Raw genomic sequence first — 72,089 nt, forward strand, 5'->3', positions numbered from 1 at the left:
TGATGTTATTTCGGTGTCATTTAGATTTTTTTACTACTTTGATTTTTTTACTCTTTTTTACCACATGTTATTGTGTTGTTATTCTACTGTTATTGTTATTCCGGTGTTATTGTGATGTTATTCCGTTGTCATTTTGAGTTTTTTTACTACTTTGATTTTTTTTACTCTTTTTACCACGTATTATTGTGTTGTTATTCTGGTGGTATTGTTATTCTGGTGGTATTGTAACTTTAACAAAGAAAAGTGGGCTGAAGAAGACCTTCAGCAACTAATTTATTCAAAACCGACATCGCCTCCTTCAATGTTGGAGGAGTAAGAAAATTTGTGTGCAGGATTTCTCTTCTCAGTGACGCGCGATTAGCCTTTAATAATTTCGCAATATAACACAATAATGGAAAAGAAATAATCCTACTCACATGATAAGAGCCATCACATTTTTATATAAATAGGCCATGCCCTCTAACACACAACTCATTACTCACTAGTAGTCACTACTATTTGGATCTTTTCTACTCCTATTCTTTCAACTTCTCTGAATTAAGTCATCTCCTTGTAAGTTCTTCATTACATTCCCATTTTATCATTGTTAATTAGCTACCAAATTTAAGTATTAGTAATGCTAGTTATTGTGCATTTGTGCACGAAATTTGAATAAGACCAACTTACAATAAAAAGTCCGCTGAGGATGAGTTTTTAATATAAGTGAGTTTTCAACCTTAGCGGTTTCAAGACTCGCTCGAAAACCTTACAAAACTAACCTATTTGATGGTCGAGTCTTCTTACCGGCCTAGATCTACTAATACATAGATGTTGGACCTCAACCGGAAAACAGTGAACGAACTAACTCAGAAGGTGGGATAGGTGAAAGGGATATGACGTCGAGAAATGGATTGATGAACCAACCAATCAACTTAAGCTCTCAGCTGAACTATACTCCAAGATCCCAGCAAAAAGACGGAATCTTTTCACATAACTATCCAAGGACTGTCAGTGATTATGAACAGATCGAAGCACCAACATGTTGACGGTAACTGATGGGCTACTAAGTACTTGACCCGCATCAACCAGCAGCGGCGACACCAACATTCCTCACTCGCCTCCACAACCACCACTTTCGTCCTCCTCATCCACTCGTTCTTCGCCATCAACAAATTGATCACCAATCCACAACCACCTTGATCCTCCTCTATCAAATTCTGTATAACAACCATCCTCCACTTAATTAACCCAATTGGACCACCATTGCAGCTTCTGCTCATATGGTGCGCAACCAGCAGCCACCTTGACTTGTTACTTAACCAGACATCGACCATAACTATGGCTCAACCCAGAAACGAGACTCAACTCCTGTTTCTCCTCTGAACCCAGCCTCGACACCACTGATAACCACAATTGTCACCTGCAACTCCGAGGCTGACCTCCGACTTGACTCAACCACGCTACTACCATGGCTCCGCTCTCCCTGTCTCCATCACCACGTCAGAAAGGTTAAGACAATAAACCTAATCTCTTCCCCATTTGCCTTTCTTAAATAATTAACCCAATCTTTCAATTATTCATCAACCGAACCCAGATTTTAAGACAATAAACCCAATCTCTTCCTTAATCTTAAATCGGGACTTGGGCAGTATAAATAAATTTAGTTATGAATCGCCCAACAACGATGACGGATGTTTGAATTTTTACTGCATCAATGTTGAGACTCGAGTGCTTAAAAATCACTTAAAACGCAAGATGCAACACAATCCATATTTGGGCACCAAAAATGTCGAAAATTGATGATATTGTTGAATTTAATGGTAGAATTCGTCAAATTGCAGGAGATATCATTGCTAGTATACTAATTTTGCCCAAAATTCTAGTTATTTTTTATTTTTTAATCCTTTTTTTACCCAAATATAGGTATTTTTGGTTTTGGAGGTGGAGGGAGAATGAAGATAGAATTATGGGGAAGAAAGACGATATACACGATGTCAGTTTTTTTTTCTTTTTAGTATCAATCTCAGGCGTTGGTTTCCCTTAAATCAATGGCTGAGATTTTTCAAACTCACAACTCACCGTAAGAACCAAACTCACGAGATCCCGCCTATATATATATATATATATATATATATATATATATATATATATATATATATATATATATATATATATATATATATATATATATTATATAATTGGGATCTGGTGAGAACCACCAACATAATGAGAATTATGAGAACTCCACCTTATGAATATTTTTTTTAAAAAATCATATTCGGACTCGGCATAGAGTTTTATGTCTAGATAACATATTTCTTAGTCCAAAAGTATAAATTATTGATGGAAATCGAGTCGAAATACATTTTATTAATTTTCATGCACCTACTACTCATTTTCGTGTATCTAACAATTTTCATGCACCTAAAACTCGTTTTCGTGCAGTTAGAGCCTGTTATTTTCATGCACCTAGTACTCATTTTCATGCATATAACAATTTTCATGCACCTAGTATTCGTTTTCGCGCATCTATAACCATTTTAGTATACCTAATTATACTTTTTTACATTAAGTTTATATTTTGTTAATACAATCAATAAAGTTTGTTTTGCTATACTAAAAATGTGTTTGAATAAACTAAACTAAGGGTAAATGATCCATCAAAACTTTCGGAACAAGATTTGATGATGATTTAGTAAAAGTTCTCACGGTTCTCATTATGTTAGTGGTTCTCACCGGATCTCGACCCTATATATATATATATATATATATATATATATATATATATATATATATATATATATATATATATATATAGAGAGAGAGAGAGAGAGAGAGAGAGAGAGAGAGAGAGGGATCTCGTAAGTTTGGTTCTTACGGTGAGTTGTGAGTTTGGAAATCTCAGTCATTGGATCAAGGAAACCAACGACTAAGATCAAATAGAAAAATAAAAAAAGCTGGCATTATTAATAAACAAAAATCGTCCTCGTTCTCGTTTCTCTTCCATTCCAGCCAAAAAATGCATCAGACAAACCCTAAAATTTGGGGGAAAATAGAGTAGCAATAAATTCTTCTCAATTTCTACAATTAACCTTCAATTCCTCTATTCCTATTCACGTTTATCAATTATTGATCCAATTGGGGTTCTAGTTTCAAGTTAGAACCGATTTCTGGTCGATTTTAGATGTGAATTTGGGAATTTCGTCGGGTTTTCAGCAATTATAAGGAGTATTTCCGCCATTAAATCAAGGTTTGATCTATACTTGTTTAATTTTAACATTTTATTTAAAGTATGCAAAGATAATTGAAGATTATTGTCTTATTTAAACAGTAGTGTCGATTCCAAGAGTTTACTGCTTTATATATGCTATGGAGTAATTGTCTGGATGTGCTTGTGCTTGTGCTTGTGCTTGTGCTTTTGCTTTTGTTATGGGGATTACATATTAGATTAGTAGAGAAATGGACGACTTTCAAGTAGCGGAGTCGTATGAATACCCTCGTGTATTAGATAAGTAGAATTTAAATGATGATCAATTCTACAAAGAAGATTGATATTCTCGCCACTTCTGAACGTTGGTCGCTTCTTAAACATAGTAATAGTACTGGCTTTAGCACCCACAATAAAAACCATCTGCTGAAGTGAAACACAACTCCTAAGCAAATACTCCAGTAGTTCGAACACAGGAAACACCACGCATAGTGTTTCAATTTTAACCTCCTTCAGATGAAAATGCGAGGGGTTAACATATTGCAATTGAGGACTTTGTACTGAGTATTCCTTGGGTGACAACTGCTCCCACCAATAGTAATTCAAACATAAGAACTTAAACAAATGAAAGAAAAGAAAAGGCTTGCGTCAAATTTTAAGATATTTAACTGAAACTCGCAGATTTCTTATCACTGACAAGTGACAAATAGACGCTAAAAGCACAAAAAAACTAGTTACTGAATTTTAGAATAGTACGAAAACTACTCAGAATCCAATAAATACGGGCAACTCTTTCAAGGAGAAGTGTAAGTCGTTGAGAGTAATTAAAATTTGGGTCTACTTTGTACAATTTGCGCCGTCTCATTTCAAAACAAACCCCCAACTATTCAACTTCAACTCTCTCCTCATCTCTTAATTCTAGTTGGTCTTTTAATGGTATAAATCTTACGGAATATGTTTATTCTGATTTGCAATTTTATCTCTTTGGTAACCCCTATTTCTTTCTATTTCCAATATGCAGGTTTCATTGTGTATCTGTATTCCATAAAGCCCCTAATTCACTTGATTTCCTGGGTAAAAGAAGCTATTCCGTCATGGTTGGTTTGAAAACGGGATAAACTAGTTGCCCCTCTGTGTTTGAAAAAATAAAATGCAAATAGTTGGATTAAGACATATCTACGGGATGATAACTGAAGCTATACGTGATTATATGGGACTCTCGCCAACCGCATTTATAGTAATTGTGGGCGTAATGATATTAACTTACAAGATTGTCTGCGGAATGTTTGTGGCGGCTGATAATTATAAGGCAGTGAGAGACATGAATGCGGTATACGTGGCTGATATGACGCGGGAGCCGGTCCAATTGGGTGACGTCACAGAGCACGAGCAATGGGAGTTTAGAGGATGATTGCAGCTCGAAAGGAGCTGCTGCCGTGGCACTTAATTCTAATGGTAAAACAAGAGCCAGTAGAGGTTCTGCCACTGATGATCCTCAGAGTCTATATGCAAGGGTTTATTAGCCTCTTATCTCGATTTTGATCATTAAATGTCTGTATTGTTTTCGAAACATAATCGTTTTCTTGTAGTAGATGATTTATTAGCCTTTGTTGTTTGTATTGTACCATAATTCAGAAAAGAAGAGAAAGGATTAATGAAAGACTGAAGATCTTACAGACCCTTGTGCCTAATGGAACTAAGGTAAATCAGTGAAAAACACACGGGTGAAAATATTCAGGGCACGCGTTAGAAAATCCGTATTAACAAAGTCAACTTCTTTGATTGGTTGAATTTAGGTTGATATCAGTACTATGCTGGAGGAAGCTGTGCACTATGTCAAGTTTTTACAGCTTCAAATGAAGATAACATATTAAACAAATTTTTTCTCATCTAACTTTACTGTCTTTGTTTGGTGACTGTTTGCAGCGGAGTCGGGTTCGGCACCGAATTTGTGAAGATTTAGCACGGTGGATTTGGGCTGCCCTTCTGATCAGCTATTATATGGTCCTCTTTCGCTTTCGCAACGCCAATGTTGTTAAGTCCGTCTCGCTAGTACACATGTTCTTCATTATCAACTCCCTGCTGCCTCATGTTGCTGCGGTTCTGATGGCTCACTATTTTGGCACAGATCACACTGAAGTTAATAGGTGTCATTATGGGCACTCCGTGGTAAGCAAATTGTGAACTTATTCCTTGAAACAAGTTTTAATCGAACTTAGTGCTACTATTAGCAGAGACTAGAGAGCTGATAAAAGTTGGCTAGCAACTAAGCAAGTGTAAGACAAACTTCTCTCCATACGAGTTTTAATCGAACATGTGCAAAGAATCTCCGTTGTCATTATTAAGAGCAAGTTTTATCCATACAAACTTACAAAGTGCAATACTCTTTAAATTTCAAATTGGCCGAATAGCAATATTAGAGATTTTTTCAATTTCCTAGGAATGTGCATTTCTCTAGGATTGTGAGCTTATTACACAACCAGTATTCTACAATTCATATCAGAATATTAAGTATCTCTTTCTTTGTCTAAACAAACAAACAATTGAAGAGAAATTATCATAATTTCTTAAAAACAATGTTCAGTTTAGCATAAGCTCACCTCCACTTTCTTGTAATAGGCATAGATATCATCGATATACTGGTCCTTTGCGCAAAGTGGATTCTCCTTATCACAACTATCAATGTCCAAGACCAGCTCATCTATGTCTTCCATTTCAACTTCTTCAGCCTACCAAATTGAATGACCAATGTCCAATGATCTTAAATTAGATGAAGAAACTGTTCATAAGAATCACAAGTACCACATTGCTTCCTATTCCCCTCAATAATCTAAACTTAGCATACAATCAATTTCTTCAAGCATTGCTTCTGTATGTTGTACAAACATTGGAACTTCGGTCTAATTTGCGGCCTTAAAATCATCCGCATCTATAATTGTGCAATCGTCTAGTTCTAAGACTTTGCGCTAGGGTTACTTGGTTTCTTAATCTCCAGTTTTAGTTAAAGTTTCATCACCAAATCAGAAAATTCCTCTCAAAGGAAGTAGGCCCTAAAGTTTACTTATTGCGCTAAGTGACACCGGAATAACATCACAATAACATGTGGTAAAAAAAGAGTAAAAAATTCAAAGTGACCTCGGAATAACATCACAATAACACCAGAATAACAATAACAGAAAAATAACAGCACAATAACATGTGGTAAAAAAATGGGTAAAAAAATCAAAGTAGTAAAAAAATATAAGTGACACCGGAATAACATTACAATAACACGTGGTAAAAAAAATGAAAAAAAATCAAAGTCGTACAAAAATTCAAAGTGGCACCGTAATAACATCACAATAACACGAGGAATAACAAAGACAATAACATGCGGTAAAAATAAGAGTAAAAAATCAAAGTGACACTGAAATAACATCACAATAACAGCAGAATAACAGTAGAATAACAGCACAATAATACGTGGTAAAAATAAGAGTAAAAAAAATCTAAGTGACACCCACAATAACACTAGAATAACAACTACATTACAATAACATATGGTAAAAAAAGAGTAAAACAATCAAAGTAGTAAAACACCAAAGTGACACCGGAATAACATCACAATAACACCAGAATAACAGTAGAATAACAACACAATAACACGTGGTAAAAAAAAAGAAAAAAAATCAAAGTCGTAAAAAAAATCAAAGTGGCACCGGAATAACATCACAATAACACCAAAATAATAGAACAATAACATGCGGTAAAAAAAGAGTAAAAAAATCAAAGTAGTAAAAAAAATCAAAGTAAATAAAAAATCAAAGTGACACCGTAATAACATTACAATAACAGAGTTAGAATAAATGAAGAGAATAACAAAGACAATAACACGTGGTAAAAAAAAAAAAGAAAAAAATATCAAAGTCGTAAAAATATCAAAGTAACAAAGAAAATAACATCACAATAACACCGGAATAACAACACAATAACATGCGGTAAAAAAGAGTAAAAAAATCAAAGTAGTAAAAAATCAAAGTGACACCGGAATAACATCACAATAATAACAGAATAACAGTAGTATAACAACACAATAACATGTGGTAAAAAAAAAGAAAAAAAAATCAAAGTCGTAAAAAATATCAAAGTAACAGCAAAATAACATCACAATAACACCGGAATAACAACACAATAACATGCGGTAAAAAAGAGTAAAAAAATCAAAGTAGTAAAAAATCAAAGTGACACCGGAATAACATCACAATAATAACAGAATAACAGTAGTATAACAACACAATAACACGTGGTAAAAAAAAAGAAAAAAAATCAAAGTCGTAAAAAAAATCAAAGTAACAGCAGAATAACATCACAATAACAGCGGAATAACAATAACATGTGGTAAAAAAAGAGAAAAAAATCAAAGTCGTAAAAAAAATCAAAGTAAAAAATGTACAATAACAGCATAATAACACGAGGTAAAAAAATAAGAGCAAAAAAAATTCAAGTAAAAAAAATTTGGTACAAAAAGAAAAAAGAAAAAAAGGTAACATAATGATAAAATTAGAGAAAAACATAAGAGAAAAAAAAAATCAAAGCTGTAAAAAAAAAAGCATAATAACGCAAGGTAAAAAAAAGGAGATAAAAAAATTAAAGTAAAAAAAAGAGAAAATAAGTAAATGACAGTGATTTTATATAACAGGTAAGATTAGATCTTGATCCTTTATCCCTAATATAATCCAATGGCTGAGATTTGTGAGCACACAAACTCACAACTCACCATAAGAAACCAAACTCACAAGATCTTATCTCTCTCTCTCAGAGAGAGAGAGAGAGAGAGAGAGAGAGAGAGAGAGAGAGAGAGAGAGAGAGAGAGAGAAGAGAGTTCTAGTAAGGCTCTCATATCATATGAGTCCCTAAGTCCTTATAAGGGCCTTTGGATGGAAGGGATGGAGGGATGAGATTACATCTCATTGAAGGGTCATAAAACTCCCTCCCTAATCCTTGTATAACTCCTTCTAATCTTGTATAACTCCTTCTCCATTCTAATCTCCCTACTCACTCACTCACTCATCATCCATTTCATTCATTCACCTTCTTCAATCATTCACCCCCTCTCTCCTGATTCATTCTCTCCCAACAAAAAAAACCCAAAAAATAAAAACAAAAACCAAACAAATACTCTTTTGTTCATCAACAAACAATAAAAACCCAATCAAAAAACTATTCTTCTTCTTGAATCTGGGAAAAAAAACAACAATAAAGTAACATACACCTCCGTCTCCCTCCATTCGAACTGACACCACCGCAACCACCACCACCACCGCAGCCTCCTTCTCTCATCCCGACACCATCCCGTCACTGCCTCCCATTTCCTCCTTCCTTCTCGGCCGCCATACACCACCCTGCCGCCACCTCCACCTCACCAGACCACCAGCCCACCACCTCCTCACCCGCCCAGATCCGGAGCCCACCACCAGACCACCTCCCTCCGACCAATGACCCCGCAACACCCAGATCCCGACCTCCCTCCGACGACGCCCTCCTTGCTGCCGCCACACACCGACGACCTTCCACCAGCCGTCCTCCCTCCTCTCCTCAATCACCGCAACCACCAGACCGCGCCTTCTCCTTCTACTTAGATCTCTTTTTTTTTTTTTCAAATCTTATTTGTTATTGTTATTGTAGGATGATTTGTGTCATGTTTTGATTTTGTTATTGTTATTGTTTGCTTTTGTTTGTTTGTTGTTGTTCTTGACAGATCTCGTTTTTTTTTTAATTGAATTGTTTTATGTTTTTTGTGTTTATTACTTTGTTGTATTTTTTAGCTGTTTCAGATTTCGTCTTCGTTTTGTTGTATTTTTTTTTTAAAAAAATTCTGATTTAAAAAAAAAAACTCTTTTTTACTCTTTTTCAGATTTCTCATTTAAAATACATACTATATTCTTTTTTTGTGTCTTGTTATATCCTTAAAACATTAAAGTTATATTATTTACGACTAAAGTTATACCCTTAAAATATTAATGTCATACTATTTATGACTAGAGTTATACCATTTTTACATTAAAGTTACACTATTAACATCTAAAGTTATACGTTGTATAAATTGAAGTTACACTATTAACATCTAAAGTTATACCCTTTTTACACTAAAGTTATACCCTTAAAACATTAAAGTTATATGATTTTTTTTTTCGTTTGGTTTTTTTTTTTTGTTTTCCCTGTGATTGTTGTTTTTTTGTCTTTCTCCTTTTTCCTTTCTCCCTCCCTGCTCTTCCTTTCTCCTTATTTTCGTTCTTTTTTTTCGTCCCTTTTTTTTTTTTAATTTTCGTTTGGTTTTATGTTGTTTTTCTGTGATTGTTGTTTTTTTGTGGGTGTTGTTTTTTTTATTGTTATTTGGTTTTTTGTTTTGTTATTGTTATTATTGTTATTTGGTTTTTATTATTGGTATTAGGAATTTGGTATTCGGTTATTGTTATTATTGTTATTATTTTTTTTTCAGATCTTCTTTTTTCAGTCCACTATATTTTTTGTTAGATTATTTATTATTGTATTTTATTTTCTAATTTATTATTTTTCAAGTTTCATATTTTGGGCTGAAGTTATACAATAATCAAAATAAAGTTATACTATTAACTACTAAAGTTATACATTGTATAAATTGAAGTTACACAAATTTTGGATTAAAGTTCTACATCTTGTCTATTTAAGTTATACACTGCGTGCATTAAAGTTATACATCTTGTCTATTAAAGTTATACACTGCATGCATTAAAGTTATACTTCTTTTCTTTTTTTAAAGTTATATACACGATATACATCTTGTTTATTTTTTCAGATTTGTTGATTTTTCTTTTTTAGAACTAGATGGTTTTTATTTTTTATATCTATTTGGTTTTTATTTTTTCAGTTTTGTTGGTTTTTTATTTTTAGACTAAAGTTATACAATTTTGGACTACAATTATACAATTTTGGACTAAAGTTATACAATTTTGAACTAACGTTATACGTTTGGACAAAAGTTATAAGTTTGTTGGATTAAAGTTATAGGATTTTGGACTAAAGTTACACGCTTTTGGACTAAAGTTATACATATGAAGGACTAAAGTTATACAAATAAGGCCTAGAGTTATACAAAAATTGACTAAAGTTATACAAATATGGACAAAAGTTATACAAAAAAGGACTAAAGTTATACAAATATGGACTAAAGTTATACAAAAATGGACTAAAGTTATACAAATATGGACTAAAGTCATACAAAAAGAACTTATATAAATTCCAATTAATTCATCGAAAATGGAATAAAGTTATACAAAAATGGACTAAAGTTATACAAAAATGGGCTAAAGTTATTTAAATAAGGAGAAAAGTTATACAAAAATGGGCTAAGGTTATACAAAAATTGACTAAAGATATACAAAAATTGACTAAAGTCATTGAAATTATACACACTTCTACTGGAGTTATACATTCGTTGAGTAGAAGTTATTCATATCGTTACTAGAGTTATACATTCATTGAGTAGAAGTTCAACACATTCCTAATGTATTTGTATATCTTTGGTCCATTTTTGTATAACTTTAGTCCATTTTTGTGTAACTTTAGTCCTTATTTGTATAACTTTAATCCATATTCGTATAACTTTAGTCAGTTTTTTTGTAACTTTAGTCCTTATTTGTATAACTTCAGTCCATATTTGTATAACTTTAGGCAAATTTTGTATAACTTTAGACTATTTTTGTATAACTTTAGTCCATAACAGTATAACCTTAGGCAATTTTTGTATAACTTTAGTCCATTTTTGTATAACTTTAGTCCATAAAAGTATAACTTTTGCCCATAACTGAAAAATTTATAATAACTTTAAAAAAACGACATTTGTGAAAATAAAAAAAAACAAGACGAATTTTAAAGAAACGACATTTGTAAAAGTAAAAAACAAGACGATATTTGAAATGTCAAAATATGCATTATAATAACTTTAATATGTCTAAGATTAATACTAACAAATAGAAAAAAAACAACTACAACCAAAAGTTATACAAAAGTTGTACCGTTAAAACATTAAAGTTATACAATTTACGACTAAAGTTATACTCGTAAAACATTAAAGTTATACAATTTACAATTAAGATTACACTTTTTATATTTTTTTTTGGGAGTGTTATTGTTTGTGTTATTTCAAATCTGAGTTTTTTTTATAAAAAGGCGAGAATTGAGAAAATAAGTAAAAAATAACGAATGAAAAATAAATAAATAAAATAAAAGATAACAAAAATAACGAATGGAAAAAAACAACTCAAAACATAAAAACTAACACGAAAAAAAAAAAAACGTCGGCGGCGGTGGGGTTGGCGGCGGCGGGTGGTGGGGTGGTGTCGGGTAGGATGGTGGTGGGTGGTGGTGAATGAGGAAGAGATGAATGAATGAGTTTTTTGGGTTTTTGATTTATTTGGATTTTTTGGGTTTTTTGATTTATTTGGATTTTTTGGGTTTATTGAGGTTTTGAGAGAAGAGAAGAGTGAAATGTGTGAGATGAGAGAGAAATGGGTGGGTGGAAAACAAATATATAGTAAATTAGTGGTTAATTATGGTGGATTAGTAAGGTGTGTTAATTAGCTTTTATAATGACTTTGGGTGGGTTCATCTCATCCCTCCATCTCCCTCCATCCAATGGCTCATAATAGAACTTATGCACTCAATATATATCATGGCCTTACATGATCTCTTCTCTCTCTCTCTCTCTCTCTCTCTCTCTCTCTCCATCTATATCTATATATATATATATATATATATATATATATATATATATATAGATAGAGAGAGAGAGAGAGAGAGAGAGAGAGAGAGAGAGAGAGTTAAGATCCGGTGAGAACGAACACTCAGTGAGAACGGTGAGAACGAACCTATATACCAAACATAACTACCGGACTTGCTAAAAACTCCCTTCGGTCCATTATTTAATCACACACTCAACTTTAAATAATCAATCATATTTAACAAAGGCCCACATATACTTTCAGTAACCACACATCGTCATCTTTTTTTGTGCATTAATCTCCATCTCTATCACCTTTCTTTTCCGGATGTGAACTCAACCAACAATCAAACCCTATATCTTTCCCAAAGTCGCATACGAGTATTATTTTTCTTTCATCCTCTTTTTGTCTTTCGTTTCTCGTTCAATCAATATGAATCACGGTGCTTGCGTTTGTGAGAATGGCGAGATCTGGTTGTTTTCTTTGAGGATGACGACTCTCACAAGCAAGACGACGATGGTGTTTTCAATGATGTCGACGGCGGTTGTGGTCAAATGATGATGTTGATGATACTTCAAAAAATGTATTTACAAACAATGTATCTACAACATTATTTTATGTGTATCGCAAACTATTATCATGTATCTACCATTAATACACCAAATTTGTTCCTAGATACATTAAAAATGCTTTGAGGTACATCAATATAGAAACCACATACATTAATTTCGTGCACCTTACCATCACTGGCATCAACATTCATCGTGCATCTCCGACATCTAAACTCCGCAATATTCACTAATTCTACCGTCGACAACCATATTAGAACCGGCGACCTCTTTTTGTGTTTTTTCAGCATTAAATCTGGCGATTTTGCATACACTTTTTAGCTTTATTTTCCGGCGAGTAATATCACCAGGAACTGACGGAGGTAAGGAGTTGTGCTGGCGTTGGGAATCTCCGTCAGTGATTTATCGGCGTTAATGAGCGGCGACAATAGGTGATGGTAATCGAGTTTAAGGAGGGAGGGAAAGTTGGAGTAGTATAAGATGGGAATATTGGCAGTGAGTGAGTTTTCAGGAATTGGGTTTATGAGGGGAGAGAGAGAGGGGAGTTAACTTGGCCAAATAAATTTCCGGGTTTATTATATCGGCCCGTATAATTATAATATTAATTTAATGGTTATAAGTCGTTTCTCACTGTTCTCACCGAGTGATCGTTTCACCGGATCCTAACTCTCTCTCTCTCTCTCTCTCTCTCTCTCTCTATATATATATATATATATATATATATATATATATATATATATATATATATATATATATATATATATATATATATATATATATATATATATATATATATATATATATATAGAATTAGGATCACATGAGTCCTATCTAATTATTTGAGTTCATGAGTCCATCTACAATATCACACATGAGTCATAACAATACTGCTTTATATCAAGCTATTAGTAAGGTTATTTTCGTCATTTCTAAACTTGTTATATAAACCCTATTATCAGCTCAAACTCACCATTTGAATTCATTTACTTTATCTCTCTTCCCTCTCTCTTCCGCAATCACGCTTTCCATTCTTACGCCGTCAATTTTTCGCGCGTTGTCGTCTTCTTCGCTCTCGTTGTCATCTTCACCTGTGTTCATCATCATCCGTGATCGATTTCCAGCGATTTTCTTCATCATTCGTCTCAGTTGCTCATTCTCATTGACTTTTTCATCATCCGTCGTCTTCATCTCCTTTTTCCTCAATTTTAACATATTCAATGTCAGGTATTTCATCGTTTTTTGCTTCTTTTATTTTATGTTTTAATTTTTTCATTCGGTTTTCCTGTTTTATTGCAAGATGTTTTATTGTTATTGTATCTTCGACTGAATTCGTTGTGTAATTACTGGTTTTTTGTTATAATTGATGTTATAATTCATCAACATCAGTCACGGATTCATCAAGTCGTGTTATTTTATGTATTAAAATCATGTACTGATTACCTACTTTCTTCAACATGTAGTTTTAGCTATTTGATGTGTTAAAATTTATTCTCTGTTTTCTTCATCTTCTAATTGACGTATAAAATTATGTACTAATTGTCTGTTTTGTTTATCATCAAGTTTATTTCGCATTCACTGCTTGTGTTTACTTCATGTTTTGATCGTTATTTAACAGTTTCCTTTGTATCACTTTTAATTCAGTAGAGTATCATAATTAATTCTGAATAGTATCACATTTTATAGTTTTGTTTACCTGATTACTGCTCATTAGAATCAGTTTCCCTTTTACAATATCACATTGAGTAATTTACAGTCTCATAGGCTGCAGTACATGACTCGTAACTACTTTTTGTGCATTAGTATCACATGTTATGCTTCAGAATATCACATTGAGTCCTTTACAGTATCATAGGCTGCAGTACATGACTGGTAATTACTCTCTGTGCATTAGTATCACATGTTATGCTTCAGAATATCACATTGAGTCCTTTACAGTATCATAGGCTGCAGTACATGACTTGTAATCAGTTTCTGTGCATTTGTATTAGATGTTATGCTCTAGAATATCACATGTATTCCTTCAAAGTATCATAGGCTGCAATACGGTTGCGTATTTATTTTATATTCATCAGTATCACATTTTATGTTACACAATACCACATGCATTCTTTCAGAATATCATAGTTTTGTTATAATCTAGTTATATTTGTTATATTTGTATCACTGTTATGCTCCAGAATCTCACATGTATTCCTTCACAGTATCATAGGCTGCAATACGGTTGCGTATTTGTTTTATATTCATCAGTATCACAATTTATGTTCCACAATATCACATGCATTCCTTCACAATATAGATTCAGTCGTTCAATCCTTCACAATATCATAGTTTTGTTATAATCTAGTTCTATTTGTTATAATTTGTTTATTCAACTTCTCTTCTTTGTAGAAAATACATTTGTTGTCCCCTGTGGTACTGCTCCTACTCCACAATGCATAGACGTTGATGAGGTGCATGCTGGGAATCGTCTTTCTTTGATGGTGACCCCTGGAGGTTCTGAAGAGTGGGTCAGGAATATTGCAACTGAATTTACACCTACGATAGGACAAATTTTTGCTACGTTAGCCGAGGGTATACAGTTTTATGAGACTTATGCAATAGCATGTGGTTTTGAACCAAGGAAATCTTCAACGAAAAGGTTTCGTAGTAGTGGAGATATTAGGACAAAATTGATTGTGTGTCACCGGGAAGGATTTAGGGATTCTAAGCCGACAATATTCCCCACTACTGGTGAGGAGGAGGAGCCAATGGTCAAGGCCTATAATCCGAAGAAGACTAAGGTTACTAGGATTGGTTGTAAAGCTAGGATTTTCTTTAAATTTGTTATTAAAGAAATTGACCAAGTTCAAGTGCCACTGTTTGTTGTTGATCAGTTTCATGCTGCCCATAACCACCGTCTTTCTCCACTCAAGTATAGAGAATTTCAGAAAAAATGTAGAAACCTTGCTTTGCAACATAAACAAACCATCGTTGATAATTGCAAGGTCAATATTGGCCCAACCTCTACTTTCAGGTCCGTCAAGGAATATGTTGACGGCTATGAAAATATTGGAGCTTCTTTGAGAGACTTTAAGAATTTTTGAAGGGAAATAAAGTGTTTTATAGGTCTTAAGTGTAACACCCCCATACTCCAAGTGCCTTACCAGGACCACTCAGGTATGAAGACATTACCATCTCGGTTACCCGAGGCAATGATATTCAAACAACAATAAAGAAACAATGTTTATTATAAATAATTTAGTGAATAGATACAATCCTCAAAACCAAACCAAAAGTACGATACATGATTTCAAACTGACTGTCTAACTGAAATGTAAATAAACTAAAGGCTACAGTTGGAAGACTCCTATCATCATGTCGTGGCATCCCAGCTATCCCAGTACTCATCTCAATACGCTCAATATCCGCTCACCATCCCGAATGGATCACCGCAGTTTACAAAACAACACCGGGGTCAGTACTAATCACACAATCAACATGTATAACAATAATAAGATAAAAGACTGACTTTAAGCGTCACACACACAACCAACCAATTCCCATCATCTCAATCCCGACGTCCTTTGGACCACCGCCGATGGGGGACCGCGGCCGTACCCACCAAATCCCCGCTCCACATAGTGAGCGATAAACCTGTCCATTAATGTGCACATCCCCTTCCGTGGCGGGTTCCACGAAGGGCGAAACTAGGCGTGAAGTCACTCCCGCAAGTGACCCCACTCAGCCGAGAACGCATCTCGAGAACCATCAACAGCAATCACAACCACAAACACAATACAATCATCATATCAAACAACCAAATACAACACATCACCAATATCCCATTATGGGACTAATACTGAGTAGGAAATCCTACCCGGAAAGCACTGATCGGATCAGACGGTATCAACTTGTTTGTATCAAAAGCCTCTTCTACGAACCCTCCTCCCTCGACGCAAGGAACTCAACGATACGAATAACGACAAGAACTGACCGTTTGAACTCCGGGAATTGCTAAGAATGCGATTAGGAAGATGAACTGGTTGCTTTCTCTCTTAAACAGGGATTTAGGTTTTGTAAAAGTGATTTAAAACAATGACGACGAAACTTAAATACCTTAATCGCATAATTAACAAAACCCGAGAAAACTCCCCGTAAAACCGGACACTCGATCGAGTACCCAAGGTACTCAATCGAGTACCCCATTACTCGATCGAGTACCCCTGACTACTCGATCGAGTACCCAACAGTCGAAACTATTTTATTTCGCAACTTACCCTTACTCGACAGAGTAAGGCCTACTCGATAGAGTACCCCAAGACTTATAAATACGGAGTATTAGGTCTTCCCTCCTTAAAAGGAACTTCGTCCCCGAAGTTCAAACCACTACTAAACAAAGGTACTCCCATATATTCCCGACTCACAACCAAAACAAAATTCAACATAAAACATGATACTAACCCAACTCATCCCGACAACCATACTGACACAACATACTAAGAAAGGTATAAAAACTCTTAAAAACCTTAAAAACTGCTCGCGATCATCTCCTACCCCCCTAAAAGAAACAAGGTTACGTCCCCGTAACCATACATACCTGATCAAAGAGGAAAGGGTAACGCTCTTTCATAGCTTCCTCTGGCTCCCATGTAGCTTCCTCGGTCTCGTGGTTAGACCAAAGGATTTTGAGCAAAACTGTCTCACCACCCCTAGTCTTTCTAACCTTTCGGTCTAGAATCTGTTTAGGCACCTCAAGATATGATAAGGACTCATCTAGCTCTAAGCTCTCTGCCTCTAACACATGTGACGGGTCACTCACATACTTTCGCGGCTGCGATACATGAAACACATTATGCACTCTCTCTAACGCATTTGGTAAAGCCGACGATAAGCAACTTCCCAACTCGCTCTAAGATCTCATAAGGCCCTATAAACTTCTGACTTAGCTTGCCTTTCTTCCCAAATCTCATAACTCCGCGCATAGGAGAAACTTTCAAAAGAACCTTGTCCCCAACTTGAAACTCTATATCCCGGCGATGTAGATCTGCATAACTCTTTTTGCTGTCCCGTTTTGCTCTCATCCTTTCCCGATCATCTTAATCTGTTCCACCATCTCATGCACCATCTCTTGTCCTAAAACCATGCCTCAAGCCAAGACTGTCGTCCCAACAGATTGGACTCCTACATCTCCTCTCATACAAAGCCTCAAACGGTGCCATACCAATCGGTGTGATAGTTTGTTGTTGTAAGAAAACTCTATCAAGTCCAACCCTCGCTCCCGGCTACCACCAAAATCCATCACACAAGCTCGCAACATATCCTCAAGAGTCTTGATTGTTCTCTCGATCGCCCGTCGTCGCGGGATGAAATCTTTGTACTCATCTTCAAAGTTGTTCCCAACGATTCCTGCAACTCTTTCCAAAACCTCGATATAAACCTCGCATCTCTGTCAGACACTATGTCCTTAGGGACTCCGTGTAACTTAAGCACGTTCTTTCGATAGGCCATAGCCAATTGTGCCTTAGTCCATGTATCTTTCATTGGGACAAAGTGAGCTGACTTGGTCAGACGATCCACTATCACCCAAATCATGTTGTTACCTTGTTAACTCTTAGGCAAACCCACAATGAAATCCATGGAAATGGATTCCCACTTCCACTCAGGCACCTCTAAAGACCTGAATCTTACCTTATGGTCGTCTCTGTTCCCCTTTAACTCTCTGGCATGTCAAACAACGGACACAAACTCAATTTGTCTCTTTCTTCATCCTGTGCCACCAAAACGTTTTCTTCAAATCCTTGTATAGCTTGTCTCCACCTGGATGAACTGAATATGGTGTGCAATGCGCCTCTGTCATGATCGTCTTTTTCAACTCCTCATCATTAGGAACACACCACCTACCATCAAACCTCAAACTACCATCGGTATGAATAGAAAAGCGGGACACCTGTCCCTTTTCTACTCCGACTCTCCACTCAACTATCTTAGGATCCAAAGCCTGTTTACCTCGAATATCCTCATAAAACTTAAGTCGATCTTTGTCATATCACCCATGGCATCTCCTTTCTCGCATCATATGTATCCCAAAGCTCGCTACCTCATCCCTCAGCCTCATCAAAGATAGAGCTGTACACAAGGAATGTACACTCTTCCTACTCAAAGCATCAGCAACAACATTGGCCTTCCCTTCATGGTAGATGATTTCCATGTCGTAATCGCCAATCAACTCCATCCACCTCCTCTGTCTCATGTTCAACTCCTTCTGCGTGAAGATGTACTTAAGACTCTTGTGATCAGAAAATACCTTAAAGATTGCTCCATAAAAGTAATGTCTCCAAATCTTGAGAGCAAACACCACGGCACCCAACTCCAGATCATGAGTAGGGTAGTTCTCCTCATAAGGCTTCAACTGCCTAGAAGCATAGGCAATCACTTTACCATTCTGCATTAACACACATCCCAGCCCATTCTTCGAGGCATCTGTATAAACCTCAAAGTTCTCGCTCCCTTCAGGCAATGCTAGGACAGGAGATGTGGTCAAACGCTCCTTTAATGTTTGGAACGCCGTCTCACAACTCTCATCCCAACGAAACCTGTTCTCTTTCCACATCAACGCTGTCATCGGTCTAGCTATCTTGGAGAAATCTTTCACGAACCGTCTGTAGTATCCAGCTAAACCCAAGAAACTCCTAACCTCAGCAACATTCTTTGGTGCTTCCCACTTTGTCACTGCCTCAATCTTCGCCGGATCCACAGCTACCCCATCTTTAGAGGTCACATGCCCCAGAAAAGCAACTTTCTCTAACCAGAACTCACACTTGGACAGCTTGGCATACAACTCATGATCCCTCAAAGTCTGCAACACGATCCTCAAATGCTCCTCATGCTCCTCCTTAGTCTTAGAGTAGACTAAGATATTGTCGATGAATACCACTACAAACTGGTCCAAAAACTGTCTGAAGATTCTGTTCATCAAATCCATAAACACTGCCGGCGCATTAGACAACCCAAACCGCATCACCACATACTCATAATGGCCATACCTCGACGTGAAAGCTTGTAGGGTAATATCCGTATAAGACCCTCTAAATTTAGGACTATAACGTAAATTTAACATGCGAATATCGTCATAAAACATAAATACAATAGAGAAACGACAAAGATAAAGAATCAACCTCGGGTCCTTTGATGCACGGCGTAAAGAACAGAAATCATCAGAGATTCCCTCCTAATTGTTGCACCCAAGACCGTCTGAGAAATGCCCTTGTGCTAGTAGGTGTTCTCTGATTGCCTTGCAATATTGAGAGAACTTATTGTGAGGTTTTCGAGATGTGAGATCTAGGTTTCAGAGAGAAAATGTCTCAAAAACCCTAATTATTTTTCACTAATGATCATTAGGTTAGAAGGGAGGAGAAGCTCTCCCTTTTGTTCTCCTAATCTCGGCCAAACCGAGTCCATGGGGAGGAAATGGGCTTTTCCATTTCCTCTTCATTTTAACTCGTAGTCCGTACCCAAATGACTAAATGTATATGACGCGGTTTATTATAAATCGTCATCGGTTATCGGCTATTAAAACATCAACTAATAACACGGGTTAGTTGAAGTATTAATACATGTCCGACTAAGACGATATTGTATAATTAAATTCAATATACATTAATCAAATATAAAACGCTTATATTTAATTTTACGAATTAACTGGTTAATTCGCCTTAGCCCATAATATTTAATCCGTATTAAATATAATATCTCAACATCACATTTTGACTAATTACTAGTCAAATAACTCGGACTAATTTAACTGGTTAGTCAAATTTGGCATCTACATGACTGTATTTTCATACCGTCACATCTCTCAAACGTATCCTATAGGTGTGACTTTTAGGGACCAGTTGATCACCGCCATCTGTATGACAATAACGTCAAACTTATCTAGCAAGCCAACCGTTATTGATAAACGTGGATCAACTGATAATAATACCAAAAGTATGCCCTTTGATCCTTTTAGAGGTTTATAAGTCCTTGCACTAACTGTTAAGGACACCAACCCCAACAAGCTCCCACTTGTCCGTACAAGTGTATGTGCAATGACGTTATCCGCACTAACTGGAGGACACATGCTCCAACAAACTCCCACTTGTCCGTACAAGTGTATGTGCGATAACCGATTCTCATGTTCATTTAAAATTTCTCCCACTCAATGTAAAACAATTTGCAGATCCGGATCCACAAAGGTCGTATTTTACAATCGATCTGTATCTAGAGTGGTTTCCCCGACTAGAGAGTAACTTAACTGATAAAACGAATCCGTATCCGAGCATGGCCATGCATTTCGATTCTGACTCCTCGAGTGGCCCCGAGAAATATCGAGTACCTGATAAAGGCTGAATATTTCCTTCAACTCGACTCCTTCCGATCTAAGCACAGCATGAAATGACCCAGAAAAAATCTACTTGGCCCCCTGTTACGGATGACCGTGAGAAAGAAACCAAAGTCACCCAAAATCTGCCGTAGTCTCAAGAGACAGTCGATAGTCAAAAGAATCGACTCTTAGGATCACCATGGAGGTCCTATCCACGACCGGGCACGGAATGTTATAAAACATTTAGGACTCCACGTCGATGTCACAATAGTGTCCTACGAAATATCCGTATAAATCGCCTCTGTGATTGGTCAGTCAACCGGTTGACTTATGGCTCGTTGAACCCACCATCAACCAACGTCACAAAATAATTGCCAGAGTTATCAGCTCATGTGGGCAATTAAGGACTGAAAAATATAATGTTCGTTCAGTTCACTTTGTGGTGTTCAAAATTTGTCGTACAAATCCACATGAAAAACAAAATATATATAAAATATCAAAACGATGATGTTGTATAGAGTACAAAAGCGAATGAATCTAATCCATAAAAAGTACTACAACTCAGGAACACGTTTGATTCCCATGGAATTTACGTGCCCTTCATGCTTATCTTGTCGTAATGCTTTAGTGAGAGGATCTGATATGTTATCATCTGTAGCAATCTTTTCTATCACTACTTCCTTTTGCTCCACGTAATCTCTGATTAGATGAGCTTTCCGTTGTACATGTCTAGACTTGCTGCTAGACTTTGGCTCCTTAGCTTGGAAGATGGCACCACTATTGTCGCAATAGATGGTGATCGGGTCATTCGAACTAGGCACTACAGATAGCCCATGTAAGAATTGACGCATCCATATCGCTTCCTTTGTAGCTTCAGACGCGGCATAGTACTCGGACTCGTCGTAGAATCTCTTTGTAATAGTTTGTTTCGAACTCTTCCGGTGATGCAGCGCCATTAAGAGTAAAAACGAATCCGATCGAGATTTCGAGTCATCACGATCCGTTTGGAAGCTAGCATCTGCACAGAACCTTAGGTTGCGCATAGCTTTTGTTCGCCTCCATAAGTCAATGCCCAATCTTTAGTCCTCCGTAGGTACTTAAGAATGTTCTTGACAGCCAGCCAATGTGATTCACCTGGATGCTATTGGAATCGACTTGTCATACTCAATGCATATGCCACGTCCGGACGTGTGCATATCATGGCATACATGATTGATCCTATAGCCGAAGCATAAGGAATCCGTGTCATGCGCTCTTTCTCTTCCGGTGTCTCGGTGCACGAGACTTGCTCGGATGCACCCCTGGAGCCATAGGAAGGAACCCCTTCTTGGAGTTAGTCATCTTTGAATCTCTCTAGGACTTTGTCTATGTAAGACTCCTGACTGAGAGATAACATCCGTCGTGATCTATCTCGATAGATACGGATGCCTAGAATTCTTTGTGCCTCACCCAGATCTTTCATCTGGAAATGGTTCTTCAACCATACTTTCACCGAAGATAAGAGAGGTATGTCATTCCCAATCAGGAGTATGTCGTCAACATACAATATTAGGAAGACAATCTTGCTCCCACTCGACTTGATATATAGACATGGTTCCTCGACCGATCGAGTAAATCCATTTTCTTTTATCACTTGGTCGAAGCGATGATTCCAACTCCTTGATGCTTGCTTAAGTCCATAAATGGAACGCTTAAGTTTGCATACTTTCTTAGGATGTACTGGATCGATGAAACCTTCGGGTTGTACCATGTACAACTCTTCCTCCAAAAGACCGTTTAAGAAGGCGGTTTTCACATCCATTTGCCAAATTTCATAGTCATGAAAAGCGGCAATCGCTAAGATAATCCGAATGGAACGCAGCATGACTACGGGTGCGAAAATTTTATCGTAGTGCAAGCCTGGCACTTGGGTGAAACCTTTAGCAACTAGTCGTGCTTTATAGATATCTTGTTGACCTTCCACAGAATGCTTTATCTTGTAAAGCCATTTGCATTGAAGGGGACGAACCTTAGCAGGTAAGTCAACAAGATCCCACACGTTGTTCTCATACATGGAGTCCATCTCGGATTGCATGGCCTCAAGCCATAGCTTTGAGTCAGAACTAGTCATGGCACCTTTATAGGTTGCGGGTTCACTACTCGTTAAGAGTAGAACGTCATCTATGTCATGTTCCTCGACCATACCAATGTATCATGCGGAGGAATAGATACTCTTCCCGACCTCCTAGGTTCCTCAGGAATATTCACCGCAGCCGGGATTGAAGGAACAGGTTCCTCCAATGGTTGCTCGGTGTTTGGTTCTGGAATCTCCGACAGGTCGAAGGTTCTATCACTCTTTGCATTCTCGAGAAATTCCTTCTCTAAGAATGTCGCACCAGCCGCAACAAAAACACGTTGTTCGGTTGGCGAATAGAAGTAATGACCAAGTGTTCCTTTAGGATAACCTATAAAGTATGTCTTGACCGATCGCGGGCCGAGCTTATCTTCAGGTCTCCACTTGACATAAGCCTCGCAGCCCCAAACCCGTATAAAGGACAAGTTAGGGACCGTTCCCTTCCATAGTTCATATGAAGTCTTGTCAACAGCTTTAGACGGACTTCGGTTAAGTATTAGAGCGGCTGACAAAAGAGCATAACCCCATAATGAATCAGGTAAAACCGTGTGACTCATCATGGATCGAACCATATCAAGTAGTGTTCGATTTCTCCGTTCGGACACACCATTCAATTGAGGTGTTCGGTGGAGTTAACGTAAGGCAATCCCACGATCTTTGAGGTGTTGATCAAACTCGTGAGAAAGATACTCGCCACCACGATCCGAACCCAGTGTTTTAATCTTTCTACCTAATAGGTTCTGTACCCTATTCTGGTATTCTTTGAATTTCTCAAAGGATTCACTTTTGTGCTTCATTAAGTAGACATAGCCATATCTACTTAAATCGTCCGTGAAAGTGATGAAATACCTATAGCCTTCTCGTGCGGTGATTGACATAGGGCCACATACATCCGTGTGTATGAGTCCTAATAGGTCAGCAGCGCGCATTCCAACACCTTTGAAGGAAATACGAGTCATCTTACCGATGAGACATGATTCACACGTGCCAAATGATTGAAAATCAAAGGCCGAGATAGCTCCATTTTTGATGAAATTTTTACGCGTTTCTCATTAATGTGTCCCATACGGCAGTGCCATAGATACGTTTGATCTTTGTCACCAACCTTTACCTTTTTATTCATTACGTGTAATATTTCGGTGGTCTGATCTAAAACATAAATTCCATTCATGGAGACTGCCTTGCCATAAATCATATCGTGTAAAGAGAAAATGCAAGTATTATTCTCTATTACAAATGAAAAACCAAGTTTGTCAAGTGCAGAAACTGAAATAATGTTTTTCGAAAGACTGGGTACATAATAGCAATCATATAATGATAACTCAAATCCGCTAGGAAGCTGGATCACATATGTTCCCCTCGAGACGGCAGCCACTCTTGCTCCATTCCCGACACGCAGGTCCACCTCACCCTTTACGAGGGGTTCGATGTTTCGGAGCCCCTGCACATGATTACACAGATGAGAACCACAACCAGTATCAAGTACCCAAGTTCCGTAACTTGCGTGGTTAATCTCAATCATATGAATAAAAGTAGAAGAAGAAGACATACCAACAGGTTTAACACGACCTGCCTTTAAGTCCTCATGATAAACAGGACATGTGCGTCTCCAATGCCCGAGTCTTGTGGCGGTGATGGCATTCCATGTTTTCATTCTTGCTCTTTTGTCGTGCTGATGAGGTGCTCGACTCACCAGGCCCACTCTTACCCGAACCCGACTTCTTGAACTTCGCCTTACCTCATCGCTAGGTTTGCACGAGCTTTGCCCTTACCCTTTCCCTTGTTTGTCACAACGAGAACATCCTGTTTCATGCTCCCACTGAACTTCATGTCCTTCTCGGTCTGTACGAGGAGGGAGTGCAGTTCATGGGGAGTTTTCTTCAAATCATTCATATAGTAATTCGCTCTAAATTGCGAATAACCATCGTGGAGTGAGTGAAGTATGCGGTCGATTACAATGTTCTCGCTGATCGTACAATCAAAGGTCTCGACTTCTCGACATTCTCAATCATCTTTGAGAATGTGTGGGCTAACTGGTTGGCCCTTTCGGAGTCTCGCATCAAAGAAGCGAGTGGTATGCTCATAGGTCACGATTCTCGGTGCTTTCGAGAATTCCTTGGTGAGCGTGGTGAAAATCTTGTTTGCACCATGGGCTATGAAGCGTTTCTGCAAATTGGATTCCATTGCAAAAATGAGTACGTTTTTAATCGCACCCGCTTCCATACAGAAATCATTAAACTTGGTGATTTCAGCGGCTCTAGCCGTGGGACTGGGTTTGCGGGAGGGGCTCTAATAGATATTTGAGCTTCCGTCGTTGCGCCAGCGACATTCCGTAATGCCGCCTCCCGAGTCTCCGAAGTTTGATCCATCATTCTTGATCGAGTTGACTGATTCATCTGATTCATGAAGATCCGAAGCCAGGACTCACGGTCCAATGTGGCACTTGGCATTGGGTTATCAGTAGAACCAGCCATTTGTTATTAGCAGTTAAAATTCGTGATCTACACTGAAAAAGAAAGAAAAACAAAAACGAAATAAGCAACTCATCGAGGTGATTTAAGTCTATTTAAAATTCATTTTAACATGTCGACTCAATGCACTTGCATAATTGATCTCCCTCAAGAATGATACAAGTGATCCCAAGACTCAATTTCTGTAAATTGATAAGCCAACTGTTTAGCTAATTCTTCCGGAATAACTCTTGGTCGATAGATTTCCGTAAATCCTATCTATAGTCCACCATAGTCACAGGATCGTACGAGTGACCATAGTGTTGAGATAAAATAGGTCAATCGGTTCCAACTTACCCGACGTAGAAGGGGTCATATTATGCATACCGACGAAGAAGGGACTCATTGGAGTTTGACCTATAAAGACCGTTCTCAATTTTTGTTTATACGAGGAAGATCCCATCAACTAAATTATAATTCATATTAAGTGAACGAATAACTAGCGTCTGTGTGAATGAATTAATTTGGATGATGGCTTAAAAATCGTGTGACATGAGAATGTCAATGAAAACTAACTCGTGACCTCTATATGTGTCAGTTTTCATGCAATTATTAGGTGGTTTGGTTTTTAGGCGGAAAATGATGCATACTATCGTTACGGAAAAATAAATAAAAGAAAGCAATACGTAAATAAAAATTCCTAGTGTGGCCTATCCTAGTAAAATAAAACATAAAACAACTTTGGAATCCACCGTTGGACCCGAGAAGCTTGTCTTGATGTTCCATCTTGATCCAAGTAGCGGGAGTGAGCATCCGGTCTCCATCTTTGGTCTTCTCAAAAATTACAATTTAAAATTACAAATATAAACCTATTTACATTCTAATTATTAAAAACTGTAATTAAAAGAAATAAAATGGAGATACGAGATCTCAAAATACAACCAAGACCGTGTTCCATCATTACGGTAACACGTTCTACTAAGGCCACACTAAGTTACAACCGTTTGCAAAATAAAATAAATACGTAATAAAAGGCATTCAAGGCATTCAACAAAACGATAATTAAATGCATCAACTAAAAACAAATTCATTCGTGACATAATTCTGTGATTATGTTAAATTTATCCAAACCACCTTTTATTGATTAAAATTCATGTGATAAAACTGCTTCTATCAATTTAATTTTAATCTAATACAGTCCGTTACTTTAAATACACGTTAAAATAACTTAATGGTACGTGTGTGAACCGTTTCACAATCATAGCGAGTGTACAATATCCGTATAAAGTACATATTAAGGCCAAAAGAAAATTTAAAGCAAAAAGAATAAATTTTCAAAGCTGCCAAAACAAAATCCCTCGATCCAAGGACATAAGTGCTCGATCGAGGAACAAGAGGGCTCGATCGAATGAGGCTGCCATTCGATCGAGGGGTTTGCCAATCAGGAAGTGCTCGATCGACTAAACTAGTGGTCGATCGAGTACTTATATCAGCAAATCTGCTCGATCGAGTACGAAGACAACTCGATCGAGCAGAGGGGTTTAGAAAGGGGTCGATCGAGTACAGCAGGGACTCGATCGAACAAAAAACAAGACAGAAAAAGCTCTCGATCGAGCAAAAACATGTTCGATCGAGGACAAAAATTTCTGGAAAATACAAAACCCTCGTGAAAACAGTTTTGACGAAACAAAACAATTGCAAAATTGATCAAAACCACATCAAAACAATTTAACAATTTGATAAAACGTGACATATTATTATAATCTCCGTATAAAATAACAATATGTAAAAGAACAAAACGGAAAAAGCGAATCAACCGTGTAAAACATGTCACGGTTTCAACAAAAACGCAACATCCGTGTATACAAGGCACGGATTTCGAGACAAAAGCTACCGTTTCAAAAATCGTTTTATGAAAAATCACAAAGAAAATTTACGTGGCCTCGCTCTGATACCACTTGTGAGGTAATATCCGTATAAGACCCTCTAAATTTAGGACTATAACGTAAATTTAACATGCGAATATCGTCATAAAACATAAATACAATAGAGAAACGACAAAGATAAAGAATCAACCTCGGGTCCTTTGATGCACGGCGTAAAGAACATAAATCATCAGAGATTCCCTCCTAATTGTTGCACCCAAGACCGTCTGAGAAATGCCCTTGTGCTAGTAGGTGTTCTCTGATTGCCTTGCAATATTGAGAGAACTTGTTGTGAGGTTTTCGAGATGTGAGATCTAGGTTTCAGAGAGAAAATGTCTCCAAAACCCTAATTATTTTTCACTAATGATCATTAGGTTAGAAGGGAGGAGAAGCTCTCCCTTTTGTTCTCCTAATCTCGGCCAAACCGAGTCCATGGGGAGGAAATGGGCTTTTCCATTTCCTCTTCATTTTAACTCGTAGTCCGTACCCAAATGACTAAATGTATATGACGCGGTTTATTATAAATCGTCATCGGTTATCGGCTATTAAAACATCAACTAATAACACGGGTTAGTTGAAGTATTAATACATGTCCGACTAAGACGATATTGTATAATTAAATTCAATATACATTAATCAAATATAAAACGCTTATATTTAATTTTACGAATTAACTGGTTAATTCGCCTTAGCCCATAATATTTAATCCGTATTAAATATAATATCTCAACATCACATTTTGACTAATTACTAGTCAAATAACTCGGACTAACTGGTTAGTCAAAATTTGGCATCTACATGACTGTATTTTCATACCGTCACATCTCTCAAACGTATCCTATAGGTGTGACTTTTAGGGACCAGTTGATCACCGCCATCTGTATGACAATAACGTCAAACTTATCTAGCAAGCCAACCGTTATTGATAAACGTGGATCAACTGATAATAATACCAAAAGTATGCCCTTTGATCCTTTTAGAGGTTTATAAGTCCTTGCACTAACTGTTAAGGACACCAACCCCAACAAAGCTGTCTTTGGTATGTCCACCTCTCTAATCTTCACCTGATGGTACCCCGACCTCAAATCAATCTTAGAAAAGACTGTTGCACCACTCAACTGATCAAACAGGTCATCTATCCTTGGCAAAGGGTACTTGTTCTTTATCGTCACACGGTTCGGCTCCTGTAATCTATGCACAGCCTCAAGCTCCCATCTTTCTTCTTCACGAAAAGAACGGGTGCTCCCCAAGGCGATACACTTGGTCTAATGTATCCCTTCTCTATCAAATCATCCAACTGCTTCCTAAGCTCCTCCATCTCCTTAGGACCCATACGGTACGGTGCCTTAGAGATTGGCCCCGTCCCCGGCTTCAACTCAACGGTGAAATCTATCTCCCTCTTCGGTGGCAACCCCGGAATCTCCTCCGGAAAAACATCTGCAAACTCTCCCACCACTGGTATCTCATCAATTGTCGGAATCTCTATCCGGTCATCTCTCACATGGCACAGGATCAAAGGACATCCCTTCCTCAGATAAGACTTCAAGGTAACAATTTGCAATCAACTTAACTTTGGGTTTGACTAGAAACCCACGATAAGACACACTAACACCCTTTGGACCTCTTAAGGACACTTTCTTTTGATGACAGTCTATCTTAGCTTTATACTTTCCTAACCAATCCATCCCAACTATCATCTCAAAACCGTTAAAGGAAACTCTAGCAAGTCTACAGGGAAATCAACTTGCCCAACTATCAAAGATACATCTCTAAACAATCTCCCACACGATACGGACTCACCCGAAGGTATGAAAACTTGCTCACTAACAGATTCATATACTCTCAAACCCAACTGTTTAACATGACTCGAAGACACAAACGACTGAGAAGCCCCCGAATCGAACAAAACAAAGGTAGGAATACCATTAACAAGGAATGTACCGGTGATAACGTGCGCATCTTCCTCGTTTGCCTTCTTCTCCATCATGAATAACTTGCCACTTTGGTCTTTCGTCCACCTCCTGGATAATCTTGGTGATGCGGTCGGCTAAGCACCCGACCTTTGATTGTTGTTGTTGTTCGTCGGTGTTTTTCGATAAGAATTACCGCCGTTGCGGTTGCCTCCACTCTGGTAACTCGACTTCTCCGGTTTGGCCATGATCCGCCCGGTCATGTTGCTCGCGAAGCTCGTGCGGAGTCTCGAAAGATCCGGTGCACTCGTGCACTCATGTCTCTTGTGGCCTACACCACCACAACCATAGCAGTTCACTCCCCAACTATTACTCACACTTCCAGCCACGCCCAAAGGAAGCCCCAAAGACTAAACCCGGACCCAGAAGAAAATCCTTTAGATCGATTGTGGTTGCCTTTCTCGTGATTCGATTGGCCACCACCCTCGCTCTCGGACTTCCTCTTCTCACCACCCGACCTCCGAGCCATCTCCACCAACCTCTCCGCTCTCCCGCCCCTCTCATAAGCTTCCTTAACATCGGTAAGGATCCCCACGGGTAACTTATCCATAATCTTGGTGGTCAACCCCCTCTTAAACCTCAATGCCAAATTCTCCTCACTCAAACCCATGTCCTCAAAGATACCTAGACTTCTCATTGAACAGCCTGTAGTACTCAGCCACGGACATCTCGGCGATCATCTTAAAACCATCAAACTCTTCTCTCAACTTACTTCTCACATGTTAAGTACAAACTCCTTTCTCTCACCCTACGAAACTCCTCCCAAGGTATAACGGGTAAGCCTTGGTTGGTATATATTTCCTTAGCACTCACCTTCACCGAATCCCACCACTTGCCCTACCGCCTCCCTCGGATAGAACGCAGCCTGTTCCACTCTCATCTCATCAGGACAATGAACCAAGTCTAAGATGTTCTCCATCTCTCTCAGCCAACTATCAAGCAGATTAGGCTCCCCAACTCCCTTGTACTCTTTCGGGTTAAACCTCGCAATATAGAGGCTGATTTTAGAATAATCAACCTCCTTCTCCTTATTCTTATCCTTGTCCTCATTCACTCTCTTCAGGGTCTCAGTAAGAGCATCCTGGTGCTCTAACATCTTAACGATGTCATCCATGGTCATGAGCTCAGCTCTCGCATACAAAGCAGTCTTCTTGGGCGGCATCTTGAAGCTATATAAGAAAGGGTAAACATAAACACACATACTAAACCTCAAAACACGAAAACACGCTGCCCGGAACCCACTCGATCGAGTTCCCAAACACACTCGATCGAGTAACGGGCTACTCGATCGAGTGCCCCACGTACTCGATCGAGTACCCAAACTTCAGACCCCAAACAGACCTTCTGATTTCTTACCTACTCGATCAAGTATCTAGGCTACTCGATCGAGTGACCCCCTACTCGATCGAGTACCCCTAGTTACTCGATCGAGTGCCCCAAAACTCGATTCTGGACTCAAAATCGCCAAAAACCCACCCGATCGAGTCAGTCTCACTCGATCGAGTAACACTAATTCATAGAAGCTACCCGCATGTTACGTCATATGCTAACATGCTAAACTTTATAAACCACATTATATCATAATAAGCATGCTACGCATCTTTCTACTATCTACGAAACCATTTCATCATGTTATTATATGCCACATTGTAAATCATCCAACATGTTATCATCTCATCAACAAGTTTCCTCATATCACCATTTTCTTTCACATGCTCAACTTTCTACTTCAACATCCAACAATTAACACATTCCATCATATTCGTAAACAAGTTAACCAAACACACGTACGACTCGACAAACACTTCCCCCATGTGACCGGTTCAAAGTTGTAGGGCGACCCCTGCGACTTTAGGACGTCTCCCAAGCCTTTGCACTAGCTCCCACAACTTTTACCCCGGGTTCATTTTAATTGACTCCCTATGTTCATTAAGTTCATTGGTTACAGGTTTCAGGATCGTCGCTTTGATACCATTTGTAACACCCCCATACTCCAAGTGCCTTACCAGGACCACTCAGGTATGAAGACATTACCATCTCGGTTACCCGAGGCAATGATATTCAAACAACAATAAAGAAACAATGTTTATTATAAATAATTTAGTGAATAGATACAATCCTCAAAACCAAACCAAAAGTACGATACATTATTTCAAAATGACTGTCTAACTGAAATGTAAATAAACTAAAGGCTACAGCGGAAGACTCCTATCATCATGTCGTGGCATCCCAGCTATCCCAGTACTCATCTCAATACCTGCTCAATATCTGCTCACCATCCCCGAATGGATCACCGCAGTTTACAAAACAACACCGGTCGAGACTAATCACACAATCAACATGTATAACAATAATAAGATAAACAGACAGCCTTAATCACACACACACAACCAACCAATTCCCATCATCTCAATCCCGATCGTCCACTTTGGACCAGACCACTGCCGCGATGGGGGACCGCTGCCGTACCCACCAAATCCCCGCTCCACATAGTGAGCGATAACCCTGTCCATTAATGTGCACATCCCCTTCCGTGGCGGGTTCCACGAAGGGCGAAACTAGGGCGTGAAGTCACTCCCGCAAGTGACCCCACTCAGCCGAGAACGCATCTCGAGAACCATCAACAGCAATCACAACCACAAACACAGTACAATCATTATATCAAACAACCAAATACAACACATCACCAATATCCCATTATGGGACTAATACTAAGTAGGAAATCCTACCTGGAAAGCACAACAGTCAGACGGTATCAACAGCTGTATCAAAAAGCCTCTTCTACGAACCCTCCTCCCTCGACGCAAGGAACTCAACGATACGAATAACGACAAGAACTGACCGTCTGAACTCCAGGAATTGCTAAGAATGCGATTAGGAAGATGAACTGGTTGCTTTCTCTCTTAAACAGGGACTTAGGTTTTGTAAAAGTGATTTAAAACAATGACGACGAAACTTAAATACCTTAATCGCATAATTAACAAAACCCGAGAAAACTCCCCGTAAAACCGGACACTCGATCGACATGATCTTTGCTCCCTTTACTGGTGTTGATCATCACAAGAAGTCCGTCACTTTTGGCGCTTCGCTTATGTCTAGGGAGAATGACCAGAATTTTAAATGGATTTTCACAAAATTCTTAGATTGTATGGGTGGGAAGGAACCCCATTGCTTTTTTACCGATCAATGTCCTGCTATGAAAATTGCAGTCCCTGCTACTTTTACGACTGCTGCCCACCGCTATTACATGTGGCATATTATGAAGAAATTACCTGAAAAGGTAGGCACGACAGTGACTAAAGAGACTGACTTCGTCACTCGTCTGAATTCTGTTGTTTGGGATTCAGACTTAGAGCCTGCTGACTTCGAAGAGAGGTGGTGTTCGTTGATCAGTGAGTTTCAATTGGAAGATAATGCATGGTTGCAATATCTGTTTTCCAAGCGGCAACGTTGGATTCCGGCGTATTATCGTGATATTCCTCTTGATTGTCTTTTAAGAACAACGCAATGCTCTGAGAGCGAAAACAACTTCTTTAAGCGGTTTGAGAATCCTCATGGCACATTTTTTGAGTTTTGGATGCGCTTTCAAAGTGCTATGGATCAGCAACGGTACACCCAAAGGTCTCTTGACAGAGATAGTGATCACTCCCTACCTCAAACCAAAACCCTTCTTAGCCTTGAGGTTCATGCATCGACTGTTTATACGCACGCTCTCTTTTATGAATTCCAACAGTAGTGCGTTGATTCTCTAAACTCATGTAGTGCTGGTGATTCTTCAAGGGAGGGCAGTACAAGGTTCCTAGAAGTTGAAGATTCTATCTTCAATAAGACTTACACTGTCGCATTTAATCCTTCAACGTTTGATTCAACATGTTCATGCAAGCTGTTTGAGAGGAAGGGATACATATGTAAACACATCATCTGGATTTTATCAGGTAAAGGGATCAAAAAGATACCTGATAAGTATCTTCTCAGTAGGTGGACAAAGAACACTAAAAAACGCCCTTGTATGATGTTCACGGTCAATTGTTGGATGATTTTACTTCGTCTGATGTCACTAAGCTTCAGATTTCAACTGTCTGGTCTGAATTCTACTCAACATTAACACTGCTCAAATCTCTGCCTGAAAATCACATAAATGAACTGAGTTCATTACTGAAGACATTTAGACAAAATTTCAAGTCTGGTGCTGAAAAATTGACTAAACACCAAGAGTTGGAGATGCTCCTTGGGGTTAAGTCTTCATCTGAGGTTCGTATACTACCTCCTGTTCAATCAAAAAACAAGGGTACTGGCAAGAGGTTGATGTCCAAGAAAGATCAGTCTGTTGCAAAGGCACAAAAGCCAAAAAGATTTTGCAATAATTGTAAACAAATGGCACATCATGATAGGCAGAATTGCCCTAATCCAGCTATTGATACATCACAACACTCGTTTGATCATGAATCCGATGTAAGTTATTTGTCTTACAACTTTTATTATTTCACTTTTACGTGTGCTATACCGATTCTTTGAAGTGTGACCACGATAAACAATATCACAGTCCATGCTAAAAAATATCACATTCCATGGTAAATAATATCGATTACCTTGTTACCACTATCAGAATATATACTTGATTGTAGACAATATCATCCCAATATTAAAAAATATCACTTATTTAAAAGGTGTCTACTTTGAAACAATATCACAATCATTTAAAAACAATATCACTTGTCACTAGCAACATTTATCAATTTTAAATCCCTATCTATTTTCAGAATCAACCAAACAATATTAACACGTGTATTCAAAAATATCACACTATGTACCCCAACAATATCAAACAAAAAAAAGGATTTTTATATCCCTAGCCACTGTTGTTGTTCCTGAGGATTAATATCACAACAATAAAAACATAATATCATACAACCCTTGAAACAATATCACAGTTTTTCCAGAAGTTGATCAAAAAGAAGTTATACTTTGTCAAACTTATTACGACGTTATGTCACTTTGTTTTTGTCTGTTTGTTTTGCAGATTTTTTCACTTGTTGATAGTGATTAAGGGCTTCTGCAAGCTGAGGAAGTTTATTTTATATCATCAACTTTTCACAATCGACTTTTTATTGTTTACACTATTCAATTTCTTTCTTGTATGTCATTCCAAATGGCATCATTTTTGTATTCTCTCCAATTTTTCCCTTGTATGTCATTCCAAATGGCATCAATTTTGTATTCTCTCCATTTTGGGTATCAATGTCATAAAAACCGCATAATTACTAATGTTGTTTTATTGCCATTATTAAATACTATCCCACCTCATTCGAAGGTATATCACACTTGATTCAAAAAAATATCATCATAATAGTTAAACAATATCACAACATTACACTTACTTGTATATGTACTTTACTATATTGTATTATACTGTAAAATACTACTAAGGAATATCACATTTCAAGTGAAACAATATCATTAGTATTCATAAATATTACCACTACAATTGGATGTTTTTAGGAAACAATATTACAAAAATATGATTAAAATATCACAGTACATACTAGACAATATCAACTAGTGAGTGCAATAATATCACAGTTTTCATTTGAATAATATCACAACTTATCCAACTAAAAAGGAATTTTAAATCCCTACCCCCTGATTTATTTTAGAGAATAAATACAACAATATCAACATGTTTACGGAACAATATCACTTTGTGTACCAAAACAATATCAAAGAAAAAAGATTTAAACAACCTAGTCTGCTGTTATTATTTATGAGAACTAATATCACAACAACTTAAGCAAAGTATCAAACAATTCCTGTAACAATATCACAGTTTACTAAGAGTTGATAAAAAAAAAGTTATATTCCTACCACTGTCCCTAAAACAATATCACACAACTCCTGAAACAATATCACATGTCTGTCCTACTAGCATTACAATGTGTAACAATATCAACCATTGTACTTAATAATATCACAATGTGTACAAAAAACGTTATCCAACTAAAAAGGAATTTTAAATCCCTATCCGTTGATTTATTTTAGAGAATAAAAGCAACAATATCACTATGTTCACGGAACAATGTCACACTGGGTACCAAAACAATATCAAAGAAAAAAGTTTTAACAACCTTGTCTGCTGTTATTATTACTGAGAACTAATATCACAACAACTTAAGCAAAGTATCACCCAACTCCTGAAACAATATCACAGTTTACTAAGAGTTGATAAAAAAAAGTTATATTTCCTACCATTGTACCTAAAACAATATCACATCTCTGTCCTACCAGCATTACATTGCTAGTCCTACTTTTGTCCTCTTCCTCTACCTCTCCCTCTACCTCTATTATTAGGATTTGCAGTCTTTTTCAGTCTTTTGTACTGGATTGTGGGTGTTTCTGCATCATCTTCACCATCTTGTTTGGATACAGGTAGTCTGTAAAACCAGAAATGGCATGTTATGGTTCTATGTGAAATTTTTACCTTTGTGTCTGTTGTAATTAAAAGCAGAAACGTAATGCTATGATTCTATATTAGAAATGTAAAAGTCGGGTTTTTGGTTTTTACCTTCTGATTGGAGATTTGCGAAGAATGGGTATTTCTGTGTTAATTGTTGACATTCTATTAGCATCCTCCTTGGCTTTTGTTTGAACATTGGGCTTCTCTTTTGGCGGACCTTCTGCCTTTGTTATTTCCTGTTCCACAGTATTGTCCTTCTCAACAACATTATCCTTGGCTTTTATCTTATTGCCCTTGTCTTTTGCATCTTCGTTATTCTTCCTCTTTTCCTTCAATCTATTTAAAAGCTCTCCCTTTCCCGCTGTAAATTCTTTAACTTTCCCAATCAGCGCTGTCCTCATGTAATTTATGTCAGCTAAAAGTAATGCCCCTGCTATTTCTACCCAGTAGTAGCGCCTATGCACTTTCGACTGCAACTCAGCTTCAAACAACTTCCCCTCATACCGAATCATGTGCATCATTAAGAAGTTTCCCGATTCAGTATTGTTTGCTTCTTTCTTTTGCCAATTGAAACTCGTGTTGACAACATCAAAATCTATTACGTTATGCGCTCTATCAACATTTTTCCCTGCTAGGAAATCACTCATGTGGTAGGCCTACAATAATTAGTTATACTATTAGTCATTATTTTGTCAAACAATCATATTCATTTACTGTATACACTCAACCTATCCTAGCCACAATATCAGACAATCAAATGACATGTCACTAGCAAGAATATCAATAAACCATACCACCGAATCTGCAGCCTTGTATATTTCAGTCTGCTCCCAGTTGTCGTACTCTGTATTGTCTAACACTTCAATCGTCTCGGTTTTGAAATTTACACAAACACAGAAGTAGTGTTCTTGCAACACTATCGGAATAAAAACCAAATCTGCTTCCATGTTACATGGAACTGTGTTACTTCTTATGAATTTGTCCCATTCTTCGAATATATTTTCCCTGTTCGATTCTTTGCCTTCAGTAACTTCTACTCTTGATTCCTGTAGTGTATATATATGTATATATATAAGTTAACAAATCCTTTACATTTAAGAGTTACTACATTTTAATCAAAACGTGAATATGTATAAACAATATCACTTTTACGTGTGCTATATCACAGTTCCTGAAGTGTGACCCTGATAAACAATATCACAGTGCATGCTAAAAAAATATCACAGTCCATGGTAAATAATATCAGTACGGATGTGAACCAATATCAGAACATTATACTTGATTGTAGGCAATATCATCCCAATACTAAAAAATATCACTTATTTAAAAGGTGTCTACTTTGAAACAATATCACAATCATTTAAAAATAATATCACTTGTCGCTGGCAACATTTATCAATTTTAAATCCCTATCTAATTTCAGAATTAATTAAACAATATCAATTTGTGTATGCAATAATATCACACTATGTACCCCAACAATATCACATTTGAAATAAGTGATATTTTTAATCAAAGCGTGAATATGTATAAATCAAAACAGAATGTCAGCTTACCGTGTGTCGAATTCCAAAAAACAATAAACTTGTTTCACAGGGTTCTGTGTGCTCAATGTGATTCAGAATTAGTGACCAACATTCAATCACATTGTTGTTGACATGTACACTTGGAAGCAACGACAATATATCCTGTCTTGCATGGTATTGATCATCACTGAACTTGGCAACAACCTCACTGCTTAAAACATTAACACCAATGTTCAAAAATTGTCACATTATCTGTGACAGTGATAACCAATATCAAAATTAAACAATATCACATATTTAAAAGGTGATCCTGATAAACAATATCACAGTCCATGCTAAAAAATATCACAGTCCACGCTAAATAATATCAGTGCCCTTCTGAACCACTATCAGAACATCATACTTGATTGTAGACAATATCATCCCAATACTAAAAAATATCACTTATTTAAATGGTGTCTAATTTGAAACAATATCACAATCATTTAAAAAAAATATCACATGTCACTGACAACATTTATAAATTTAAAAGCCCTACTTATTTTTCAGAATCAATTTAACAATATCATACTGTGTATGTAACAATATCACACTATGTACCACAACAATATCAAAATTAAGTGAACAAAAATCAGAACAATATCCTTCTTTATGTGACACTTGATTATATACAATATCATGCTTTTATACCAGTTTCTACTCTATAACAATATCAAACCCATTAACGTACAATATCACATGACACTAGCAACAATATCACCTTTTGTAATTCTTTTGTCAAACTTAGATATCACTGCAAATATTATCAGACCATTAATAAAAAAAGTTGCAGAAAAATATATGTTTTAAAGAACCTTTTATTTTTGATAGCGGGGTCGTCCAATAGGCAGTAGTCAATCACTTCTTTCCTCGTAGTCAACATGTTTGCACACAGCGACTTGTTTGCCTTCATAAATCTTGAGACGAACTCAAATTTAGGATCAGCCACACCACAATTCAACGTGCATCCAAGGCCATCGGATTTCCCCCTTTTACCGCTACCAACGACATTGGCAGAACCATCTTCTACAATAGCTAGAAACATTTTATATTACAGTATTTAATATATATTTTGTATTATAATAATAAAAAAAAAATTAGGCCTGTACAATGTAGAAGTCAGTGTTTTAAAATATAACCTTTTATTTTTGATAGCGGGGTCTGAACTTTGTTTTTCCCACCTTTTTCTCTCTTGCTTTGTTTTTTCCCTCTTTGTCTTTTTGCCAGCAATTTAGTTAACAGTATACCTTTTGTGGCATTAAAGGTCGTAACTCTCTTCCAGACCTGACTCCTATCTTTATTCAAATCACTCAATACGAGCGTTGCTGCCACCTCTCCCCTGTATAACTGTCTCATCTTTGCATCGCTTAGTTCACAATCAAAAGGCTCACCAACAAAGAACATCATGTGAAACATCATGAATAGGCCACAGTCCAGGTTCAACTCCTTCGATTGCCAATGAAACTTCACATTATTCATTTCATAGTCCTTCACCTTTAGCCCACTTTCAGTACCTTTCGTGTTGAGGTATTCACCATAAAGAGTCCCCTGTATATGATTAATGTAAACACATTTTCAATTTCAAGCTTATCGAACAAAACCATTATACCATTAGTTCTTTGTTTTCAATATTGTACTTATAGCCATATGAGCCATGTGTACGTGCTCCTTGTCTTGGAATTCATCATACTCTCTGTTGTCCAAATAGAACATTTTCTGCCTCTTCAAATCAACACAGATACAGACGTAGTGCTCTTCGTAGACCAAAGGTATGAACACTTTTAGATGAAACAATAATATTAGGAAACAATTTTACAAAAAGCTGAATAACAATATCACAGTACATACTAGACAATATCATTCTTAATAATATTTTTTGTCCCTCTGAAGTTTTTTTGTATGTTGTAAAATAATATCAACCAGTGTACCCAATAATATCAGAGTCTGTACTAAAACAATATCAAAGTTAAAAGACTTTTAAATCCCTATCGACTGTTGTTATTTTTTAGAAGCTATAAAACAATGTCAGCCATTGTACATAATAATATCACACTGTCAAATATTAGAAAAAAAAACAAGTGATTCATTTTCATTTTTTGGGAGACAATATCACAATTAAGAAGTAACAATATCACACAATATTATGCACAATATCACAGTTGAATTTAAGAATTGTTTTTAAGAACAATATCAATAGTAACTGCTAACAATATCATACATTATACATAACAATATCACTGATAAAAGTAGAAATGTCTCACCATATCTGAATTCAAATTCAGTGGCTCCTTAAAAAGAGCTGACCACGTGTCCCATGTGTCATATACTGTTTGCTTAAGTTTTGCCAATTCATCAATATTATCTTCATCGAATTTTAAGATTTTTTCTATATCACCCTGTTGTTCATAAGGGCATCTTATTAGTCTCCATAAAACACATTCTACAATACTTAATTTAAAAGATGATAAATGTGTGTGTGTGTTTCCATACCGAGTGGGCAATGCCATAGAAAATTCTTGTCAATTTGTCGTTTCCCTTTTGAGCAATTTGGAACTCATTGAGCAATATTGCTCATGCTTCAATTACCACTGCTTCTATCTTCGTGTTAGGCAACAAAGACTCAATATCTTCCCTTTGTATACAATGGTAAGTTCCAAAGTTGCAGACAATTTCTCTATTCCATTTTGCAAAAATATTAGCATATTAGTTATTTTTTTAAAGTACTAATATGGTGCAAATTAAGTCATGTCTTACATTTAAAAAATTGTTTAAAGAGTGACTTACAACTTGCTGAATGTATGGTCCGTAAGGAAGCAATAATCCATGACGTCCTTCCGATTCTTCAAGACAGGTTCAAATAAATTGCTCGCTTCGAACATTGATTCTGATACAAGGATATCATCTTTGTGGCAAACCACATTGAAAAGTACACCCCAAATTGTGAGGTACCATATCGGTGAAGCGGTACTGTCTGCGAGTGCAACAAATATTCACTGATATTTCCCTTCCCTGCTGTATCTAAACCAGCATTTGTTACAATTTCTTTTAATTTAGTCACCACATTACTATTGTCATTCATTTTATCAACCACAAGATCTGTTTCAATAGGCTCCTTATCAACCACAACATCTTTTTCAACTCCCTTCCCTGAATTGAACTGATTAACAGCCTCGTCCAATTGAGTCACCACATCGGGAACCTCATTGGCCTTCTCTTTCTCAGTCTCTTTTTCAACACCATGCTGATATGTTGTATCATGATTAACGTCGTCATTTGTTTTGTCTTCAACAGGCTGTGTTACTCCCAAATCAACATTTGGAAGAACCTCCTCCAATTGAGTCACCACATTTGTAACCTGATTGTCCTTCTCCTCCTCTGCTTTTTCCCCTGCAGCAATATCAACCTCCTTATTAATAACGTCATCTTCAACATCCTCGTTATTTTTTCCAGCCTCTCTATCAATGTCCTCCTGATTTGTTGAACTGTTATTACCCACCTCATTGTGTCCCTCTTGGACAGTCTTCATTACTCCCCAACCTTCATTTGTCTCCAAATTAATGTTTTCATTCAACTGAGTCAACACATTTGTCTCTTCATTAATGGTTTCATTATCTGTTTCAGTGCTACCTCTAGGAGTTGTAACACGATTCATATCCTCACTAGCCCTTCCTCCTCCTAAAACAGTATTGTCTACTATGTCATTCAAATTTGAATACATATCATAATCCTCATCATCTTTGTTTTCATCATCAACACTATTCAAGTTTGTAATATCAATAATTTCTTCCCCTTGTTCCTCGTGATCACTGCTGATTTGAAGATCTTGGTCTGTACATCCTCCATATTTTTTGTTCAATTCCGCGTACTGAATTTTTAACATGCTAGTCAATACATCAAACGAGGGCAGCTCTTCTTTTGCTTTCGCCCTTTCATAAGACCTTGCTATCAACCTATCCATAAAGGCATGATATCCAATATCTTTCATGAAAGGCAAAGTTTGTGTATTGGGAGTATCTTGTTCTTGCTTCTCTGATGTATCACAATTATCAGTGTTTTCTTCAAAAGACTTCTTTTTCGGTTTCAACATCTTTAGTACAGTCTTTTGTGGCAGCAGGTTGGGTAGAGATAGTTCTTTCATCCATTGAATTGCTGGGTTTCGTCTTGATGAACTTCTTCATGTTATGTACAAATCTTGAAAAGAACAACTCGTTGTCCCTCTTTATACGCAGATAAGTTTCATGAGCACTCTGCCGAATGACATAATAAAAATATTAAACAAGAGTATTAAATATTTAATCACAACAATATCATAATTTACTGCAAAAATATCACCATTATTATTTAATAATATCACAACATTACACTTGCTTGTAGACGTTACCTATTTGTGTGATATTGTTTTACAATATCACACTTCATGTGACAACTCTATTTGTTAACTGTGAATCAATATCAGAAGCATTACAATTGGTTACTATTATGAATCAATATCACAAATAGCCACCATAAATATCACAGTTCGTAATGAACAATATCACAGTTTGATAAAATATCATTATCATTAACAAAATTTATTCTCCCTGGCAGTCTTTAAATAATGGTAAAACAATATCAACTTGGGTAAACAAAAGTATCATAATGTGTACAAAACAATATCAAAGTAAGAAGAAAAGGAATAGATGTAACTGTAAGGACAACAAAAAGACATTAGTACTTACATCCATTGCTCTTGCTTTGATTTCTTTATCAGTTTCAACTCCTTTAGGCAGCTTAATCATGATGTAGCCCTCTTTTGCTTCAGGTCCAGCTTCATCATCATCTTTCTCAGAGGTTTGTGTAAGTCTCATCTCCGGTTCTTCTGAAAAATTTATCATCTCTTGTTAGCCACTGAAATTTTATTTCTATCAAAGATTCAAAGAAACATACTGTAACAGCTTGAGTACTTAATGATAAATATACATAGGAATGTTGTATTTTCTCCTGACCTTGATGTGTTAAACAGATTGGGTACTCAATTTTCGATATTGGTGCATTCCCCAATATTGCTGTTTGCTTCTCATCTTCAACTCTTGATGTCAGAGTCAGATCATCCCAATGTTGGATTAGCGGTAGAGTGTATTTCATAGCCTTGCCCTTAAAATTGAACCTATGGAAGTAGGCTAGCATAATCACTAGTAGGCAACCGGTGATATTCGACTTCTTTTTTTCTTTCCATCCCTTAATACTAGCAGTCATCTCTTCAAAGACATAATCACACCAATCATAGTCTCTAATTTTAGTCACATCCGCAACAGACTTAACAAGTTTTAAATCTAGGGTTTTATTCGTATTGGGCGCTAGGAAAATGGACATGCTATACAGAACAAACATTCTATTAAACTCATCACTAGCCTCAGTACACGCCATCAATCTATCATGCACATCCTTCACATTAATTGGAGCAGAAGTACCTTTCACACCAAACATCAGCCTCCAATCATTTTTCATTTTGGTGTCAATCAGAATAGTGGTATTCCCCCTTTTGCAGGTGGTTACTTTATCTCCTGTCCTAGGTAGTAGAAACATGTCATGGACATCATGCTTTGACAGTAGAAAATCCAACTTTTTTGTTCTAAACATATTGCTAGAACAGTCATATGCTTTCAAGACCCGATTCAGGATTCCATGTGGTAGTTGAGTTACCTTTAACTTTAACAAACCTCCAAATCCAATATTCCTTACAGCCTTCTGTTGTTCTTCATTTAAGTTCTTAACCAACTCAACCAACTTTTTTGGCCTGCACTTAGTCTGAAATTCTGTCCCCTTCTTTTTGTGTACCTTTTGCTGTTCAACTTCTGGAATTGCGACTTCTTTGTTGGTGTTTTGTTCTACCAGCTCCATAGTATTGTTTTCTTTGTTATTCTTTGTTTTCCTACGTTTATACTTCTTTAATGTTGTTTCTTCAACATTATGAATTGCTGCTATTGGCCTCTTTTCGCCAATGGTTATGTTAGGTTCATCTATAACCGCCAGTTCCATTTTCTTGCTAGTAACTATCTGCATTTAAAATTTTATTAGTATCACATTCTGTGCTTAATAGTATTAGATCATATAAACAAAAGATTATCACGTTAAAGATAGTATCACTACCACTTCTTAATAGTGTCACACCTTATGCTTAACAAGATACCTTTGGTTAAAGAAATGTTTCTCAATTGACCTAAACTATTAAATTTAAATAGTATCACTACCTACTCTTAATAGTATCACACTTATATCAACAGAAAACGAGACATTCATCATTAACAAGTCGAAATTTACTGGTTAACACTAAATTTCACATTGAACAATAGCTAACCCTATTTTTCGCGATTGAAACAAACAAAATAACTAATAATCATCTAAAACTACAATCGATCATATTTTTTTGTTCAATGTACCCATGTTATCAACAAAATACTGTTTAAACTCATTAACAACTAAGACATTGTATAAATTTACAACAACAACTTGAGAGTAAGCGTTTAAACTCATTAACAAGTCAGAAATTAGTGCTTAAATGCTATTTTTATCATATAATTAAACTTAATTACAGTAATTAAGAACAAAATCAATATGTATAATCAAATTAAAACTACAAAAGATGAACAAAAATCGCAAAAATGTAATAGAAAGTTATTACAGCGTACCTCGACGATTTTTCAACCTAATTTTGAAATTCAACTGATATTATGCAAAGGATTGAACGACTGAATCTATATTGTTGAAATTCAGTTGATATCGTCTTTGAATCTTTATGTTTCTGCGGATTTTCAGTGAGATTTTTGAGGGAGTATTTGTTTTTGTGTGATTTTTAGAGAGAGAAACAGTTTTAAAAAAAGTGAACGGGTTTTCTTCTTTTAGAAGTTTAAGCGCCATTTTTCCTGTCATTTTGTAGCGTGATATTCTTTTACTTTACGCGTGATATTGTGGATGGACTCATGGATTCAAATATTTAGGTGGACTCACCGGATCCCGCCTATATATATATATATATATATATATATATATATATATATATAATTAGGATCACATGAGTCCACCCTATCTTTTTGAGTCCGTGAGTCCATGATATAATATCACAGCTTACAGTATCACACGTTATACTAAACAATATCACAACTGGAAAAAAAAAACTTTTTGAAAAAAAAAATCGTGATATTGTTTTGTTATACAATATCACACGTTATGCTAAACAATATCACACGTTGTACTAAACAATATCAAAGTTTTCATGAAAAAAAAATTGTTAAAAAAAATTCGAAAAAAAAAATTCTTGATATTGTTTTGTAATACAATATCACAAGTTATGCTAAACAATATCACACGTTATACTAAACAATATCACAGCTTACACGAAAAAAAAAATTCGTGATATTGTTTTGTATAGTGCGTGATATTGTTTTATGGACTCATGGACTCAAATATTTAGGTGGACTCACCGGATCCCACCTATATATATATATATATATATATATATATATATATATATATATATATATATATATATATATATATATATATACATAAATAAATAACTAGGTTGAATTGTTGTGGATGCGCCACGTGGCATATTCAACCTTAATCACAAGCATTTATTACAGCTCGATATTAAATAAGAACATAATAAATGCGGCATAAATATCAGCAGAGTATTAATTATAGTTTATTATGTCATTAGATAAATATGTATCATGACTTGATTCTAAATTTATTAAAAAAAAAATTCGCTAAAAAAGCCATATCATTACGTTTGTCACGAAAAATGCTTTGAATTAAGTATAATATTCATTATATTTATTAAAATATTTTGATATGTGTCGATTATTTAAGTGAATGTCTTACAAGACTTTACATTGAAGTAAGAGAACATTTTAAAAAAGTTATAAAACTTAAACCATTAGATCCATCACCGAAATGATTTGTAAAAACCATTGTATTTATTAATAAAAATAAGTGCTAAAAGATAAGTTTTTATAACGTGGAATAATGAGTAAAATTACATACCTATTAGTTAGTATTCCGCGCTTCGCGCGACCTGTTTTAAAATTTTATTATTTTAATTGAAGAAAAATAATATAATTCATGTATTATCTTTAATATTTTTACTTTGAAATAATAATAAATTAATTTTTCTTAAATTTAATTTTTGTAGGTTTAACTTAAGTGTTTTAAAATAAAATACATACAATTTTAATTATTAAAACTAAAAAGTGATAATTAATTATGCATGATCAACGTTTTATAAATAAATTTGTTACTTATTTAATATCATATTAATTAAAATAAAATTTATTTGAATAACGCAACGATGAACGTTGAGTTCTCACATTATATTATTTAACAATACATTATGTCCCGAATTAGTTAATATTTGTTTAAAATGTTGTGAATATAGTTTTATGTAATTTATATTTTTTATGTATTACGTGTGATATTTATGTATCAAACATATAGCGTCCAAACTCAACTTATTCAATTCTTTTGATTGTGTGCTGCAAGTGCTATGTGTGAAACATATCTATAAGAAATTTACACCTTTTGTTTTTTAAACAACTATCAATTATATTATTTTTCTACAATGATGTTTAATAAATTACCTGTAAATAAAATAGGTTGAACTTTCTCAATTTTTTTATTTTAGGTTTAACTTTAAAGTATTTAAAAGATAACATATAAAATATTTAACTAAAGGTAATATTTAGTTAGTCATAATAAATATTTTATACTTGACGCATTCATATTTAATTGAAGTTATTAACGAAAAATATAACGTGTTTTCTACTTTTCATGTCGTTTATAATACTATATTACTTAATAATCATTACTTTTGTTTTTATTATTTAAATGTACTCGCGATCAATATGTTACTGTGTACATACATACTCCTTATCACACTATTTAAACCTATCAAAATCTCACATGTATTCAATTTCGCGCAATATATATTTTTTTTCATTCTCACACTATAAAAACTTATCTCTTACGGTGGTAGTTTTCCTGAAGTTTTATTTTTGGTAAATATAATGACTCTCCCAAATATATTTTTCTTAGCCGATTTAATGGTTTAAGTTTTATAACTTTCTCAAAATAATTTTTTACGTAAATGTAAAATATCAAAATATTTCAATAAATATAATCAAAATTATACTCAATTGAGAGCATAAATAAATAACTGAGTTTATATATATATATAAACTGCTCGTATTAAATGATTAGCTGTAATTAATGCTTGTCATTAAGGTTGTATAGGACACGTGGCGCATCCACAACGTTTCAACCCAGTTTATATATATATATATATATATATATATATATATATATATATATATATATATATATATATATATATATATATATATATATATATATATATAGAGAGCGGGATCTCGTGAGTTGGGGTCTTATGGTGAGTTGTGAGTTGGGGAAATCAAGAGCTGAGATTAAAAGAAATCAAGAGCTGAGATTAAATGATAAATTAGAAAAAAAAGGGGAAAAATCAAAAAATACAAAAGCGCTGAAACATGAAAACAGAAACTTCATTCAAACGATATTCTCTCTCTCTCTACATCTCTCTACAAATCAGAAACACATAAACACAAAAATCAGAACGCCGCCTATAGAAATCTGATAAAAAAATCTAATAAGATTACACAAATTCGTTGATTTTTAGCTGCAATCGAATTACAGGTAATGTAAATTCGTTGATTTTTAGTGTATTCAATCGTATTTTCGAAATTAATGTAAAAATCGTGAAATTCGTTGATTTTAATTGAATTGAATACTTGATTTTACTGTTTTCAGGTATAAAAGATGGACAACGATATTAACAACAATTGTAGCGAAGAAAACAACTCGACAGTAAATATGGAAACAGGTAATAACGATTATTCTCTGTTTCTCAGCTGTAGTTTATAATACTGTTATTGATTCTTATCTCTTTATCAACAGTTGTTCAAAATACTGTTATTGAATTTTATTTGTTTATCAGCTGTTATTCTGATATTAATGTATTGTCTGTTGACACGTCTGTCGCGTACCTGTCAAAAATAAAACCTAACGGTCTCAACTAAAATGTAGCAGAGGCAGTCGAGTATCGAATCCACAGGGAGGTAATGCAACTACAGCTATCTATTTCTAATCCTATGGTAACAATTGGTGTTGAATTGAATTTGGTTCCTAAACTACGGAGTTGAAAGGAAGGAGGAATAAAGTAGAGAGCAGTAAAGCAGGAAAGTGATTTAAAACTATCAATAAGAGAGGGACATGTCGGGAATTCGGTTCACTACGGTAGTCCTGCGACTCAACTGTAAATGATTCAGACGAACTAGGTGTGAGACGGATGTTAAAAGGTCCTTTCGGTCCACTTTCTATCCTAAAATACCACTAACTTAACTTTCGTCCTCATTAGGGTAGTCTACTGTTTATAGCAGGCCTATTTAGTCTAATCTTTCGATCCAGGATCAAATTTAGCCAGATTAATGGGTGACATAGAAGCGTGCACTCAACTAGGTCGGGAATTACAGTTAAATTGCTATAGTGACAGAGTCTCGCGATTAATCCGTCTAATTCATTTACTACGTCGTCACATTTCTACCGCAGATCCCCTAATCCCAACATGAAAGGAATTTAGCTACTCATGTTTGTAATTAATCTAACAGCAAATAATTTTCCAGCAGATAACATAATGAAATGAACGATAAAAAGCAATAACGGAAATTAGGGCAAGAAAGAATAATAGCATCAACAAGAAATAGAAGCAACAAGTGATTATTAATAATAAAGAGAAAAGAAAGATTACAATCTGAGCGAATCCGGCGTAAAGAACACTGAATCCGAGCAACCAATAATCCGAAAATAAAAGTAACAGTAAAGAAGAATGAGAGCAACGTAATTAAGTTTCAGTAGAGAGTTTTCTAGTATGAAAAGATAGTAAAAGAGATACCTAATAACCTAGTTAAACGTAGGTTAAATAGGAAAAACAAACAATGTTTAGCGAAAATTAAACACACGGACTGAATTAAAGCCTATAATGTCGAAAACCTCTCGATCGAGTGGATTAAACCACTCGATCGACCAACATCTCAGCAAAAGTCCCTTGATCGACCAAAAGGTCACTCGATCGAGGACTTGGTCATGTGCGGCTTACTCGATCGACTAAGGAGTAGCTTGATCGAGCCTCAGGGGCCTAGAAACCACTCGATCGACCAGCAAACAACTCGATCGAGCACTTGTATCTTCAATTCAGCTCACGTCTTCACCCAAGTGCCTCGTAATGCGTGCAACGATGCTTCCAAGTGCAATATCTCACTCTGGGATAATCCCGTCTCCTCTAAATGCATGCAAAAAGGACGAAAAGGAGCATGGTTCCGCTACTTCCGCGATCATTCCTACAAAAAAGGACCAAATACACCAAAGTAGCCAATTCGGGGTAAAATACTATAAAAACAGTATAGAAATGCATAGAAACACGTGCTGAAATAGGCCAAAAAGACTATACGTTAGGCACGTATCAAATCTCCCCAAACCAAACCTTTACTCGCCCTCGAGTAAACTCAAAACTAAACTAATGGAACGGAAATGATAACTCAGAGCTAGCTTAACTTGTCTACTTGAACCAATTTAATGCAACGAAGATCAACAGTTAAAGCTAAGTAGTCAATACGCAAACGAATTATAAGTCGTTCGTAAATAAAGTCGACCTATCGACCTTGCAAGACCAACAAAACTGGACTCTCACGTGGTCACTCTTCTCTCATGAAGCAAAGGGCAAATGTTATATGTAAAAGAGAGAAGAAAAGACAGTCACTCACCTAACTGCGACCTACATAGCATGCATGCAACAAAAATGAAAGACAATTCAAGTACTAATGCACACACTCCAACCAATAATGTCCGCCACAGCCGAGGATTTGCAAATAATATGGGAATAGTGAGGTTCAGGTGAGAAAAGGCAAAACAAGTTATGGAAATGTGGAGGTAAAAGCGTCAAGCTAGTTCCTAACAGGACCATAATAAATCATCCGGATCTCAACTGACTGAAAGACTAAACACAAGTGCCCTTCAATTGGCACAAAACTCACTAGACTCAAAGCACAATCTCCTCAAAAAATATAGAATAAGAGTGGAGGAGTCAGACGGTCACAAAATTCCCTTTTTTAAACACCGTCTGAAAATACTAACTGGAACAAACAACCTTTTTCAATTGTACATCTTCGAACATCTTCTCAACTCTGACAAGAGGGTACAACTGTTTTCTCAACAAATTTTTTTCTTCTTTTTCTTTTCGTTCCAGCTCTTTTTTTTTCTTTTTTTCATTTTTTTTCTTTCTTTCTTTCATGTTTCTTTTCTTTCACGTTTCTTTTTCAATACTTTTTTTTTTTCTTTCCTCCTTCCTTAATACAGACACCAACTCCAACAAGAATGATAGACCAAACTACAATGGAAAACATACCACAAGAGGACAAACTAACTAGCTTGACTAGGCAGGCTTAATTTGGAATGTAGCTAACGGGTCAAAAAGGCAAGTTTTGGCTAAAGTGGAGCTAAATGGGTGAAAGATGTAAAGAAAGGGGAATTTGCAAGACCCTCCCTGCATATGACACCAACCACAAACCCGAATATGTGCATTTGACGAGAAATTGAATGTCATAAATGTGCAAATGAGATGAACATGCTATGCAAGGAGTACTACTCTCAAAATTCCTAATGAACTGGTCATGAATGGCACCAGTTATGGCTCTAAAAACTCAGAATTTTTAAGTAGTTTGCCAGTTTATAGGTCAAGTCTAGACAGTCAGCTATTATTTGAACAGAAATTCGTAGATTATGCGTATGACAAGGCTAAAAACCATCAATAAAGTGCAAGGCTCAAGTAATTTGACAAGTTATAGTGCATTGTCATCATGGAAATCTACCGTTCCGACTCAACCTAAATGCAAAAATAAACGTGAAATTTTTGAATTTTTTTGACATTTTCTAATTTTTTTGGATTTTTGATTTTTTTTTATTGAAAATAAACAACGATGCAAACTAAAAAATGAAACGTGAATGCAGAACAAATGCAGATGCAGACTCAAAAGGATGCAATACCCTCCCCAAACCAAAACGGACAAGAATACGGCCAAAGCCATATCCCGTCGCATCTCAGTAATGTACCTGCACATATCCAAAACCAAGGCATCACGACGCCCTTGGTCCATGACCTCGGGCGCCCCTAAAACAGGAGGGCAAACAAAATTGGCCGGCAAAGCCGAACCAGAAGGAGGGTCAAGTGGAGGAAGAGTAGGAGTGTGTGTGGGTGTAGGCGTAGGCGTGGGGTCGGTCCACTGGGCCGAGTCCGAGCCGAGAGCTAGAAGATGCTCGGCCTCCGCTTCCTCTTCCTAGAAGAAGAAGTAGGGGTGAAGGTAAGGTGGTAGGTAGGTGGAGGTGGCCTCGCTCTCCTCGGCGTGAGACGGGAGCGGTAAAAGTGGAGGAAGGGTAGAGCATGGTAAGGTAACAGACGTGGAACCACAGATCTTCCACGTCCTCGCGCTCCCCTTCGCCTTTGGGAACCAGGCGAAGTTAGCCATGGCACCCAGGTCAAGGTAAACCATCCTATCAGGTGCAGTAAGTCCAGGCTCAGTGGGGTAAAGGTGGCGGGCAATCCTAGTCACTAGCCCGCCGCATGATTGACAACGGTCTTGACCGAGTCCCAATTCCGTTCCAATCCGAGCTACTAGATAGGCAATGTTTAGAACAAACGGGTACCGTAGTCAATGTTGAGGTACCCGCGAGAATCGCTAGCTCGGTGTTGGTCACGTTATTGGGCTCAGGTCGCCCAAAGATGGTCTCTCCTATCGACGCAAGTAGTAACGGGGCAGGTAAGTGAACGTGAGCTCCCTTCCGTGAAGAGAAGGGGGTGTGAGAAAGTGCAGCCCAAAGTGGTCAAGGAGGTCTCGAGGTGGGTCGGTGAGACCGTCACTAACTAGGCCTAAAACCTCGCCCAAACCCGGCCAAAGTCCAGGTGCGACTCATTGCAGGAGTCGAAAGTGAATGCAAGAACTGGAGTGGTCAGCATCGTAAGAGTCGGTGTCAAAAGAATAGGAGCTGAAAAACTCGTATGTAGAGGTACGAATAGTAGCTTCCTGCATGGTGATCAGACCCGACATACCCGTCCCGTTCAACAAACTACAGACCTCCTCATAAATTCCTAAGGTCTCTAGATCAGTCTGCGCAAGGAAACGGGTGGGGGAGAGGGGGCAATGAAGTAAAGCGGCTAACCGAGTCCGGTGAGCCTCTGAAGTGAAACGTACCGTGGGCATCTTCGGTAAAGGGGTGAGAGTGCCCTCTCCCGCAACAACAACCTCAGAAGGGCTGGAAGTGATGGCTAACTGGCTAACCTACTGGTTCGGCCTCGGTGGCACCATACCAGGCTGCGGGAAACGAGGGGTGAGTCCTCTGTCTAGCATGGAGAAGGGCCTGGTAGGAGTGACGGCTGGTGTGGCCTGGACTGAGCTCCCGGCTGAGCTAGCTGAGGCGTAAACTGTCCCTGCAGCTGAAACAAGGAGAACTGGTGCTGCAGTGGTGACTAGGGCGGAGCTAGTGGCAACAGCAGGGACCACTGGCTCGCTCGAAGAAGGGCTGGAGGATGAACTCACAGAAGGCAAAGAACTAGCATCCATCCTGCAATCAAATCAAGGGCTGAATAAAAAAGAATGACTGCTAACCGTGGCTAAAATAAAGCGTTAACCAGCATGTGACAAAGAAAAGATGGCCCTATCGGTCGAAAAATTCGACTTCCAAAGATATAAAATCCAACAATCCTCAACAAATTCGAAAAGCAGCATGTGAGTGGTGGTGATATGATAAAATAATGACTGCTAAAGGGGCTAACACAGCATGAAAACCACATATGGGAGCATGTAAGACTCCTAGCAGTCGAAGATTTCTACTCACAGTACGAGATTTCCCAGTAATTCACATCGAGTAATGGCGATAGGGGACGGTAACAGCAGTTAACAGCAGCGATAAGTAAGAAAGAACTGAAGTTAGACAAGCAAGGCAACAAAAAAGACCGTCTGACAGTCGACAAATTTCGACTTACAGGCCCTAATCGCGGAAATCTCGCGCAAAATTCGAATTAACAAGCCAAAACAGTGAGGGATTGGGATAAGATCATCAACAAGCTAATTAAGGGCATATAAACACAAATAAATCGAAAAAAATTCGACTAGACATGGATTTTTCGAGCCCTAATTCAGTTTCCCCCAAAAAGATCAAAATAAGTGGAATTAAAATACAAGGGGAAGGAGGAAACACTTACTTGATGATAAAGGACCTAGAATAAGCAATTAATCTTCAAGAATCAAGCAAAGAAAAGCGGTTTTTCAGTCGAAAAAACCGCAAACCCTAATTCCCTTTAAAAACAGTGAAGATGAACACAAATAGAGGGGAAAACAAGGGGCTATTGAAGATTAATTAGCTATGAAGGGATTGTAGGTGGCGGATTTGGAGATTGGGCAAGAAATGCAGGGATTTGGGGGTGAAATCAATCGCACATTAAGGAGGGGGTTAGACGAAATTAGGGTGAAATGAAATAGAATTTGGAAGATAAGAGTTTTAAGAAAGAAAACTCCCGTGTCCACTGTTCATTTCACTCGATCGAGTGGTTTTAATCACTCGATCGAGGACTTTTGATGTCCCCTTTGCTCGATCGAGTAAGAATCCTCTCGATCGACCTGTTCCTCTTTGGCTTTTCTCGATCGAGTACCTAGACAGCTCGATCGACCCAATTTCTACTCGATCAAGTACAAAAAGTACTCGATCGAGGACTTCTTCTTGTAGACTCTTTGGATTTCGTCCTTTCTTCCTCGGATTGCGTGAAACTTCCCCAAACCTGCATAAAACACATCCAAACACATCCCAAAATACCAAATACGCAGAAAACACAGTCTATAGTCTTAGTCTAAGCTAAAGAATTGTCTAAACTAATTGCCCTAATTAAAAAAAAACGTAATAAACAAAGTCAAGAAATTCAAACAAATATCTATTACAATTTGTTACACGGGGCATTTCCCCGTTTTATTCCCATCAGCTTTCAGTGGCCCCTTGGTGGGCTTCTGACTGGAGGACGTCACTTCAGCGATACTGACCGTCCTCTTTGATTTCCATGAGCTTGAATTACTGTTTGCAAGAGGAGGAGGAACATAGTTCCAATCTATGTAGGTTCGAACTTTCTTCGTTCTCGCCCCTCTGTCATCTTCTTTGGCATCCTTGGCTCCAGTTTGATTGATAATGGTTGCACCATGTCCCTTGACAGCTCCTTTCTTGCCTTCATCCGCACTGCAGCAGAAGGAAAACAGACGAACTTTCCTCCTTTTTGCTCTCGGTATGAGGCGGAGGGTTAGCAATAAAGAATATTCCCAAATTTTCATCCGGAGTGTCAATAATAGGGTCAACAGAAGAGAGGGCATTGCAAGGCTGAGCTTGCATGGGAGCCCTCCGGAACTTGGACCGAGGAAAAGTCGGCTCCTCGTCCCCTACCCGAAAGGTCAAAGTCTTCCCCGACGTCTATTACCGCACGGGCAAAGTGGACAAAAATGGTCTCCCTAAAATGATAGGGGTGTGTGCATCTTCGGGGATATCTAAGACGACAAAATCGACGGGAATAAAGAACTTCCGATCTGAACAGCACGTCTTACGCTACACCTAGTGGCCGTGATAAACTACGGTCGGCCATCCGGAGTCATGTTGGTGCAACTCGGCTTTGTCACACCAAGTCTCTTAGCTAGAGACAAAGGTAAAACACTTACGCTAGCGCCTAAATCGCATAGCGCATTATCAATCAATTGCATACCGATGTGACAAGGGATCGAAAAACTACCCGGTCCGATTGCTTAGGAGGTAGCTTATTTTGAAATAGTGACCCCACCTCGTCAAAGCTACGGTCTCATTATCATTAATAGTCCTCTTAAGTGCTAAAATTTCTTTCATAAACTTTAAATAAGAGGGTACCTTAGTCAGCAATTCAGTGAACGGCACGGAGACTTCCAAACTCTTCAAGAGCTCAACAAATTTGCCAAACTGTTGATTAACCTTGGTATTCTGCAGCCGCCTCGGGAAGGGAACCGTGATTGGTATCTCGAGCCCCTTGTTTCTCGCTTCCAAAGTGTCTTCTGGTGCAAGTTCGGTATCTTTTGATCGCTTCTTACCTCTCGAACGAGGTCTTTCCGGTGATTTCTCGCTCATCAATATCACTCGATCGAGCAATGCGCTCACTCGATCGAGCAGTTTCTTCATCAACGTCAGTCGATCGAGTAACATTTCCACTCGATCGACCAACCTCAGCTTCCTGTTCATTCGATCGAGCAGAAAGACTACTCGATCGAGGGCTTTCTTCACCATTTCCACTCGATCGAGCTCCAGATTTCAGTCGATCGAGTAACACATTTGTCGTGAGTCCTTTTTTCTTAACAAAACACTGTTCACCATCAGTGAGAGCTTCCCTCGGGTCTGATTTCTGTACTTCCGGTCCCTCATAAGAAAGACCGCTTTTCAATTCTATCAAATGTACCGTCTCATTTGGGTTCTTGTCATTTTGAGTCGGTAAATGACCGGGCTTCCTTGAAGATTGATTTTCAGCCAGTTGGGCAACTTGAGTCTCAAGTGCCTTGAATGCCGTGTCCTTCTGTTGTAATTGCTTTGCAATGGACTGCATCATGGACTTTAACTCACCCATCTCACTCACCCCACTAGATGACGAAGCACCTTGGTTAGGAGGGTTGAAAGACGGAGGCTTCTGATAGCCTTGTTGCTTCGGTGTGGAAGAATATATGGTCATTGGTGATTTGGAGGGGCGGTGGGGTTGAGTACGTTCTGGCTACTCCACCTCAAATTGGGGTGGATATTCGGCTCGTAATGAGAGTTGTTTTGCCTGTAATGTTGGAAGGCAGCACATTGCTCATAAGGACTAGGACAATAATCAGAGACATGTCCATCTCCCCCACACCTTGCATGCACGAAAGGACCGTCTGTCATAGCATTAACCTGGTACATCCCTCCCTTGAGAGCTCGCCCTAGTTCATACTTGTCAAACCTCGCGGTAAGGGCTTCTAATGCGCTCATCGAAGAGGATTCAGCGGCTCTCCTTTGATTTCCTCTTGAATTCCCATATTCAGCCCTATGAGTGGCTAAATCATCTATGATCTTCCACCCTTTGGTTGCTCCCAAGTTGTCGGCAAATCGACCATTGGTGTAGCATCTAAAATAGCCCTCGATCATCATATAAACCATTGTAAAAATGGTTGCACAAACTCCATTTTTCGAAACCATGATGCGGTATGGTCCGCACTAGTTTCTTAAATCGAAGCCATGCCTCGTGGAAGTTCTCGTCGGGCCCTTGTTTGAAACTTGTTATCTGAGCTCTAATGGCGATGGTTCTTGAAGCAGAAGTACTTCTTATAGAACGCCAATGCTAGCGAATTCCAATCCGTTATGCCGTGGGCAGCTCGGTCCAAATCCCTATACCACTCCCTTGCAAAGATCGCGGAGTGAGAAGATGAACATGGTTTCTTTTATCCGATCCTCGTCACGCCATCGGGAGGAGGTATGGAAAAGTGATAATCAATGAAGGTCTTCATATCTTTGAGCTGCATCTTGATTTGCAGCTCCCGAACGATTTTTCTCGACCATATTAATGTATGCGAGGCTTTGGCTCGAACTTCCTAGCATCTCCGGTAATTCGAACCCCTTATAGAGATTGTCACCGTGGGCTCGGAGTGACTAGCAATGGTTGCTTCCTCAGCCATTTCGGGAAAATATGGGAAAGTAATAGATTCAATCGATGAATTGGAAACGGAGAAGACGGTGGATTCTCCTCGAAAAGCTCGTTCTCGTAAAAGCTACCACGAGAACTAGGCTCTTCCTCTGCCTGTTGTTCTTGAAATAGTCTCCTTTTTACGTGCAGAGATCTCTCAATCTCGGGATCAAAAGGTAGTAGTGGACCACCCCTGGACGACCGCGCATAAGAAGAAACTACAGACAAGATATAAGAATAGTCTAAGGAACGATGTTCCTTAAACTAAAAGAAGAATTAAAAATAAAACAGCTAGTAAATTGAACAATTGCCTCCCAAGAATCGGCAGCGCCAAAATTTGACACGTCCTGTCGTGCACTGTCAAAAATAAACCTAACGGTCTCAACTAAAATGTAGCAGAGGCAATGAGTATCGAATCCACAGGGAGGTAATGCAACTACAGCTATCTATTTCTAATCCTATGGTAACAATTGGTGTTGAATTGAATTTGGTTCCTAAACTACGGAGTTGAAAGGAAGGAGGAATAAAGTAGAGAGCGAAAGAAAGGGGAAAGTGATTTAAAACTATCAATAAGAGAGGGACATGTCGGGAATTCGGTTCACTACGGTAGTCCTGCGACTCAGCTGTAAATGATTCAGACGAACTAGGTGTGAGACGGATGTTAAAAGGTCCTTTCGGTCCACTTTCTATCCTAAAATACCACTAACTTAACTTTCGTCCTCATTAGGGTAGTCTACTGTTTATAGCAGGCCTATTTAGTCCAATCTTTCGATCCAGGATCAAATTTAGCCAGATTAATGGGTGACATAGAAGCGTGCACTCAACTAGGTCGGGAATTACAGTTAAATTACTATAGTGACAGAGTCTCGCGATTAATCCGTCTAATTCATTTACTACGTCGTCACATTTCTACCGCAGATCCCCTAATCCCAACATGAAAGGAATTTAGCTACTCATGTTTGTAATTAATCTAACAGCAAATAATTTTCAAATAGCAGATAACATAATGAAATGAACGATAAAAAGCAATAACGGAAATTAGGGCAAGAAAGAATAATAGCATCAACAAGAAATAGAAGCAACAAGTGATTATTAATAATAAAGAGAAAGGAAAGATTACAATCTGAGCGAATCCGGCGTAAAGAACACTGAATCCGAGCAACCAATAATCCGAAAATAAAAGTAACAGTAAAGAAGAATGAGAGCAACGTAATTAAGTTTCAGTAGAGAGTTTTCTAGTATGAAAAGATAGTAAAAGAGATACCTAATAACCTAGTTAAACGTAGGTTAAATAGGAAAAACAAACAATAATGTTTAGCGAAAATTAAACACACGGACTGAATTAAAGCCCATAATGTCGAAAACCTCTCGATCGAGTGGATTAAACCACTCGATCGACCAACATCTCAGCAAAAGTCCCTCGATCGACCAAAAGGTCACTCGATCGAGGACTTGGTCATGTGCGGCTTACTCGATCGACTAAGGAGTAGCTCGATCGAGCCTCAGGGGGCCTAGAAACCACTCGATCGACCAGCAAACAACTCGATCGAGCACTTGTATCTTCAATTCAGCTCACGTCTTCACCCAAGTGCCTTGTAATGCGTGCAACGATGCTTCCAAGTGCAATATCTCACTCTGGGATAATCCCGTCTCCTCTAAATGCATGCAAAAAGGACGAAAAGGAGCATGGTTCCGCTACTTCCGCGATCATTCCTACAAAAAAGGACCAAATACACCAAAGTAGCCAATTCGGGGTAAAATACTATAAAAACAGTATAGAAATGCATAGAAACACGTGCTGAAATAGGCCAAAAAGACTATACATTAGGCACGTATCATCTGTCTTGTATTAGAGTAGAAAAAGAGTACTGTTATTATGATATTATTGTACTATTATTGTAAAAAGTAGAGAAACATGATGATATTATTGTACTGTTATTCTGATATTATGGTCCTATTGTTCTGATATCATGGTGCACTAGCATGGAAATATACCGCTGATAAGAAAGTAGCATAAGAAAAACACATTTACTATTATTCTGATGTTATTGATTGTTGTCTGTTTCCCAGCTGCTGTTATCATACTCTTATTGTCACATTACTGCAATGTTGATCTCTCCCCCATGCTACTGTTATTGTGATGTTATTGTCATTTTGTTGTCCACTGACTGTACTCATTATAATAATTTACTGTCCCAGATATTTCTACTGTCTCTATATATTGTTGAAGACAATGCAGTTTTAGCTATTGGGGATTCTTCTAATAACAATATATTCACCAGCCCAACCTGTTCAGACGAAGAAAACGATGAGTTTGTTCCAACTCTTCATTACAGCAGTACACCCGGGGGTACTGAGCAGTGGGTAAGGACTGTTGAGAGTGATTTTACGCCTAAACGTGGCATGTTCTTTCTTACCTTGGACGATTCAGTACAGTTCTACAACATATATGCATTGGCTTGCAGATTTTATGTGAGAAAGTACACAAATGCGAAGTATAAGGGGGCGTCAGCGTCAAATCACTGGTCTGTAACAGACAGGGGTATAGGGATATGAAAAGAAAACTGCGACTTCAAGCAACAAATCACGTAGCTGGTAATTTGAGTACAACAGAGAACAAAAAGCGAAGAATTAGACAGCCAAAGAAGCATGCTCTGACAAGGTGTGGCTGCAAGGCGCACATGAGGTTGAGAACTTGTGAAAAAACCGACGACAGGCCGGATGGATATATTGTGGACGTCATTGTAGACGTTCACAATCACTCTCTTTACTCTGTCAAAAACAGAGAGTTCCAAAAGCTCTCAAGGGACTTCCATGACTACATTAAGAGGACCATTATTGATCATACTAAGCTCAACATAGGTCCAACATTGAGCTTCAGAATTCTCAAGGAATACTCAAATGGTTATCAGAATATCGGTGCCTCTTTGCTAGACTTCAAAAACTTCAAACGAAATATCAAGTGTTACATTGGGGATAAGGATGCTAAAATGTTCATTGGGCATTTCAAAATGCTGGCTGAAACAAACGGGTTCTATTTTGCTTATGATCAGGATGAGAACAAATGCTTGACGAAGGTTATTTTGGCTGATAAGGAAGGGATAAAAAACTACAAGTTATATGGAGACACGATCTCGTTTGACCCTACTTATGGGACAAACAAATATTTCATGGTGTTTACTCCCTTCACCGGAGTAGACCACAACAAGAAGACGGTAACTTTTGTAATGGGTTACTTGACTTCGAGAGTCGTGGATTCATTTGAGTGGATTTTTAAAAATTCCTCGAAGCAATGGGGCAAAGAATAACAACATCGTGTGTAATTACAGACCAGTGCCCTGGAATTAAAATGGCGTGCCCAAATGTCTTCAAGCATTCTGTGCACAAGTACTGCATGTGGCATATCATGCAGAAAATGTCAGAGAAGGTGGGAAGGGCAATCTGCAATGACACGGAAGTTATGACCGACATAAATGCCGTTGTGTGGGATGTCGACCTCGAGCCAGAAGAATTTGAACAAAACTGGGAAACTGTTATTGAAGCCCATGGTATGCAAAGCAACCGGTGGTTGAAGTATGTATTTGCAATAAGACGAAAGTGGATACCGGCTTACTTTCGGGATCTGCCTCTAGGTTGTTTACTGCGGACAACCCAGAGATCCGAAAGTTCAAACAGCTATTTCAAGCGCTTTGAAAGCCACTTTGGAACCCTTGTCGAGTTCTGGATGAGGTACAATTCCGCAATAGAACAGCAGAGACATTCACAAAGGAGGTTGGACACTGCCAACGAGCATAATATGCTCGAGAGAGTAGGGCCGATGAAGGTAGAGATGCATGCCTCACTTGTCTACACACATCCTATCTTTGCAGACTTTCGTAACGAAGTCAAACATGTGATATGCAAAAGCATAGGGGTCGGGAATTTGACAACAAGTAGGGACGGTGGAGTACCATGATGTTCGTGATAGATCGGGAAGCACGAGACTTCCGAGTGGAATTTAACACCAAAACTAACGAGAGCAAATGTGCTTGTAAGCTGTTTGAGAGGCATGGCATTGTCTGTCGGCATATACTGTGGGTGTGGAATGGTAGGCAGGTACACAGGATACCTGAGCCTTATGTCCTTGCCCGATGGACAAAGAAATCCTACAGGCCAATTGTCCAAGATGAAAATGGAAAGGTGATAGAAGACATTGATGAAGCTGACATCAAGAAAGCCGATATGTCAAAGGTTTGGTCTGAGATTTATGCAATCGTCGGGGTGATGGACGGTTATGCTACGGTTAAACAGATGAAGCAATCGCTGAAAACCCCGACACGGATTCAGGGAGAAAATCACAGACCAATTGAACCGAAAACTAAAAACCAGGAAATCGAGGCTCTTCTTGGAATCACAGCTTCAATGATATTGACCTTCGACCGCCAAACAAGGCCAAGAATAAGGGCAGTGGTAAAAGATTGAGGTCGTCGAAAGAAAAGGCCAAGAGCAAGCCACAAAAGAGGAAGCGAAGATGCGTTAACTGCAAGAAGTGGGTGAACCACAACAGTAGAACTTGTAATCTTCCATTTGCTGAAAGTCCCCCTTCGATGACGATGATGAAGAAGAATCAAATCGAAGAGGTATGAATCAACTATTACTCTCCTATTATTCTAATGTTATCCTCTTATTCTACTTGTTATTGCCCTATTATTCCGGTGTTACTCGCTATTCGATCTTTGTTGTGTTATTCTACTTTGCTATTCTGCTATTAATGTGTTGTTATTTTTAAATAGAAAACGGATATTCTTCGTAGAAATGGATAGTCTCTGCAATATGCAGTAGTGTTGCTAAATTTGCTCTAATTGTTATTCTACTGCTATTAATGTTATTCTACTCGCTATTCGCTATTAATGTATTTGCTAAATACTAAGCAAACATTGCAGGAATATGAATCAGATGCATGAACTAACAAAGACAAAAGAGACGCAAAAGACAGCGGCTACGATGAAGACCTTGCCTAAAAATGTCAAAGACTTTTACTATTTGTCATTGTTTGAATTACATTTTAACCTAAAATGTTTCTTCTAGATAATAAAGTGAGACCTACATTATATGAGAATTAATACTAGTTACTTTAATTTTTTTGTTAATATTATCCATTGTTTTTCCACAAACCACCCACAAAATAAAACTGCATTTACACACTACAATAATAGTTGAATAATAACAGATTAGTAATATTTATAAAAAGCAGTTCCACTTTTCAGTTTTTATCAAAAACAGTTACCTAACCTAATCTAATATAATTACAGGAAAATTGTTTGTATTCCCCAAGCCCCTATAAATACTGCTATTGCGTGTTTAAAAAAAAACACACACACACACTGAATAAGTACAGAAAAACTGTTTGTATTCCAGAAAAAACTCTGCATCTCCTCTGCAAAAGGTAATTTCTTATCTTTTTTTTTTGTTGGTAGACAGATGATTTCTTATCTTTCTATACTTTATTACAGAAAAACTGTTTCTATTCCCCAAGCCCCTATAAATACTGCTATTTCGAGTAAAAAAACAAACACACACATTGAAAAAGTCCATTCCAAAAAAAAAACTTTATCTCCTCTGCAAAAAGGTAATTTCTTATCTTTCTAATCTTTATTTTTCATTCATGTATATTTTTCTTATCTGTCTACACTATACTCGATGCTGCAGAAAAGGTAATTCTCTTTCTTCTTCTTTGGTTTGCTTTTAATTTGGTTGAAATATTTTAAACATCTTTTTATAATGCAAAAAGTTTCATACTTCCAATGATGCAGGATGAGTGACGTAACTGACGATAACCGAAGGTCCCCGACAAGGGAGGAAATCGATGAAGCGAAACGGACGATAGAGTTAATCGACACAAGGACAAATTTAGAGGCAGCAGAAAACCGTGAAGAGGCCTTAATAAGAGAGGTCGACAATGTTAAGGCACAGTTGAAGGTTGCTGAACATCAAAATGAACGTATGCGTAGACAGTTGAAGGAAAAGAAAAATAGGAACTACACAGAAGCCGACATGGACAATCAATTCATTGCTGGTGTGAATGCTTTGAAGAAGTATTACACTGAAGTCGATATTTCAATCTCTGGCAATTGGACACCATTTCTGAAAGCCATGGAACTTATGGAAGGATACAAAAACCCTTTTCAGGATGAGTCGGTGGAAGTTGAGAGTACTGTCCAAGGACCGGCGCGCAGGCGTCAGAGAATAGAATAAAGATATAAAAATCTAAAGATGATGGTCCAGGGCTGCTGCTTTAAAATATGTTTAAAATATTTATTGCTTTAAAAATAATGGCTTTAATATTTTAGATCGTTAATGTTTATTATGTAATTACTATCTTTAAGTGCTAGGGTTTTTAATATGAATACTCTGAACTATTGCACTCCTTCTCAAAATACTATGTACTTTAAATTAACTAGAATTACTACCAACTAATGCACCGCTTCCCACATAATAGAACGAGTGGAAGGGCTACCTGTTACCCCGGTTGTCTTTGTTTAAAATTTATTTTTTCTTTCCTTTTTCACTTTTACTTTTCCTGTACCTTCATTTATCACAGTTTCTTCATCTTTTTCATGTTCCCTCCTCATACTCTTCACTTGTTCATCTATCATTCTCATTATTAATCTTCATGGCCATTAATTTCTTTGCACAAATCAGAAAGCCTACTTTTAATTTTGCCCTCATGATTCGACAATGAAAGTGGTAAATCACCCAAATTAAATTAAAATCTGAAAATTGATCAAAATCAATAGAAAATGGGAACATTCATAGGTCACGCATGTTCCTGGTTTCAATGACCGGGTCAAATATTTGGAGCTTTACACCATTGTTATTGGTACTTTCATTGATTTGTTTGCTGCTCTTCTATATTCACCTCTTCCTAAGTATTTTGTTAATGGGGTCTTGGATTCTGCTCATTTGTATTGCTTTGAGCATGCTGGAATGATGGTCGTGTTCTTCATTTTCGGTATCGTTTCGCTTGTTTCTATTAAGACCAAGTAATTTTGGGAAGGCAATGTTGATGTTTGAATGTTTTGAATATAAGGTTAGTGATGGGTTTGGATTCATTGTGAATTTATGATAGTTGAGAATTTAGGATTTGTTAATTTCCGCCTTAATTGCCCATCGTTTTAGCATTGAGGATAGTTTTCTTGTCCATGGATGTCAAGACCATAGATTAATTTTGAGGCCTAGATCTATTGCGTATATGAGGCCGATGGTTGATTAACGACGAGATTTCCGAAAAATTAACGGTATTTTTTAGGGTGAAGGTCGATTTCAGGTAATAAGTGACAGTTCGCATTGTTGTGAGATCGTTTTGGGGATGAAGGTCAGATTCCCGATGAGTTGAGTTTGGTCAGGTATAGTTTGCGTGGGGTTGTGCGGGTGTTTGGCTGGGATCGTCGCTCGTGGGTGGTGGACTGGTGGTTGGTGTGGTGTTAAAGTGGGGCCGGTTTGTACTTTAGAAATGTTAGGTGAATTTTCCGATGTTGCTATGTGAGAAACGTGGTCAAGAACTTCAGTAAAGATGATAAATTTTGATGAATGGAGTTTGTAATTAAGTTTTATTGCTGAATTGTAATCTTGGTATATTAAGATCACAAATTCTCATTGAAGACATGACATATCCGTCACAAGCTGAAGATGGATATCATTTTACCTCACAATGTACCCACTTTTTCTCTCTCTGCAACACTATTCATGTGGTCCCCTTTCTCCACTAACCCATTTTGTTACCATTTTATCTCACAAAATATCCGTCACAAATGGTAACCCGTCACAAGGGAGACCAATTGTATTAAAATAGAGAATTTACAAATAAAAAAAGTTGCAGGCATCCCTCGGAAATGCAAGAGGAATAAGATGAAGCTTTCAAGGAAGAAAAGAGTGGGGTCACTCAACACATTACCTGTTGCATCAGGTTAAAAAAAAGAGCAATTTCGTTAGATGGGAGGGAGTGCATTAGTCGGTAGTATTCCTAGTTAATTCAAAGTATAGAGTATTTTGAGAAGGGGTGCAATAGTTCAGAGTATTCCCATTAAATAACCCTAAGTGCTATTTACTACTATGTTTAAGTAATGTTGGAATAACAGAAGTCTTTGCCAGAATAATAGTGCAATAACAGCATAATAACTGCTAATTATGCAGAATAAATACCGCAACAATAATGAGAATAATGGTAGAATAACAGTGGAATAAAAAGCAGTCTAAACCAACTTGACTAAATTTACATAAAAGGTGAAATGTACTACATAATATACGGAGATAACAAAATAATGCTGGACTAACAGTGGAATAACAGCAGAATAAACTAGTCCTTTTGTGGAATAATACTGCAATAACAGCAGAATAAACTACTTGCTATGAGGAATAATAGTGCAATAACAGCAGAATAACGGTGCAATAAGAATAGAATCATAGTTGAGAAAAAACAGCCATTGACAGTTGAATAGAAAATGCATATTCTTCGTAGAAATTGGATAGTGTTTGTAAACCTTAATTAAACTAGTGGAATAACAGCAGAATAAGTGTAGACTAATAGTACAATAATAAAGAGTAGTAGTTTGCTTATTATGCGGAGTAATACTGCAATAACAGTAGAATAATGGTAGAATAACAGTGGAATAAAAGCAGTCTAAACCACTGCTTTTACACTTGACTAAATTTACACTTGAATAAAAATGGATAGTGTTTGTAGAAAACAAAGGTAATAAGAAAGCTTAATTAGACTAAAATAACTGTAGACTAATTGTGCAATAACAGCACAACAACTGCTCATTATGCTGAATAATACTGCAATAACAACAGAATAACAGTGGGATTAGAGTAAAAATGGATGGTGTTTGAAAAAAGTACAAGTAATATGAAAACTCAATTAAATTAGAGTACACACTGGAATAACACTAGAATAATAGGGGAATAACAACACAATAAACTAGTTATTATACAGAATAACAGTGCAATAACAACACACTAATTGTTTAACAAACAGTTTACACTAACTTAGTCTGACTTTCCTGGATACACAACAGTCAAAGGTACTGCATTCATGACGATGCCTGACTCTTCACTACCAGCAGATGATTGGGGTTTCACTTCTTGCAACTTGTTCCTTGCTGACGCCAAACCCAACGTCTTCGGCCTTTGATTCTCACAAGCCGTCACTTTATCAAGAACTACTTGCCTATAAATATTAATATCCGCCAAGATCAGGGAAGCCGACATTTCAACACAGAAGCTTCGACGAGCAATCTTGTTGTGAAGATTGGACTCAAACACACTTCCACCATATTCGACCATCGTGTAGAGCAAGAAACACCCCGACTCGGAATTCAGCAGTTCCTTCTTTTTCCAATTAAAAGGAACATCAACGATTTTGAAATTGTGGCAATCTTGCGACTTCATAACATTATGACCCTCCATAAAAACATACATATAGTTTGCCACAATCTCGGCCAATCTTCTGTAATCCGCTAATTGGTTAGCATCGTGATTCATGTTGTCCAAAATATCAATCGATTCATTCATAAAATTGATGCAGAAACAAGAGTAATGATCATTGTACAGAATCGGCACAAATACAAGGTCTGAGTTCAGACGACATCTTCCATTGCAGGAATCGAAAAACACATTCCAGAATTTCAATGACTTCTTACCCGGACCGTCAAGAGGGCTTGAGGAATCAAAGTTCTCTAAGAGTGAATAAAGAGCATCCTCCTAAACAGAAAGCATAAACAACCAAAAATAGTGCACAAGTGTTAACTTTATATCAGTACATGTGAGTAAATATGTAGGTAATAACGCAAAATAGCAAAGCAAAAAACAAAATACCATAAGACGAAGTCCGAAAAACATTGAGCTTGGTTCTGAACGTTCCTCAAACTCCAACGAATTCAAAAGAATCGACCAAACATCGACTACTCTTGTTGACATCATAGCAGCTGCATCCACAATGGAAACAATATCCCCTTGTCCAAAAACACGCCGACGTCGTCGTTGTACAACACTAACATCTCACTGCATTCACAAAAAAAATATATATGATAAGAACAATGTGATTACAGTGGTATAAACAGCAGAATAACAGTTCAATAACGGAATAATAACAGTAGAATAATAGTGGAAAAACAGCGGAATAATAGTGGTATAACAGTAGAATAACAAAGGGGAATTAACAGTGGGATTACAATGGACTAACAGCGGAATAATAGTGGTATGACAGTAGAATAACAGTTTACTAACAACAGAATAACAGAACGAATTAACAGTGGAATTACACTGGACTAACAGCGGAATAATAGTGGTATAACAGTAAAATAACAGTTCAATAACAGCAGAATAACAAAGGGACCTAACAGTGGAACTACTGATACTAGTTTGACAAAATAACAGCAAAGATAATAACAGTTAGACAATGAGAATAATAGTGGGAAACAAAAAGACTAACTGAACAGGAACACCACAATCAAAGAAATGAAAATCGACACATACTCTTCTTTCAAGTGAGCGTCTTCACGAAGAACAAAGTCCACCACTTGCTTCTGCACCTTCAACATCTTAGAGAACTGTTTTCTGTTCTTCCAAAACAAATCCGACATCGCAACAAAAACTCGTCCTCCTCGGCCCGCAATCCATAGAGCAACCTGACCCATCGTCCGCCTTACCCTTTTACGACTACCCAAAGCCGACTTTGGAGTCACGGTGCTATCCACACCCCTGCTTCCTACTTGACGGCTGGCAGTAGGGGTGTTTATAGAGAATTCAGTGCTATCAATGACAGTAGGAGAAGCGACGGGCTCGACAACAAAGTGCGTCGTCTTAACCTTCTTACCAACAGTTTTCACCCTGCCAGAACCACGACGTTTCTTACCGCTTTGAGAAACCCTCGCTTCCGCATCCTCAATACGCCGTTTCTCTTCAAGCACACTCAGGGTTTCCTTTCTCGTCTTGTTCAACTCCTCCAAACTTTTCAACACATCTCCCCTGGACTCGTTCATATCAGACAGCACCAACAAGGCAACGATATCAGCGCGGCAAAGGGCTCTTGAATCAGAATTACCCAAGGCACAATCAAAAATAGTTCCACGGTAAAAGAGCATGTGCAACATCGTATATACACCGCAGTCCAAATTTTCAATCGCAGCGGTTTGCCAGGTAAAAGGGACGTTGACAATTTTATAATCTTTAACCTCCCCGCCTCGGGCAACTCCTTTGTTGACCAGGAAATCAGACATCAAGCTCACCTTCAAATAAGCAAGGAAAAAGAAAACATAATTATTAACAATACTTAAACAAACTAGGCTAAACACCAAGAGAAAATTAGGCACAATAAATGACTTACAACAGTTTGACAATACACCAAACGTACACACGGCTGTTGATCATCAGCAAACATCGCCTCTTGAAATACATTATCATGATATTCAACCCTCTTCGCATTGAAGTTGATGCACAAACAATTTGAAGTGCTCATACAAAAGAATTGGGATGAAAAATGGGAAAATATTTGGCCAAAAAAATTGTTACTAATTATGTGGTTTTTAAAAAAAAAGCAGAAACACATGAGAGAATAACAGAGAGTAATAGTAGAGTAAGAGAATAATAGTAGAATACACACAAGTGAGTAAAACATACCATATCGTAATTAAGATCACACTCTCTCTTGTTGTTATTGACAAACACAAATAAATGACAATATGACTTCCGCACATAAATCACTCCTGAAAGCCTTCTCATGTTTCGACGGCGTACAAATTCGCCCCAATGGATTCTAAACAAAAAGTGGAGAAAAGAGTTGAAACGTGATGCAAAAATGAAAAATAAAGTAAAAGAAACGATAAGATAGAATAACTAACCGTTGCACCCATCCCAAAGAAAAGTCGACTTGGACTTCCTCTTATACAAGTATCATTAAGAAAGAGGGACCACCAGTCCACAACACCAAGCATTATCATTGTATCTGGAACCATCGATTCCATATCCTCTCCATTCAGGTAATTGTTCACACCCCAAGTGACAAGATTCTCTCTTCAAAACCGAATAAACAGGAAAAATAAGAGTCACATAAATATATTTTTGAAGAACAAAAAGCAGTATAATATATTAAACAGAAAGCAAAAAATTTTTACAATAAAAACGAGCTCTTACCCTTGCGAAATGTTATGATCATTCAAGAAGCAGTAGTCTACAACCTCTTTCCGCTTGGATAGCATTGGGTTGAAAACATGTCCCATCGTTATCATTGATTTTGACAGGACAACTAGCTGAGGATCCACAGGACCACAATCATAGGTGCATCCGAAATTCGAGGCACAATGACAACGGTAGCTCCTCATGTGCAGCAGAGTGCGCAAATAACTTGTACCGATATTAGGAACATTCAACCCAAAGAACGCCGTTGTCCTCTCGGACAGCCTCACCAACAACAGTACCAGCCTCCAACACAACCTCGGAATCCTGTTTATCAGATTTATCTATCTCAGACGCAGCCCCAAGCAACAAGTCCGCATGACAAGACATCACCACATCCGCTACTTCCTCTTCTGCAGTCACAAATGCTTCACTGCCAACTTGAGTGGAATGTTGAGTGTCATTACGCAATGGAATGTTAGCACCGGTATCCGTCACCTTCGTCTCAGGCAAACAAGCATCAGTCTTTGGAATTTGAGTTGCTTGAACCTCTACTGGTGTACGCTCAACAGTATTAGGCACGTCCTCTGGCGGATTATCAACAAGATAGTCTTCAACTTGAATGTTAACGTCCTCCAAATCATTGTTAACATCCTCCACGTCAATGGTAATGTCCCCAACATCAACTACTTTCTCACCGACATCATCTGGCTCTCCATAACGAAACTGAATATCAGCACAGATATCCGTCGTAATAGAATCTCAACCGAGTGGTGACAATTGTGGAGTCCCCACCTTTGCACTTTGTTGAATGATGGGACTATGTTCAACACTCTTATTTTCAGCTATAGTCGGTTGCACATCCGAAAGCCCGACACACTCCTCATAAAATTGAGAAAATAGACTAAATGATGGGGGTTCAATGATGACATCTACAATACTAGATTTTTTGGAAGCTGGTTCTTCAGGAACAGTTGATCGCGATTTATTTTCCGCTTGCATAGCCAATACATGCTTTACCCGTTCGTCTAGCTCACGGATAACTTGATCCGTGAAGAAAGATGGGGTGGCAACCAAATTCTCTGACCCTTCACAACCAACTTTTCCCGTTGTTCAGGTTGTGCTTTCTTTTTAGCACTCGTCGGGTTACTTGGTTGGGCAACTTAGCAGCATGTGCTTGACGCATAGCCTGCTGGTTCTTCATCATCATCTTCGACTTTATAAGTTCCGCCCATTCCAAGTATCGGCGGCATAAAATCTGAGAGTCCTTCTCATTAAGCAGTATAACTTGATGAACATCCTGTCAAGATAAAATCCCAAAATTTTACTTAAAACTGAATTACAAAACATAATAACGGTACAATAATAGTAGAATAACAGAGGAATAATAGTACACTAAGAGCAAAATAGATAACAGTGGATTAATAGTAGAATAACAGTGCAGTAAAAAAATAACAAAGGAATAACAGTACACTAACAACAGAATAAATAACAGTGGAGTAGTAATAGAATAACAGTAAAATAGCAGTGGAGTAGCAATTGGAATGAAAATTAGAATAACAGTAGGAAAACTGAGGAATAACAGTGGAATAATCGTAAAATAATAGCAGTAGGACAACTAATGCTTAAAGACAATAACAGAATAACATTTTAGAATGATTCGTTTAAAAACAATCAAACAGGTGCTTACGTCGACCGCTGCGGACTGTACTTGCTCATCCGTAAGAATATCACCAGGTAGATCCAGCACAAGAGATCGACGTTGAGTACGTTGACTAGAGCCAACGATGTTTAGACGAGACAATGGGAAAGCAACGTCTGAACGCTCCCCAGTGCCCAGAGCACCAGCAGCTGCCTCACGCTGCAACCTCTCACTGAAAGACTTAAAATCCCAATGTTTAATAAGCGGTAGCTCATTATTCACCTGATCACCGCTAAAGAAATAACGGTGAAAATAGGTGATAGCCAACAGCACTACACAACAACGAATATTTTTCCTCCCGTTAAGGGTTTCACGCCTTAAGTCACCAAGTCCGAGAAGACAACTGACACCAATTAAATTCCTTGTTCCTAGAAACATCTTCCACAGCGCTTAGAAGTCTAAGATCAACCACATAACCCGACACAAGAGCAACGAAACACGACATAGCAAGCAGAACAAAAGTCTTCTTAAACTCATCATCCGCAACCAAAGACTCTAGCAGGGTCTCCTGAACTTTGTTAAGTGGTATCCCACTTTTGTTATTGGCGATACCATACTTCTCACGCCAAGCACGCTTCAAAGCTTCTCCATCGGCGTCTGCAGAACCAGGAAACCCAAAGTAATAACCAAATCCAATTTTGGACCAGAATTTGGTAAACCAAACACATCGTGCACATCATCTGCAGTCAACTCGAACTTCTCCGTTTCAGATATTTCAAAATACTTCCCACTCCTAAAAGCATATATAAACTCCTGGAACATGGTATGGGGGAGGGAAGAAAGCTTCAACTCAAGTAAACCACCGAATCCCATTTCCCTAACAGACCTCCTTCCGCTCCTCGGTGAGGGCTTCAATAACTACGAAAGAAAAGCGGCAGCCGACAAATGAGCCTAACAAATGGATCGACACTTTGTGCACACAAAGGGGAAAAAATATACAATGCATTAAAACATTTAAGATAACATAAGCAAAGCGCGAGAATAATAGCAAAATAACAGGAGAGCATCAAAAAATAACACGAAAAGTAACATATTAATAGAAAAATAATGACAAAATAAAAGTAGAATAACATTAGTACATACTTTGGGTTATTTTCAATGACAACTCCGACTGAGGTTGGTTGCTACTTACCACAATTCCCTTCTCATGCTTAACTTTGCCAGTCAACTTACTACTAGTCTTTGGTGGACTAGACGACAACTTCGCAAGTTGGGTCTCGGCCTTTCGTTTGGTTTTTTTAGTGGGTGGTTCGGTTGTACATATTTCTTGACTACGAGTACTCCGTCTCTGAGAAGCAGTGCTCTTTGATGGAGATGTGACAGGGGATTTGGATGGAGACGGACCCAGAGAATTTGCGATGTGATTGAGTAGACTTTGATGAAGCGGCGGATTTGATTCTTAACTTCATTTTCTCATTGTACTATCCAGAAAATAAAGTTAAGGATCACTTTCAATGATAAATAGGTATTTAACTGGACTTTTTTAATAATGACGCCAGAATGAGGGTACCGTAAAAGCAGAATAATAGAACACTAACAATTAGTCAAACTAATAATAGAACTGTTATAATACAGCAGTTAAAACACAAAAAGAACAACACGGAAGTGTAAACAAAAACACAAAGGGAATCAAAAGAAAGCCTCTTTGAATAAATAGTCAAAGGCAGTTTCGAAATTACAGACGGCCTACATAAGCCTTCATAAAACAAAATAACGTACTAAATTACAACCAGAGACAGTTTCAAATTACATAATACCCAAAATACATTCTTTCCGAGAAAGAACCAAAATGTACTTCCGAAAATACAGGACATAACGTAAAAAGTCAGTCAACGTCAACAACATCGACTGACTTATAATACAATTCGTAAGCAAGATCATAAGCAGCAGGATAGTCCCTTGAGTGTTTCAAAGTACTCGTGAATTAGCCTGATCCGTTCAGATACAGGTGCATCAAGGATCGAGTCACGATCATGTATATAACGGCAAGCATGCAACACCGCCTTTGCTGGCTCACTTGCAAGCATGTAGCACTTGCATCGTTTGGAAACTACTTTTGAACCCCTTGACAAAATCTTAAAACCTTCACTGTGACTTGTTGTTAGAACTTT

At 37.5% G+C, this 72,089-nt stretch overlaps 3 protein-coding genes across 3 annotated transcripts; all 3 read left to right on the forward strand.

Moving 5' to 3' along the window:
• The first annotated feature begins 14,356 nt into the window (after positions 1 to 14,356).
• On the forward strand, positions 14,357 to 15,577 carry LOC141638114 (protein FAR1-RELATED SEQUENCE 5-like). The gene is made up of 2 exons (XM_074447541.1): positions 14,357 to 14,363; positions 14,883 to 15,577. The coding sequence occupies exons 1-2, from the start codon at positions 14,357 to 14,359 to the stop codon at positions 15,575 to 15,577; spliced, it is 702 nt and encodes a 233-aa protein (XP_074303642.1).
• Positions 15,578 to 32,318: 16,741 nt separating this feature from the next.
• Positions 32,319 to 34,340, forward strand: LOC141638115 (protein FAR1-RELATED SEQUENCE 5-like). The gene is made up of 3 exons (XM_074447542.1): positions 32,319 to 32,975; positions 33,362 to 33,745; positions 34,314 to 34,340. The coding sequence occupies exons 1-3, from the start codon at positions 32,319 to 32,321 to the stop codon at positions 34,338 to 34,340; spliced, it is 1,068 nt and encodes a 355-aa protein (XP_074303643.1).
• Positions 34,341 to 59,415: 25,075 nt separating this feature from the next.
• LOC141638116 (protein FAR1-RELATED SEQUENCE 5-like) lies at positions 59,416 to 60,078 on the forward strand. The gene has a single exon (XM_074447543.1). It carries the CDS (start codon positions 59,416 to 59,418, stop codon positions 60,076 to 60,078), a length of 663 nt encoding a protein of 220 aa, XP_074303644.1.
• The last annotated feature ends 12,011 nt before the right edge of the window (positions 60,079 to 72,089 follow it).

The sequence above is a fragment of the Silene latifolia genome, unplaced genomic scaffold, assembly GCF_048544455.1.
Source record: "Silene latifolia isolate original U9 population unplaced genomic scaffold, ASM4854445v1 scaffold_180, whole genome shotgun sequence".
Classification (NCBI taxonomy): Eukaryota; Viridiplantae; Streptophyta; class Magnoliopsida; order Caryophyllales; family Caryophyllaceae; genus Silene; species Silene latifolia.

Coding starts and splice junctions, on each gene's coding strand:
- LOC141638115 (XM_074447542.1), top strand. CDS start 32,319: ATGATCTTTGCTCCCTTTACTGGTGTTGATCATCACAAGAAGTCCGTC. Junction 32,976..33,361: donor AAACCCTTCTTAGCCTTGAG/GTTCATGCATCG, acceptor ACTAAGCTTCAG/ATTTCAACTGTCTGGTCTGA. Junction 33,746..34,313: donor CGTTTGATCATGAATCCGAT/GTAAGTTATTTG, acceptor TTTGTTTTGCAG/ATTTTTTCACTTGTTGATAG.
- LOC141638116 (XM_074447543.1), top strand. CDS start 59,416: ATGGGGCAAAGAATAACAACATCGTGTGTAATTACAGACCAGTGCCCT.